The following is a 72,089-nucleotide window of genomic DNA, read 5'->3' as shown; positions in this document are numbered from 1 at the left end:
CATCCATTTTGAAAGAGGAATGCATAAATCCATAAATATTACAAAATTGAATTATTAGGAAAATGAAGTTCAACTCATTTCTTTTAGAATTCATGAAATTCATGAAATAATGAATAATAATAAAATTCTTTTTTCATTCAGAATTCAATCAATTCAATAAAATATTCAATTGATTTGTAAAAATAGACTCTTATGATAAAGAAGAACCTCTATACAGAAGAACCTGTATACAGAAGAACCTCTATACAGAAGAACCTCTATACAGAAGCCTTGTCTTTTGGTCAAATAAAAAAAAAGGTTCATGTCTATTTACAACACAAAGTACAAATAGTAATTGATGTGATTTGTACATAAATAAAACATTATGATACTAGAACTATAATTTCTATTTGCTTTAGTTGAATATCTTCTTTTATTCGATTCGATTTTTTGAATTGTTTATTTGACAATAGTCGATGCTAGTCACAATAGAAATTTCAACGAACTTAGTCAATGAGCTATAATGAGTTATAAAGATATATCTATAGATAAAAAAGACACAAATAAAAACATTTTATGTAAGGAGTATGTTGATTATATAAAAAGTCAGAGGCAGCAATATTTTTTGTTTACCATGGGGAAGGACACTATCGCCAACATAATAACCTATATACGAAATGCTGACATTAATAAAAAAGGAATGGTTCAATTACCTTTTACTAACATTACAGAAAAAATTGTAAAAATACTTTTACGAGAGGGTTTTGTTGAAAACATCAGAAAACATAGAGAAAACGACAAATATTTTTTAGTTTTAACTCTACGGTATAGAAGAAATAGAAAAGAATCGTATAAAAGTTTTTTAAATTTAAAACGAATAAGTACACCCGGTCTACGAATATATTACAATTATCAAAAAATCCCTCGAATTTTAGGGGGCATGGGGATTGTCATTCTTTCCACTTCTAGAGGTATAATGACAGATCGAGAGGCTCGATTAGAAAAAATTGGCGGCGAAGTTTTATGTTATATATGGTAATCTTTCTAATATGCGAATTCTATTAGAAACTTGTATCCATTTCATTTATGTAAAAAAAAGAGAGAAAAAAAATGCAAGTTTCTAATAGAACTTCATCTTTCATAGATATATATCTATTTGTATAGATCTATAGATTTGTGAATGTAAGAAGGGATTTAACTGGAATTGTAAAAAAGGGGGAATGGGAATTCACGAAGATTGAATTACTAAATGAATAACTTATCCATAAATTATTTGCCCGGGTTTTAAGGTTGATATAAAAGAAATGCAAATTGAATTTTTCTTTCTATTCTAGGCTAGGTTTCCAATACTTTATTATGGGCATACGTTAAGGAAAGAAAAAAAAGGAAGTCATTCAATTAAATTAAGATGTTTTTGAATCTCAACTTTATTTGATGAAAAAGGCCACTAATAGGAGTTAAAAATGTAAGGAACCCTTATTTTCTTCCAAAATTTGGGATTAACTAATTTAAGGAATGTCAAATATGAAAATAAATGCCTCGGTTCGTAAAATTTGTGAAAAATGTCGATTGATTCGAAGACGGGGACGAATTATAGTAATTTGTTTCAATCCAAAACATAAACAAAGACAAGGATAATATTTGAACAAACAGAAGCTTTCTAAAAAAAATAGAATAGATAAAAAAATAGAGAAATTTAAAAAATTAAATCTATTATTCTATTTATTCTATCAAAATGAAAAATCCATTTTTTCAATATTATTGAGATTTAAACTTTTCAATTTGAATTAAAAAATTGTATTTGATATTTATCGAAATCAAATAAATAGAATGAATAGATATATATAATCGAATATTCAATTATAAAAGAATTTGAAAAGGATGCGTTTTTGACATGAAATGGATATCTCCATACCCTTTAGACTTATTTTTTTTTTTAATGAAATAATGTAATATGGCAAAATATATACCTAAAACAGGTTCGCGTAAAAATGTACGTATTGGTTCGCGGAATCATACGCGTAAAATACCAAAAGGAATTATTCATGTTCAAGCTAGTTTCAACAATACTATTGTAACTATTACAGATGTACGAGGTCGGGTGATTTCTTGGTCCTCCGCTGGTACTTGTGGATTCAAGGGTACACGAAGGGGAACACCTTTTGCCGCTCAAACTGCAGCAGGAAATGCTATTCGAACAGTATCGGATCAAGGCATGCAACGAGCAGAAATCATGATCAAAGGGCCTGGTCTCGGAAGAGATGCAGCATTAAGAGCTATTCGTAGAAGTGGTATACTCTTAAATTTTATACGAGATGTAACTCCTATGCCACATAATGGATGTAGGTCTCCTAAAAAAAGACGTGTATAAAACTCAAAATAAACATTAAAAATATTTCAAGAGAAATAAACAAGTCAAGAGTTTGATCAAAATAATAGATTACTATGGTTCAAGAGAAATTAAGAGTCTCTACTCGGACACTACAATGGAAATGTGTTGAATCAAGAATAGACAGTAAGCGTCTTTATTATGGACGCTTTATTCTGTCCCCACTTATGAAAGGTCAAGCCGATACAATAGGCATTGCAATCCGAAGAATTTTACTCGGAGAAATAGAGGGAACATGTATCACATGTGTAAAATCAGAGAAAATACCACATGAATATTCTACCATAATAGGTATTGAAGAATCAGTACATGAAATTTTCATGAATTTGAAAGAAATTGTATTGAAAAGTAATATGTATGGAATACAAGACGCATCGATTTCTTTCAAAGGTCCTGGATATATAACCGCTCAAGACATCATTTTACCACCCTCGGTGGAAATCGTTGATAATAGACAACATATAGCCAACGTAACAGAACCTGTTCATTTGTGTATTGAATTAAAAATTGAGAGGAATCGGGGGTATCGTATAAAAACACTAAAAAACTTTCAAGACGGAAGTTATGATATAGATGCTAGATTCATGCCTGTTCGAAATGTAAATTATAGTATTCATTCTTATGTCAATGGGAATGAAAAACAAGAGATACTTTTTCTCGAGATATGGACAAATGGAAGTTTAACTCCTAAGGAAGCCCTTTACGAAGCCTCCCAAAATTTGATTGAGTTATTTATTCCCTTTTTACACGCAGAAGAAGATAACTTTCATTTAGAAAAAAATCAACACAAAGTTACTTTGCCCCTTTTTACTTTTCATGATATATTGGTTAAGGATAAACTAAGGAAAAATCAAAAAGAAATAGCATTGAAATCTATTTTTATAGACCAATTAGAATTACCTCCCAGGATCTATAATTGTCTAAAAAGATCCAATATTCACACATTATTAGAACTTTTGAGTAACAGTCAAGAAGACCTTCTGAAATTTGAACATTTTCACGTAGAAGATGGAAAATCTATATTGGACATTTTAAAAATACAAAAGTATTTTGCATGAAATTGCAATCTATTTCCATAGGATTTTTTCAAATTTATTTTTTTTTCTAAACTAAACAAACAAAATATGTAATTTAAATATTTAGAACAAATCCAAATGTTCAGAATATATCTAAAACGGAATAGATGTATCTAGGGATTAGTAAGTTCACAAAGAATTATCCCTAGATATACAATACAGATGTCATGATATTTGATTGAAAAATGAATTAAAAATGAAACTAATCTTCTATTCTAACTTTAAAAAAGACCTAACGTTAGGGATTTCTCAATAGGTAATGTTGCTCCAATACCTAACCAAAGGGCAACTACAGTACCAATCAAAAAGATGGTGGTTGCTACTGGACGGCGAAATGGATTTTGGAATTTATTAACATTCTCCAAAAAGGGTACTGTTAATAATCCCGTAGGTACCGAAACCATTAAAAGAACGCCCAATAACTTATTGGGCACTGTACGAAGTATTTGAAATACGGGAAAGAAATACCATTCTGGTAGTATTTCCAAAGGAGTTGCAAAAGGATCCGCGGGTTCCCCAATCATGGATGGTTCTAGAACCGCTAAGCCTACGTTACAGGCAATAGTACCTAGAATGACTACTGGAAAAATATATAAAAGATCGTTAGGCCATGCGGGTTCTCCATAATAATTATGACCCATTCCCTTAGCCAATTTAGCTCTTAATACAGGATCATTCAAGTCAGGTTTTTTTGTTATTGGGATAGGTGAATTCTTATAGATCCATCCTCCGAAAGAACCGGATATGATAATTTTTCATCATCCGGCTCGAGCACTAATCAAATCTTTCAACTGTATCTATATAAAAAAATAGAAAAAAATGTATGTGTTATCCACACATATATGAAGATTCTAAGTAAGAAAATAAACTCGATTTTCTTTTTCGAAAGTTACAATTTTTTGATTGAAAAAAAAAATTAAGTTCTTTTTAAGTAAACTTTAGTAAATGCTCAATACCCAAGTAGACTTTTCAAGTTGCTAATGCTTTCTGGGTGATCTCAAACTTTGCAATTGTTATCCTGTCCAAAAAAAAAGATTGATACTTTTTATGTACAAAGAATTTACTTGTTACTAATCAAACCTAACTCACGTTGTTCTTTAGATCAACTTTGTTCACTCCAATAGTATCAGAAATCGAATCAATGCATAGGAAATGAATGCGTTGTCATACTATATAGAATTCAGACTATATCACATAACTTTTTTGACTGGATCTTACGGAGCCTGTTGATGCAGAATAAAATTGAGTCTGATCATAGAAAAGATTCTCTTCAAGTAAAACCAGCCTACCCTCTCTGTAAGAGCCTTGCTTGGTGGTTGGAAAAAAGACACATTTAATTGTAAATTCTAATGTGGCAGATAAGATAAAGTCATATATCTGCGCGGCCAAATAAATAGTTCAAGTCACACACTCCCATAATCCATTTTTTGTTTGGAGAGTTCCCTTCAACTATTCATGTATGTAAAAAAAAATTCAATTTTTGTTAAGTTGAAGAGAAATATCTAAATACATGTCTTATTTTGTTTTATAATCCATAATTGTAGCAATGAAATCAAATCCTCCCCAAAATAAAAAATGATTGTGATTACAAATATCTATGATCCATATTCACTATAAAGGACCAGAAATGCCTTGCTTACGTATCATTGAAAAGTGCATTAACATAAATACAGCAGTAAGAAGAGGTAATACAAAAGTATGCAAACTATAAAAACGAGTTAAGGTAGATTGGCCCACACTGGAACTTCCGCGTAATAACTCTACCAAAGACGATCCTATTACAGGAATAGCTTCGGGTACGCCTGTTACAATTTTTACTGCCCAATAACCAATTTGATCCCAAGGTAAGGAATAACCAGTTACACCAAAAGATGCTGTTAATACAGCCAAAACTACACCCGTAACCCAAGTTAATTCGCGAGGTTTTTTAAAACCACCTGTAAGATATACACGAAATACGTGTAGAATCATCATTAAGACCATCATACTTGCCGACCATCGATGAACTGATCGGATTAACCAACCAAAATTAGCTTCAGTCATTATATATTGAACAGAAGCAAAAGCTTCAGTAACGGTTGGACGATAATAAAAAGTCATAGCAAATCCCGTTGCTACTTGGACTAAAAAACAAGTAAGTGTAATTCCTCCTAAACAATAAAATATGTTCACATGAGGCGGAACGTATTTACTGGTTATATCATCGGCAATCGCCTGAATTTCAAGACGTTCTTCGAACCAATCATAAACTTTATTGAGATAGGTAACCCAAAGGAACCCCCTCAGAGAACCGTATATGCGAATTTCACCTCGTACGGCTCAAACAAAAATACCCAAATATTGGTTGTAACAAAAACAGATATCTGTAATAGAAAGTTTGAAACTGGTTTATTTAATCCTATGATTCTAATTTTCTCTTACGATAATAAAAAATAGAAATCCGAAAGCTATTCTTTTTGGTTATAATGCCAAAATCTCAAGTCGGCACACTTGTCTTTATCGTAATCTTTTAAGGCCTCTTGAATATTCTATCATTTACTTCATTTTATTATTTGTATAATGTGTTTTTACTGCTGTCTTCTTTATTCTTTAATTTGTATAAGGATTCTCTTGTTAGGACCATATGAATCAATAAAAAAAAACCTCAGATTCATACTAGCACCACGATGATTAAAAAAAACCTTTCATCGAAGTCCAAAAATTCCCTGAGTAAGAATTGCTGGATCATCACTTCTTCAATCAATAGATATAATGCAAAAATGAAAGGAAAAATTTGTCCTTTGCTCAAAAGAAAGACAAACTCCAGAAGCTTGAAAGAATAAAAATTTTTCAATTCATTTTTACAACTCTTTGAAAAGGTTTTTAAGTCCAGTTGCGAGGTCTAAATATTTAGTATGAATCATAGTTTTCAGATTTTTAGAATCTATTTTCTATATTCCGTGCTCCAGATACTAGATTAAATATCTGACGGAATAAAACCATCTCTAAATTCTAATTTGGAAGAAGAAAAAAAACTAATAATCAAAATATTATTTGATGCAATTACAACTGATTTGAACGAAAAAACAAAAGGAAATCGAAATAACACTAAGTCTATTAAAATAAACGAAATCTGTAAAAAAGTACCTCGGTGGTCATACAAATTTATGGACGAATTAGAAGAACTAGGTGGAAAAATGGAAGCAGATAATTCTCAAATTCGTTCTAGAAAAGCCAAACGTGTAGTCATTTTGACTAATAAATCTAAATTTTTTAAGAAATACAATACTTATAATGATCTTGGAGATACTGAAAATACTGAAAATACTGAAAAAAAAAACGAATTGGCTTTAAGACGTTATTCCCAACAGTCGGATTTTCGGAGAGACATAATCAAAGGATCTATCCGTGCTCAAAGACGTAAAACAGTTACTTGGAAATTTTTTCAAAAAAGGGTGCATTCGCCTCTTTTTTTGGATAAAATTGAAAAATCATTATTCTTTTCTTTTGATACTTTCAAATCAATGAAAATCTTTTTGAAGTTAAAAATTTGGATTCGAAAAAAGACAGAATTTAAAATTTTAGGTTATATAGAGGAAAAAACAAAAAAAAGTCCGAAAAAAGAGGAGGAAAAAAAAAAAGGAAATGAGGAAAGAAAACGTATAGAAATAGCAGAAGCCTGGGATAGCATTATCTTTGCTCAAGTAATAAGAGGTGTTTTATTAATAACTCAATGCATTATTAGGAAATATATTCTATTACCTTCATTGATAATAATTAAAAATATGATTCGTATACTATTTTTCCAAATTCCAGAATGGTCCGAAGATTATAGGGATTGGAAGAGAGAAAGGTATATTAAATGCACATATAACGGCGTTCAATTATCCGAAAGAGAGTTTCCTCAAAAATGGCTAACAGATGGGATTCAGATAAAAATAGTATTTCCTTTTCATCTAAAACCTTGGCATAAATCTAAAATACGATGTAATAAAAATAAAAAAGATTCAAAGAAAAAAAAGAACTTTTGTTTTTTAACAGTTTGGGGGATGGAAGTCGAATTGCCTTTTTCTAGTTCCCCGAAAAATCTATTTTCATTTTTCGACCCCATTTTAAAAGAACTAAAAAAAAAAACGAAACAGTTTGAATTTTTCACTTTTCGAGTTCTAAAAGTTTTCAGTGAAAAATTCAAATTGTTTCTAAATATCGTAATAGAAAAAGCAAAATGGATCATCAACCGTATTATGGAAAGTTTAAAAAAAAGTATAGTATTCCTCACGAAAAAAAGAAAAGAATTTTTTGAATCTCTGTTTATTCAATGGAAACCCAAAAAACTAGATGAATTGAGCGAAAACAAAATGGATGAAGCAACCATTTCAATTCAATCGATAAAGTCGACAAATTTTGCATTGAAAAAAAAAAAGATAAAGGATCTGAATACTAAAAGAAAAGTAGTTATAAAAAAAATAAAAAAACTGAAAAAAGAAGAAAAGAAAAGAGGACTTGTAATTTCAGAGACAAATATTGATTCGAACAAAACAATTTCTGATAGTAAAAGAATAGAATTCGAAAAAAAAAATTTGCAAATATTAAAAAGAATCCATATTAGATTAACGAAAAAATCACATTCTTTTTTGAAATTTTTCATCAAAAAAATATACCTAGATATCTTTCTATATATCATTTGTATTCCGAAGATCCATATACAACCTTTTATTGAATCAACAAAAAAATTTTTAAATAAATGGATTTACGGTAATGAAACAAATCCAGAAAGAACTTATAAAACAAATCGAAGTATAATTCCCTTTATTTCAAAATTACACAAATATTTTCATAATAGGAATTTGAATTCACATAATTATTTTGATGTCTCCTTTTTGTCACAAGCATATGTCTTTTTCAATTTGTTACAAACTCGAATTATTAACATAAACATATATAAGTTAAGACTTATTTTTGAATATCATAAAAATTTTTTTTTTGTTAAAAATAAAATAAAGAATTCTTTTTTTGGAGCACAAGGAATAGTTCATTCTAAATTAGAACAAAAGAACCTGCTCAATTCTAAACGAAATCAATGGACAAATTGGTTAAAGAATCATTATTATCAATATGACTTATCTAACAGTAGATGGTCCAAATTATTATCACAAAAATGGAGAAATAGAATCACTAAATGTGGTGTAGCTCAAAATCCAAATTTAACCAAATGGGATTCCTATGGAAAAAGCCCATTAATTATTTACAAAGAACAACAAGGAGCCGCATTAAAAAAAAAAATTCGAAAACAATATAGATACGATCTTTTATCCTATAATTTTATGAATTATGCAAATAAGAAAGACTCATATATTTATGGATATAGATCCCTATTTCAATCAAATAAAAACATATGGATTTCTTCTAATTACAATACGTATAAAAAAAACTTATTTGATAGAATAAGTAATATTTTTATCAAGAATTACGAAGATGCTATTATTATAGATATCGAAAAAAATTCGAATAGAAAATATTTGGATTGGATGGGAATCCATAGAGAAATATTAAATCGTTCAATATCGAATCCAGAATTTTGGTTCTTTTCCAAATTTGTGATATTTTATAATGCATATAGGAGTAACTCGCAAATTATACCAATAAAATTACTTTATTTACATTCTAAAGTTTCTAAAGTAAATAAAAATGTTAGTGAAAATAATATTACTAGAAAGAAAAAAAGAATAGCTGTTTTTAGAGCATCGAAAAAACAAGAAGATATTGAAAAAAATTCTGTAGCTGTAGGAAGGGGCAGTGAAAAAAATAGTTATGTTATAAAGAAAAAAAAAGTAAAGAACAATATGGAGGTAGAACTTCATTTCTTAGTAAGAAATTTTTTGATTTTCCATTTCAACTGGAAAAATTTCTTAGGTCAAAACATCTTTCACAATGTCAAAGTATATTGTCTCCTGATTAGATTGACAAATTTAAGAAAAATGACTATAGCCTCTATTCAAAGAGGAGAACTAGGTCTAGATATTATGATAATTCAAAATCAGAAGAATTTAACTCTTCCAGGCTTAAGTAAAAATAAAAATAATAAATTGAGGAAAAAAGAATTATTTGTTATCGAACCAGTTCGCTTGTCTAGAAAAAATAATAAACAATTTTTAAAGTCTAAAACGATGGATCTTTCATTAATTCATAAGAATACACGTAAAATTGATAAAAAATACTTAAAAAAAATTCATGTTAATAAGAAATATTTTTATAAATACATTACAAGAACAAGAGATCAAAAGATAACAGAAAAAAACGAAAAAGAGACTTTAAATTTCCTTGTTCCTGAAAACATTTTATCCGCTAGACGTCGTAGAGAGTTGAGAATGAGAATTTGTTTATATCCAAATAATAGAAATAGTATACATAGAAACACAATATTTGATAATGAAAATCAAGTAAAAAAGGGTTTTCAAGTTTTGACTAAAAAAAGAAATGAGAAAGAGAAAAAAAAACTAATGAATTTCAAAATTTTTCTTTGGCCAAAATATCGATTAGAAGATTTAGCTTGTATAAATCGTTATTGGTTTAATACCCATAATGGAAGCCGTTTCAGTATAGTAAGGATACATTTGTATCCGCGTGTTAAAATCTGTTAATCTAATTTTGTCTTCTAGTTAGCATATGTATCTATATATAGATAGATACATATGCTAACTAAATACACGCATTTTGGTATGGCATTGATTTTCATTCAATGATGTATAAATTAGAAAAAAAAAGAGAATTAAATTTACAAAATTCTCTTTTTTTTCTAATTTATACAATTTTTTTTGAATCTATCAAACTAGTTTCCTTTATATCTATTGAAATTCAATGGATTTCATTTCTAAATAAAAAAAAATAGGATTTCGTATTTATATCAAAAAATGAAAAATTAGTGTCATTATAATTACTGATCAATAAAAATATCTATCAAAAAAACGAGGAGAAGGGAAAACTTTTATTTTTTTATGGTAAAAAATTCATTTATACCTGTTCTTTCACAAGAAAAAAAAGGAAAAAACCCGGGATTGGTTGAATTTCAAATATTCCAATTTACTAATAGAATACGAAGACTTACGTCACATTTTGAATTGCACCCAAAAGACTATTCATCCCAAACAGGTTTACGTAAAATCTTGGGAAAACGGCAAAGATTACTGTCTTATTTGTCAAAGAAAGATGGAATACAGTATAAAAAATTAATAAATCAGTTTGATATTCGGCAGTCACAAATTCGTTAAATTGAAGAGTAATTTTCAATTATTCGATTTATTAGATCTTGAATTTTGATGAACTTTTATTTTTTAAGCGATTCATAAAAGAATAAATCGAGCAAAAACCTATGAATATCTCAACTATAAGAAAGGACTTCATGATAGTCAATATGGGGCCTCACCACCCCTCAATGCACGGTGTTCTTAGACTTATTGTTACTCTAGATGGTGAGGATGTTATTGATTGTGAACCGATATTGGGTTATTTACACAGAGGAATGGAAAAAATAGCGGAAAACCGAACAATTATACAATATCTGCCTTATGTAACACGTTGGGACTATTTAGCTACTATGTTCACAGAAGCAATAACTGTAAATGGACCTGAACAGTTGGGAAATATTCAAGTACCTAAAAGAGCCAGCTATATCCGAGTAATCATGTTGGAGTTAAGCCGTATAGCTTCTCACCTACTATGGTTAGGACCTTTTATGGCAGATATTGGTGCACAAACCCCTTTTTTCTATATTTTCAGAGAAAGAGAATTCATATATGATCTATTTGAAGCTGCGACAGGTATGAGAATGATGCATAATTTTTTTCGTATCGGGGGGGTAGCGACTGATCTACCTTATGGTTGGGTAGATAAATGTTCTGATTTCTGCGATTATTTTTTAACAAGTATTGCCGAATATCAAAAACTTATTACGCGAAATCCTATTTTTTTAGAACGGGTTGAGGGCGTAGGTGTCGTTGATGTAAAAGAAGTTATTAATTGGGGTTTATCAGGACCGATGCTTCGGGCTTCCGGAATACAATGGGATCTACGTAAAGTGGATAATTATGAATGTTACGAGGAATTTCATTGGGAAGTTCAATGGCAAAAAGAAGGAGATTCTTTAGCTCGTTATTTAGTTCGAATTGGTGAAATGGTGGAATCCATAAAAATTATTCAACAGGCTTTGGAAGGACTTCCCGGCGGGCCATATGAAAATTTAGAAATCCGCTGCTTTGATAGAGAAAAAGAACCAGAATGGAATGAGTTTGAGTATCGATTTATTAGTAAAAAATCGTCTCCGAGTTTTGAATTGCCAAAACAAGAACTTTATGTAAGAATTGAAGCCCCCAAGGGAGAATTAGGAATTTTTATAATAGGCGATCAAAATGGTTTTCCTTGGAGATGGAAAATTCATCCGCCGGGTTTTATAAATTTGCAAATTCTTCCTCAATTAGTTAAAAGAATGAAATTGGCCGATATTATGACAATACTAGGTAGCATAGATATTATTATGGGAGAAGTTGATCGTTGAAATGATAATTGATTTAACAGAAATACAAGATATACATTTTTTTTTCAGATTAGAATTTTTTAAAGAGATATATGAAATTCTTTGGGTATTTGTGCCTATTTTTATTTTTATAGTAGGAATTACTATAAGTGTACTAGCAATTGTATGGTTAGAAAGAGAAATATCTGCAGGGATACAACAGCGTATTGGTCCTGAATACACCGGTCCTTTTGGAGTTCTTCAAGCTCTAGCAGACGGAACAAAATTACTTTTTAAAGAGAATCTTATTCCATCTAGAGGAGATATTCGTTTATTTAGTTTTGGACCAGCTATATCAGTCATATCCATTATATTAAGCTATTCAGTAATTCCTTTTGGTTATAACTTTGTTTTATCTGATCTGAATATTGGTGTTTTTTTATGGATTGCTATTTCGAGTATTGCCCCCATTGGACTTCTTATGTCAGGATATGGGTCAAATAATAAATATTCCTTTTTGGGTGGTCTACGAGCAGCTGCTCAATCAATTAGTTATGAAATACCATTAACTCTTTGTGTGTTATCGATATCTCTATGTGTGCTTCGTTGAGACAGAAATTTTTTGATACTATTTGCTATACGGTTCTCCTTATATTTGTAGTAAAGGACAAACAGAATATATAAAGAATAATATAATTTTGGCATTTAGGTTGAATAATTGAATCAGATAGTTATATGAGTGCAATAAAACAGCTTTTATTGAATCTAATTTATAGAATAGTATACTATATTACTTATAGAGAAAGTATTATGATTTCAAATTGCAGTAAAAAAATTGAGTCTAATTTTCTATGTATAAGAATAAGGTGAAAATATCAATGAAATTCTAGAATTATATATATATAGATAGATAGAAGTGGTTGTTTTTCCCAAGATTTGTTGATTAGTAATCCTGTCTTGAAGCGGGCGCAAAACAAAAGACCAATCTTTTTAAAATTTTCAATATAATTTGTATGAATTAGTATACATATATGAACAAAATGCAAAGGGATTAATAAAAAAAATGAATGGATGACTAGAAACACCAAAATACACAAAAGATTAGTAACGTATATTTCTTTTTTAAAATATCCAAAAGAGTCTTTATGTATAATAGAAAAAGAATACTAAAGGGGGCTTGAAGTTGGTAGAAAAAAGAAGGCAGTACTCCCCACAATTCCGATCTAGAGTATACTTCCATCCATTGATTGAATAAATAACTATCAGGAACGAAATAATCCTTTAATTTTTTGAAGTCCCTTTTCTTTTGCTTGCACAAAAAGGAATAGGATAAGAGGTCAAAGTGATCTCCTTTTTCTTTTTTGTCTTATATCCTCCATATTTATGGAGATAGTCATAATTTAAAAAAGGAACATCTAATTCTTTTTCGGAATCGAAAATGATGTGTTAGTTCTTGATCATTTTCAAAGAGTATTTTATGCAAAAATTAAATTAAGTTATTACTCAAAAAATTTAAATTTGATAATTTTTTAAAGGATGAGATCAATTCAGAAGTATCTTTTGTATTTTTTATTTATATAAATAAGTGAAATAAATGTTCAAATTGATTTTTATTTTTTAAATAAATGTATTTATTTAAAATTTTTTTATTAGAACAGACAGAATTCAATGGGTCTAATTCAAAACCGTCCGATAAAATCGAATTTTCTCTATCTTAGGGATATATCAAGGGATACAAAATCGGGGTCCGGTCATTATATTTTTTGAAGGCTTTAAAGGAGCCGTATGAGATGAAAACCTCATGTACGGTTCTGTAATAGAGATGGTAACAGTAATGTCATCACCGACTAGGATTATCTAACAGTTTAAGTACAGTTGATATCGTTGATGCACAATCAAAATATGGTTTTTGGGGATGGAATTTGTGGCGTCAACCTATGGGTTTCCTCGTTTTTCTAATATCTTCCCTAGCAGAATGTGAAAGATTACCTTTTGATTTACCGGAAGCGGAAGAAGAACTAATAGCGGGTTATCAAACCGAATATTCCGGTATCAAATTTGGTTTATTTTACGTTGCTTCCTATTTAAACCTATTAGTTTCTTCCTTATTTGTAACAGTTCTTTATTTGGGTGGTTCAAATATCTCTATTCCGTACATTTTCGTTTCTAACTTTTTTGAAATTAATAAAACATACGGAGTTTTTGTAACGATAATTGGTATCTTTATTACACTAGTTAAAACTTATTTATTCATATTCGTTTCTATCACAACAAGATGGACTTTGCCTAGGCTAAGAATAGATCAATTATTAAATCTTGGGTGGAAGTTTCTTTTACCCATTTCTCTCGGTAATCTATTATTAACAACGTCGTCTCAACTGTTTTCACTGTAAAAAAAATGTGGACCTTCTATATTAAAAATGAAGAACTTGTTTTAAACAAGAGAAAGAAAAAAATATTCAGAGCTATTCATGATATGTTCCTTATGGTAACTGAATTCATAAATTATAGTGAACAAATAATCCGAGCTGCTAGGTATATTGGTCAAGGTCTCATGATTACCTTATCTCATGCAAATAGGTTACCCGTAACTATTCAATATCCTTATGAAAAAATAATCTCATCAGAACGTTTTCGCGGTCGAATACATTTTGAATTTGATAAATGCATTGCTTGTGAAGTATGTGTTCGTGTCTGTCCTATAGATCTACCCATTGTTGATTGGAAACTAGAAACTGATATTCGAAAGAAACGGTTGCTTAATTACAGTATTGATTTTGGAATCTGTATATTTTGTGGTAACTGTATTGAGTATTGTCCAACAAATTGTTTATCAATGACCGAAGAATATGAACTTTCAACTTATGATCGCCACGAATTGAATTATAATCTAATAGCTTTGGGTCGTTTACCAGTATCAGTAATAGATGATTATACAATTCGAACAATTCAAATAAAATGATTTTTAAAATTCTTATAAAACCATAGCATTTCGCGCTTCATTGGTAATCCACTTTGATTCTCTATTAACCAAAAATTTGGGACTATTACTATGGTTAAAAATAGTTTGAAGTCTAGACGCAGTGTAGTACTCTTTCTACCACTATGTTAATACAGAAAGGAAACGGTTTCAATAAAATTCTTAGATTTTTTTTCGATATAAAACACTCATGTCGATAAAATGTCTTGAATCCTATTTACGTCGAGAAATGAAAAACGGGTGAATTTAAACCTCCCCTTTGTACAATGCGTAATCGATGGATGACCTATGTATAAATTAAAAATAAGTCTTTGGATTTGAATAAAAAAACAACTTTGTTGACATATATTTGTTTGGTCAAAAGAGTCCTCCGAATATTCTGGTCTTATATTGATAATTGATTTCACTTTGAATATAGAAGAGAGGATAGGCTCATTACATAAAAAATTGGTAAATTTCCGATAAGTAATTGAGTTTGAGAGCCAAATGAATCGAAAGATTCATGTTTGGTTCGGGAAGAGATCATAGACATTTTTAAATGGATGGAAAGAGAGTCTACTTTCATTAAGTGATTTATTAGATAATCGAAAACAGAAAATATGGAGAACTATTCAAAACTCAGAAGAATTACAGGAAGAGGCCATTGAACAACTCGAAAAAGCCCAGGCCCGTTTAAGGAAAGTTGAAACCGAAGCAGATCGGTTTCGGGTGAATGGCTATTCTGAGATCAAACGAGAAAAATTGAATTTAATTCATTCAATTTATACAACTTTGGAACAATTAGAAAATTACAAAAACGAAGCCATTGATTTTGAACAACAAAGAGTGATTAATCAAGTCCGACAGCGGGTTTTACAACAAGCCTTACAGGGAGCTCTAGGAACTCTAAATAGTTGCTTGAACAACGAGTTACATTTACGTACTGTTAGTGCTAATATTGGCATGTTTGGGACGATGAAAGAAAAAAATAACTGATTAGTCTTTCTATTATAAAATAGAGTATAGGCATCATTTTTTTCTTATCAAAAATAAACTTCAGATATTTTCATGGTAACCATTCGTGCAGATGAAATTAGTAAAATTATCCGTGAACGCATTGAGCAATATAATACCGAAGTCAAAATTGTAAATACAGGTACCGTACTTCAAGTAGGCGATGGTATTGCTCGTATTTATGGTCTTGATGAAGTAATGGCGGGTGAATTGGTGGAATTTGAAGAAGGTACTATAGGCATTGCTTTGAATTTGGAATCAAAAAATGTTGGTGTTGTATTAATGGGTGATGGTTTGATGATACAAGAAGGAAGTTCAGTATTTATCGGGTGAAGTGTTCAATTCAAAAAACTATTTGTTGGATTTTTGAAAATTCTAGCACGGTTCTAACACAATTTAAAAGGTATAAATACAATAATTTTCTAAAAACTCAAATTTATTGTATAAATTTTTATTATGATTATAAAATAAGAACAAATTCTTTTGAACCAGTCATGAAAAATATCTTCCTGCTCCCAAAAGAATATGGAACATACTTTTGCACATAAATATTTATTTTTAATTTATATAATTTAAAATTATATAATATGTAGATTCATGTCCCCGTATTCTACATTTTAGAGATTATACGTCTCCGTATCCGTATCGTATCAGTGTCTGTATCCGTGTTACATAGTTCACTACCCACGTAGAAAGTAAAAAGATGCTTACATCAGGGAACACCAACAGATAAAAATAATAAATGAAAAGAAAAGATTTCTTTAATACCACACATAAAAACATATACTTTGATACCACATTATAATAATATTTAAAATTAAAAACTAAATCAAATATAATTAAAATATTATTTTATTGATTTATAAAGTGTATGTTTTCTACAGAGAGGGTGGTGTTAACATATCACCATCCTATCCTAAATGAAATTTATTAGTAGTTAGTTATATGTTGAACTATGAATCCAATAGAAGACTTTTAGGTCCTAAAAGGATGTTGAAAACTATTTTGAGGAGGGATGCTTTAAGATTTGGAGGACAACCATGGGTATTACGTTGAGTTTGAAGTAGGCGTCATTCTCCGTTGTTAAAGGAGACTTGTTCCCTGTGGGATTGGCGAATAACAGTTGACAAGCCATTGGGGTATCTAAGGATTCGCTGAGCTTGACGCCAGCAGTGTCTAAATCCTTGGCCTTGAAAGCAACCATAGCAGCATCTAATTCCACAATGATATCCTTGTAAGAATTAAAGCAACCATTTAGGCCATCCTTCACCTGTTCATCAATGCTTTTGTCCTCCAAGAGCTTCGAAATTAAAGAAACCATGTTGGTTCCGTTCAATTTTAATAACTCAATTGAATGCACCCAGTAATCTTCCAGGTTGCTGCTTGGTGGCTGCCAATTCGACAGGAATGCAACACAGAAATCAAAGCTCAAACTTCGGTCAAATTCAGCGGCCTCCATGCAATATTCAGAGACCGATCCACCTGAGCATTGAGAGACAAACACACAGAAAACAATAAGGTATGCTGAGAATTTCATTTCTTTTTCTTTTTCTTTTTCTTTTTCTTTGTGATCAATTCTGTGACTCAAAGGATTACTGTCATGCAGTGCAAATTCCCTGTGTATATATAATGAGAAGGGAGATACCATTTTAAAAGTTCAAATAACACTCTTTATTTTCAAATATCCACTAATAAATATGGCATGCGATACGATATCAAACTAAAATCATTCCAAGTTAATAAATATGGCATGCGATACGATATCAAACTAAAACCATTCCAAGTTAATAAATATGACTCGAAAACATGCTATACGATATCAAACTAAAATCATTCCAAGATTATAATTAATAGATAAATTGTTCCATGTTTAAAATATATTTTCAGAAAAATTATATTTAATTAATACGTAATCACAAAATTTATACGTCATTGATACGTAATCAGAAAATTTAATTCAAAAGCTGTATATTTTTATACGTAATTAATATGAAATCAGGAAATTGCATTAGTTGATTTGCATTATTATATTTTTATATGTAATTAATATGAAATCAAGAACATGATTTGTATGATCTGACTAACAATACATAAATAATATTTTTTTTAAATGATAGAGAGACCTAGATCATAAATTATATTAAAAAAAGAAAAAAATAAAGATGGTCTAGCCATCTATAAGCCATAAATTATATTTTAAAAAAATAAAAAATAAAGTTAGAGATGACTTAGCTACATGTCATAAATTATATTTAAAAAATGTAAAAAAGGAGTAATCCACTAGGAGAATTTGTGTGGGTGACACTACACAAATTATATTTTGAAAAAAAAAATAGAAAAGAAGGTAAAAAGAGCTTAGCCCACGCATTCCAATGCTAATGGAATGGCGAATTTGTTTGGGTTTGCCTAACACTATTAATAACATGGTGTAACAAGGTTTGATCAATGCTAGATGTTAGGTGTGTATGTTAGGTGTGTTTGTGTGGGCCTGACCGACGCTATGTAAGACTTATTAGTGAGTTCAAATTCACTTTAGAGACATGATTTATCATCATTGTTGTTCTATTGCGGAAGGATGAAATATATTTTGTCCTAGAGGATGTGGTACTAAATAAGATGAGTGACTAAGTGAAAAATTCAACATAAATTCATATCTTCTCTAACAAATATGACTCTTCTTTTTCAACAAATAACATGCCTCACAAACTCTTATTTTCTTTAACTACGTTGACATTTTAAGAACTTGAAGAAGAAGGTTTGAAATTTTCACCCATTGATCTTAGGTTATAAAATCATTTTTTTTTGTCCATTATTTCGACAATATAATGTGCATCATCAAATAGATGACTTGGCAAAATAATTGGTAGCAAAAACCTTGGTTGTTAATTAGACAACAATTAGGAACCATTTAACAATAATATAAACTAATTTTGAAACCAAAATTTGTCTAATATCTAAAATGGTCTCTAATTTAGTCACTATAGTAACTAATTATTATTTTTCTCTAATCTAAAAATTGGTTTCTTTTTCATGATTTTCTGGTAGTGAAAGAGAAAAGAAAACACAAACTTATTATGATAGAATTAAAGAAAATGAGTGTTAAATCGTTTTCATAAATATAAATTCCAAAACAATTATCATTTAAAAAAACTTTTTAATTATAAAAATCTCACCAAGTCACTCTCAACCAGAGTTTACATTTGAAAATATTTTTTTAAAGACAATTTTAATATTAGTGTATATATAATAATACGTTACTTTTATTTTTATCGAAAAAAAATATATATAATTTGTATTTATCTACTATTTTAATGAATTAATTAATAATTTTTTAATGATTTCAATATTATTTTCCTTTTATGAAAATTTATATAATAATGAAAATCCTGAGTAAATGCATAGTATTTAATTGAAATCCTTGAATATAATTTTTTAAAATTAAAATTATAATGTAATTTACTTTTTTAAAACTAGTTAATTCAATGAATTTAGTTAATAAAATGTTAAGTATACTTAAAAAATTAAATTTAGTTATTTTATATATATATATATATATATTAATTTTAATATTTAAATGCATGTAATTAGTATATTTTACTAGTTACAAAAAATATTACTTATTTTATTTTAAAATATAATGATTTAATTAAAAAAAAGTGTAATATATTTATTTAATACCGTGGATACACTGAAAATGTTATTTGATATTTTGTTATAGTAATTTCAGATAAAGTATAAAAAACAATTGGAGTAAGGTAACAATTCACACTAAAATTATGTTTCCTCGACTTCTATTATAACAAAGACCTAGTATCTTCAAGAATCACACTTGAAACATTCAATAACCATCTTGTAAGGTAAGAAAAAAATCCATGCAAATATTTATTTATTTTTTCAGAAATCAGCTGACTCACTAAAAAAAAATCATGAAATAAAAACCAATTTTTAGATATCAAAATAATTAGTTACAATAGGAACTAAAATAGAGACCATTTTAGAAACTAAAAAAAAATTGGTTTCTAAATTAGTTTATATTATTTTCTATTATTGTTAAATAGTTTCTAAATTGGTATCTAATTAGCAACTAAGGTTTTAATTACCAATTATTTAGTTTCTAAATTTGCTAGGAAAACCTTGGTTGTTAATTAGATACCAATTTAGAAATTATTTAACAATAATAGAAACTAATTTAGAAATTAAATTTCTTTTTAGTTTTTAAAATGGTCTCTAATTTAGTTACTATTGCAACTAATTATTTTGGTTTCTACAAATTGGTTTCTATTTCATGATTTTCTTGTAGTGACTCAATTATAATTTTTTTCTTTTATTTGAAGTATGATATTCAAAAACTTATTTGTGTTTGTAACAACTCATTTGCATAGTCCGTTTTTTCAATCTCTCTATTTTCACAACCTCTCATCTTTTTTTCTTTCACTTTTTTACTACAGATCTCATTTATTTCATAATCTGACTCTACGCCATTGTAGCAAAAGTTAAATAGATTTTCAAACAGTAAATTTTTAAAGATTTCTTGTTATCTGATTTTTACTATATTTTTATCATCAATCTTGGTGGGGTCAATTGAAAAAAGTGATAATCTCAACTTATTATACCACATGCTGAAATATGTTATATTTGGCTAACTTGCTTTAGGTTCTTAGATTTTGGAGTAACCTAACTGTTTGGTTTTACAAATTTCTTTAAAGAGAAACAATTTAGATAAAGGAAACTACTTGTATATAGATAAGAAATTAGTCTATAAACCAGGATTATGCAAATTAGAGTGGAAAACTAGATAAACTAAGATTTGATGTTGGTTTGATAGGTGGAGGAAGTTTTGATCTAAATATGGTGGTATAATATCATTTTTGAGTTGGATTTCTACATTGAATGCTTGTATTAATTGAATTAACTTTGAATGGGTCTTGAGAATGAATATGAACTATTAGAAATGTTAGATTTTTGGTTTAAATTAGGTATTAGATTACATGTTCGGTCAAATCTGCTCAGCGCAAGCAAAAGTGGATTGAGCCACAGATTTTGGGATGCTCTTTACCCCAAATTTGCTCAGCATCCGAGCTTTAGGTTTAAGCGAACCTAATTTGCTCAGCACATCTCAAATCTGCTCAACGTATTTTTCCTGCACCCAAGTATATTAAAATGGCTTATTTGAGGGTGTTCTTGATATCAAATCTATTCAATATTTTTACTTACGCTTAAATGAATTTATGTGCAGAGTTTGAGGTGCTATTAGCCTCAACTCCGCCGAATTTCCTTACGCTAAGCAAATTTCAATTATAATTTTTAGGAGACTCTTAGTCTTGAATTTCTTCCTGAATTTCTTCCGTAGAATTTCATGAACTAAGTTAATTTCTCTTGGACTTAGATCTCAACTTTATGGGCTTGAGTCATTTTGACAATATTTGTCATTTTATTTAGCTATTTTATTTTTTTTCTATAAATCATAATAATGAATTAAAATGTGCGAGATTTATTAATTTAAAAATTGTAATTGATTACCGATTTCTGATGTTAATATCTCATTTAAATTTGAATATTTAAAATGAGTAAATTTAATTCTTAATGAAAAAGTAAATATTAGTTTGTACTTAAAAGAAAAAGTAAATACTAGTTTGTATTAATTGTTCATTTTTAAATGACAAAAAAAAATATTATCTTAATTTATATTAAATCTTTAAAATTTATTATTTTCAAACAAAAGTAATTAACTAATTCGTTAATATATAGTATAGAAAATAAAAGTGTCAAACAAACTTTATTCATTTTATTAATCACCATAACAAAAATGGAAAGAATCAAAACTTACATCAACCTAAACCAGCAAACTAAAAAAGAGAATGAATAAAATAATATTTTGGGTGCAAAATGAGGGAAGAACTTCAGTAGTTCAGGCCTTTCTGGCATAGGAAGAAATTTACACGTTATAATTTCAATCTCAATACATGATTACGACATATAAAGAATTTTGCATAGAAAGATGATAATATTAGTTTGATGAGACAAATACATGCTTTAAGTTTGATCAAGAATGTTGACGAAGCATTTGGATGAAGGCCAGAGATATTACATTGAGTTGGAAATAGACTTTATTTTCCTTTGTTAAAGGAGACTTTTCACCTTTCTTATCCTTGAATTGAACTTCACAGGTAACAGAGTTATCCAAAGAAGCACTCAGCTTTGTAGCAGCCGTGTCAAAATCCTTATGCTTGAAAGCAACCACAGCATCATCTAAATCCGAAAGGGAATCCGAGTAAAGATCATAGCAATCTTGTAAACAAACCTTTGCGTATTTATCAAAACTTTTCTCCTTCAAGAACTTTGTAATCATGGAAACCGTGTTGGTTCCGTTGGACTTGGTAAGTTGAATTGAAATATCCAGAAGACCCTTGAGGTTGGTGGCTGCTGGTTGAAACTTGGAGGCATCTTTAAGGGATGCAACACAGAAATCATACCTCAAATTTGCATCATTCTTCGAGGCCTCCTTGCAAGATTCAGAGATAAGATCGGAACTGTTTGAACTTTGGAAGAGAAAGATAAAGATAAAGAAAACAAGAAAGAACGAAGCGAATTTCATTCTTAGCTTCTTCTTTTTTTCTTATGATCGGTGAGAAAAGAGATTTAGTTTAGACCGTTATGATGTGATCTCCACTACACATCACATATTATATATATATATATATATATTATCGAGTAGGTGTTGCTCCCTTATTCTCATCGTAGATAAATATTATGATTATTATTTTATTACAATTTACTATAATTTATTATTACTATAATTATTATAATATTACTATTATTAATGAGAATTTCATTAGTTTGTTTTTTGTCTGTGAGAAATTCCAAGTAAAAGGATTACTGTTATGGAATGCAAATCTCTGTGTATATATAATGAGAAGGGAGATACAATTTTAACAATATTGTTAAAATATTTTTTTACAAACTTTCTAACTCCACAAATATTTTTGATAAATAAACTTTCAAATCTTTCAAATCAATTGTTGCAAAGGAACTAAATTACTAGAGAAATGAGTTAAATAAACTTGAATCACTTTAAAAAAAGGAATTTGTAATAATGTTGGTGAATAGAAAATTCAATCAATTAAGCGCATTATTCTTGTGCGCATCAAATTCTTTTTATTATAAGTTTTAAGTTTAGATTCTCAAGCCTTTTTAAATAATACTAGTTAGTTCTTTCTTTTGTAAAAAAAAAAAAAAAAAACTGGTATGTTAAGAATAATATTACTTACAAGTTTTAAGAGTTTTAATATTTACTTACAATCTTTATTAAACCAATTTTCGTCACACCTGGTTCTAAACTTTTTACCTCCTTAATTATATGTTTTCAAACTATCCTCAAATTTTTATGTTATTATCAAGGTAATCTCACGTGCGATGGAATAATGGATCACACTATAAAAAAATATTGAATAAAAATAAATTATAAAAAAATAATAATTAGTTACTAAAATAATATTATTATATAAAATAATTTTTATTATTAATAAATTTATAAATTAATTTCTAATTAATATTTAATTAATTACCAATATTTTAGTTACTAATTAAATATCAAATTAAAATCTATCTATTAATAATAAATTTTTATTTATTAATTAATAATGTTTTTAATTTTTAAAATAGTATCTAATTTAATCAAGTAATTAATTATTTCTTATTTTTAAAAATAATTTTTGTTTAATGATTTTTTTTATAGTAACTTATACCAATTTAAAAGAAATATAATATATGATTTAATAATTAAAATATTGTCATTGTATATTTTTTTGAATCTAGACTAATCCAACTACGTCGAATAATGTCAACACTCACAATCGAAGCATTTGAATCATATAAGGATGATATTGGTAGAAGAGTCTTAATAAAATACAACAACTGGGCTAGAAAATGTATGATGTGAGTTGTCGTGTAGAGTTGATATAGATAGGTTTAAAGGTTTTATGCTGATCATATCTATTCAAACATAACACCATATTATAATAATATTTATAATTAAAAATTAAATTAAATATAATTAAAATATTATTTTATTAATTTGTAAAGAGTATCTTTTCTATTTCTATTGTTTGTGTGTATTACAAATATTCAACATTATTAGCACACATCTTCCTCACATCTCGGTATAAGCTTTTTACCAACTTAAATGTTTCTGAACTATCTCCAAATTTATTTTTTTTATTATATAGAAAACGTCACATGTTGACACAGGATAAATAACTTATACAAATTTAAAATAAATGTAAAAATTAATTTACTAATTAAAAAGTTGTCATTTCTTACATATTTTGTGAATTTAGACGAATCCATCTACGTCCAACAGTATCAACACTTTCGTATAAATACTTTCAATAGAAGTATTTGGATGATATAAGGATGATGCTAATGTAAGAATCTTAGTAAATGCAATAACAAGGCTAGAGAATGTATGATGTAGGGTTGTCATAGGCCTGAGGCTAGATATAGACATATTTATAAAAATAAAGATAAAAATAAAACCCGTAATTTGAAGCAGCCATGGTGAGATGCGTATAGGAAGTAGATTAGAAATGAATATGTATAAAAATAGTATGCAATGAAGGAATCAAATCATAATTAGATTTTTAAGTAGAGTTAGTGGGTGTTCTACCAATATCTCTCCTTCTACTTAGCATGTTCTTGTATATCATTTAAGCATCGGAAAGAAGGAAAAGAAAAATAAAATAAAAATTTATGATAGAATTAAAAAGAATGAATGTAAAATGGCCTTCATAAATATAATTACAATTCCAAAACAATTGTCATTTTAAAATTCCTTTTAATTAAAAATTTGTCACCAAAGTCATTTTTACCTACAATTTAACACTGAAAATATTTTTTAAAAACAATTTTAATATTAGTGTATATATAATAATATGCTACTTTTATTTTTATCTGAAAATCTATATAATTATTATTGTTTTTATTATTATTATTAGATAATAATTTATATCAAAAAACTGATTTTACCAACTATATAATTGTCAATAATATCAAAATTATGTTAGTAATTTTTTTTACCGACAAAATTACGACAATATAGAATTCCTTAGTAATATGCTCCTCTTAAAATTTACCAACAGATTAGATTCTTCAATAATTACCAACTAATACAAATTTGTCAAATTCATCCCCTGAATAAATGAGAGAAATTCTAATTACTTTTAGTGATCGTGACATGATTTATGTTATTCTTATGTTATTATTATTAATATTTTTATTATTATTGTTAATATTAATATTATTATTTCGCGCTTTATCAACAAATATTGATTTGCATTAATTTTTTAAGTTTTCATACCCATTGTTAAAATGTATCGGTAATTACCAACGTGCAAAAAATCATTGACAAAATCCGTCAATAATAAAAAATTATTGATAAACACAAATTCATCAATAATTTTTTGTCGTTAAACTAACAATTTCTTATAATAATTCTTTAATTTACAAGAAGTCGTAGATTTATGGGTAATAATCTATATATAATATTGAATTTAGTTGTGAATAAAAGATATGAAGATAATAATCTATGTGTAATAATGAATTTACTTACTAATAGATATTCATAGGTCTTAATTCATACACACTGTTAAAATCCAAATTTATGAATAATAATCCATAAATAGTTTAAAAAAAGTTGTCCTGCAAATAAAACTTTGTGGAAAGGCATGTCGAAGCTAAACCTGATTAATAATGAAGGAAACCATAGTGGAAAGCTATGTTGAAACTAACATTGTGTATGCCTCTCTGTTCTGATTGAGTTCATTTTGGAAATCTTTCCATAATCGTCATAGTAGAAGGCACAGGAAATTTTGTCACGTAACCCATGCACAATTTTCTGATTCCCTTATCCCTACAAAAGCCACATGCATGAATTATACTAAAATAACTAAAAGTTGTGTAAACGTTAACATTAGGAGGCTGAAACCACATACTTTTAAAGAAAAAAGAGGTTACACTCCTTCTATCTATCCCTCCTTTTTATATATATAACTAGAGAAGGATAATGTATTCTGTCGATAAAATTGGGAAGTGATGATCAGATTAATTAATGTCTGAAGAGATATGCACACCTTGCACTATAAAGTGAAGAGACTCCACTAATTTAAAGTTTATTATATTTATCAAATACTGTATTTACTTTGTTTAACTCTACCTTGTATTTTTATATGTTTTTTCACTTTAGTAGTGTTGTTAAATTTCCCAAGTAATTTGTAATTAGAGTTAGATTAGCTGTTTTTAAATACAAAGATTCAACAAATTAACTACAAACAGAAATAAAGACTGTTGTTTATGTTATCATCACCTTGTACGTAACTCTTTTTGCATTTTTCTACTTTTTAAAAATAGTAATAACATGTTTTTAGGTGGTAGGGATAAAGTTCATGCAGAAAATTATAATTGCATTTTAAGTTTAAAAAGTTATACATAAAAATAAATAAAAAATCATTTTTGGTCTGTGTAATAGTTAGATCTTTCTAAAATAAGTTCTTTATATCTTTCTACATTTTTATCTAAGATTTTCTTGCAGTAATTTGCCATTGTTTTTTCCTAAAACTACATACCAGGAGATGGCGAAGACTAAACATAACTAATTCAAACAAAATTTTGATTACAATAAGTTTTTTATTCTATTTGGATTTCAAACTCTCTTTTCTTTGTTTGTCTACGTATGGGTGTAAAAATTTAGCACATCTATCATCAATCAAGAAAAGTATAAGTCTAATCTAATGTATTAAGGGAAATTAACCTACATGTGATTTGTATATTAGGTTATAAGATTTAAATGGATTAAGTGATGAATATATATATATATATGGTATTAGAAGATTTGAAAATAGAGTGGTTAGGATTTTAACTTGTGTTGGAGATTTTATTATAATATTCTGGACTTTGGTTTGTCCTCTTGATTTAAATTATGATTTAACTGAGATTGATGAATTTAATTAATTCTAAGTTGAAAATTGTATAAAGATTTTTTAATTTGCAAACTACGTAAGGTTTTAAAACTTTTCATATTGTTTGATTTACGTATTGATTCAGGTTCAAATTATTATATATAAATTAATATTTTTTTTTAAAATTAAAATTAATAAGAAAATCATTAAATAAAAATTAATTTAAAAATAATAATTAATAATTATATTGATTAAATTAAATACTATTTTAAAAACTAAAAAATTACTGATATATAAAGTAGTTTTTTGTTATATTAAAAAAAAATTAAATAAATTTTTAAATTAATATAAGGTTTTAACTATTAACTATTTTACATTATCCTGATAACTAATTAGATATCAATTAAAAATTAATTTATATTTTTTTAATAATAAAAACTACTTTAAATATCAATAATATTTTATAATCTCTTAAACATTATTTAATTTAGTCAATATAATAGTTAATTATTAAAAATATTATTAATAATAATATTATTATTCATATTAACATTAATATTAATATCATTATTTTTTAATATGATTAGTAATGTTATTAATATTTTATTAAAAATAATAATAATATTATTATTATTATAGTATTAATTTTATTAATATTATTAATACTATTATTAATATTTTTGATATTATTAATATTCGTATTATTATTATTATTATTTTAATAATATTTTATTATTATTACTATTTTTAATACCAATAATACTAATAATATTATTCATTATTATTAATAATATATTATTATTAGTAACATTATTAGTATATTAATAATAATAATAATAATATTAATATTAATATTATTTTTAATATTATTTTTAATAATAATCATAATCATAATTATTATTATAATCATTGTCATAATCATAATCATAATAGTTATAATAATAATAATAATAATAATAATAATTTTTTTGTGGTGGAGTTCTTAAAAGTTAAAGTGTACTAGATGGACTTGAATTCTCTTTCCTCTTACATCAAATATTGAGGATATAAAATTAATATTCATGGATTTTTTACTTTTTTATATAATGTTATCACTTGTTTTTATAATAATTGTTACCTTATGAAAGTTGTGTTTTTACAACACATCGCTATCCTAATTATCTTTCTATTCAAGAAAAATATAGAAAAAATAGAGATAAACTTTTTAATAAAATAAAAATAAGCATTTATAACTTATTTATAAATTTTTTATTATTATCTATTTAAAAATTATTTTTATTGGAATTATAGAACTCATACAATTAATATATATTATTTAATTCTATGAAAGTATGGGGAGTAGAGGGATACAAAAGAATGGGTGTAGAGACATTTTTTTCCTCAAGTCAGTCTTTCAAATGTGATTGAAAATGATTCTTGCAAACGGTAAGTTGCTTCACGGCTTCACGCTTAACAAAAACTGGAAGTGCCTTATTCAAAAGAGTTATCATGTTTAACTTTATTTCTTGTTAATGTGTTTAACATGAACAAGGTTTATCATGATAAAGTAGTCAAATGATTTATTTGTTTAAATTCCTTTAGAAGAAAATTAATTATGCAGTATTAAAAATTATCATAATCTATGAGATATTAAATATGAAAATTTTATTTATAACTATAATGTTTTAAAAACAAGCTTTTTTTCTTCATTAAAAAATCAATAATTTTAACATGATAAATGTTAAAATTCTGAAGTTATATTTAATAATAAATTAAAGTTTTAATTATTTAGTAATTTATTTATAAAAAAAATTATAATTTCATTAAATTATTTTTTCTATATTGTTTCTAAGTTTTTAGTCATTCTTTTTTCAAAGAGATTTTAAAGTTTGTGCATCTAGGTCAATTTCATCTAAATTAGAATTGGCTTTGGAATAAACTCCTTTGTTCTAAATAGATTCTACCTTTTTTTTGGTTTATTTGTGAGTATTTTAACTGTTTACAAGTTCAATCAGATGAAAAGTTTTTATCTTAGTTGGTGTAATTTTTGTTATCAGTATTTTGGTTGGTTACGTGGTATAACCTAGGATTTCTAGGGATATTTTAGTTTTTTCTCTTATTTTGCAATTATTATTGTTTGGGAAGTAAGTAACCGTCAAGTAAGCAGAGTTGAATTACTTAAATGTTTTAAGTTATTTCTTGATATTTTTGAAATGTTCATTTGCCTTTAAGTGATTGAATGTTGAGATTGAATTAGAATAACATCAATGGATATTTTAATACTGTTGGTATAGTTTCAATGTTATATAACCATATTTTGATTTCTAACCAAACTATGATTCTGATTGCAAGAACAAGTAGAGCAGCTAAATGGAATTGAAAATTTTAATTTTTGTGACTCCATATTTTGGTCAAATAGTAGCATTTATAATAAATATGAAGTATTACTATCCAAACACTCATTTGGATGGTTATTAATGATATGTTATATTAATTCTCTCTTGATCTCATCGCTTAATTAATGTGTTGTCGCTTAAGTGATGGTGATGATCGACAAAGTTTTGAAATAAGTTATGGAATTTAATAGTTTGATGAGTCAGGTTGTTCAAGTGATTATGTAGCATTTTGAACCATAGAGACTCGGTGTTGATTCTCTATCCAATGAAAGCATGAACAATCAAACATTGATTTATCACAAGTGAAAAAGAGACCTCATCAATTCTCTTTTCTCTATTGAAGTATCACTCAAGCATTGGGATGATGATCAAGTGATATATTATATTGCTCATATTATCACTCAACATTTGTGAGTTATCACTCAAACGACACGATCATGAGATTTTCCTACTTAATATTTGAAATTAATTCTTCATGATCATGTTATTTAAGTTGAATATTTATTATTCGTTACTCATAATGTAAATTGTAATTATTGAGGTGTAATAATAAATGATAATGCTTAATAATGTGTGAATTTATGATGTTTTGCATTATACAATACAACAAAAGTCATAAAATAGAAACTAACTTTAGAGACAAAAAAATAGTTAATATATTGACTAAATTAGATACCATTTAAATTATTGGTTTCTCTATTTTAGTCTCTAACTTAATATCTATTTTAGTTAATATAGTAACTAATTATTTTTTGTCTCTAATATTGATTTCCATTTAATAATTTTTTTTATAATGATAGTTGTTAACTTTTATGTTTTGTTTGGATTAGGGAGTGAATATGTGAGGATTTGATAGAGTGAATTTGAAGAAAAGTGTGAAGAAAGTAAAGTTGTTTGAATGAAAGTATGTAAAATGGATTTGTGGGAGAAGTTTACTGAATTTTTTGTGAATTATGTTATGATTGTAATGAAATTTTTAATTTTTTTAAAATATTTAAAAAAAATTACAAATTTACTCTTATCTTTAAAATATTTAAAAAATAAACATATTTTTATGTAGATTTTAGTTAAATAAAAGTGTGTACATTAGGATTAGTGTTAGTATTAGGATTAGGGTTAGAAGTAGGTGCATAATTAGGATTTTTGTAATAATTACATAAATTTAATTTTATATATTTTTTCACTATTTTAAGTTGTAAGTCATTTTATATTTTAATTAAGAATTTATATATTTTGTTAGATTATATTCTCGTCTGAGTCAATTATGTATTTAATAATTTATTCTTGTATTATATTTTCTTTTTTATATATATTTTCTCAAATTAAAATGTCTATCCTTTCATTACAATTATCTTTTATGATTAAATTGTTGGATTTGAAAAAAAAGGTAAAGTTGATATAAGAAGTGTTGTATAATTTATAACTCACATCACATAGTTTCTATCGTGATATATATACATGCACATATATAACAAAGCATAGATATAAAAATATGTAAATTTCACTGATAGTATTTTTTTTATCATTCAGAAATAATTACAGTCATAGAATACATATCTCATAGCCAGAACATTTTATATGAAAACCCATTAACATCATGTGTGGATTATATTGATTGTATAATTTTTTCTTTTTGCAGTTCTAATATCACAAAATGATTCATTTTTTTTATTTCTTATATTATTAATCACTAGAAAAATAACAATAAGGCCTGTTGCATAAATAAGAATAACTGCAGTTTTTTATAGACGTGAAAAAAAACAGAGAGGCTACGAAGAAACGAGGGAGCATAGCACCGCTTCCATCATCCTGAATGACGAGTAAGATGGACAAAGTTAGACTATCACTGTGCAAACATGCAGTTGACAGCATATTTCGGAACTCGGCCTTACGGACTAAACAAATCAAAACGCAAGAAAGAAAAAGGGTTGAAAAGCGGCAAGAAGGAACCACGTTAAAGAGAGAGGAAACACTTGTTTGAAGAAGTTAATTATCTATGCACAACATTATAATAAAAATTATATATGTGTGTGTGTGTATATATATATATATATATGTATGCATTGCGACAAGTTAAAAAAATTTACAAAAAGAGTGAGCCGGAGATGTTGAAAATCACTTAAAAGATGTCACCTTCCACAATAGCTGGTCTGAAGCTAAAGCATTTACATGCTAACATTGTGGATTTTCAATGATATATGGAGATGTCAGCTCCCATCCAAATTGTTGGAGTGTTGAATTTTGCTCAATTACGACCAGCTGAATGGGTCAACGCACTTGGACTCGACCCCGTTGTTAAAAGGAGAACCATAGATCAGAATGGGACCGTATGCTGAATTGATATACAAGCCATTAATGATTTGAAACACAATGGTGGGGTACTACCACGTCCTTCATATCAAGGATGCTGTTATAACTTTGAGTGTTGCCTCCAAGGGCACCCACCATCAAAAGCATGCTCCAACACATCTTCCACTCGTTTGGCAAGCAAAATCTGTCAAGGAAGTTTAAAAAAGAAAAGTGTGATTTTGTGCTTCATTTCAGTGATGATAAGACCTGATTGAGAAACATTAAAATGTAGAAAATGAAAATAGGCCAATACAAGGCCTACTGAAGGTTTGAATATAGTATTTAAAAATAGAGAGAGAATTTTCAAGACCGTTGAATTGTCTAGATTAGTAGGAAACATGCTACTGATAGCTGTAAAATGTGCAACATTACTGCAAAACATGGCAGTTGAATTACCTCCAAATTGGCTAGCACTGACGATGGTACTTCAACCAAGTCCTTCAAGTTCCTTTCAGGCAGGATGACTCTCTTAATACCGTAACGATGTGCAGCTAATATCTGAAATAATGAAAAATGTCACTTTATACCACCTTTTACAATCTTCATCTTTTTTAATCTCTTTCTTGAATATGTTTAATCAGATACGATTAATACATTTAAAGCCGCACAAAACTGGCAAAATAACTTATACAAAGGCATTAACTCCATTTGTAATGGCAAACTGGGTTCATATAATTCTACCTAGTAATTGGTTAATTTCTTTTGATAAAAATACAATAGAGTTAATTAAATCTCTATAAGCTATGAAGTTCACCACGCCTTAAAGCACAAAAGACACCCATTTTCTTTATGTCTATCCCAAACAATTCACGCAGACACATATTTGTCATCTCTTTCCCCCAAAGGAATGTGTTGAACTCAAACAAACAACGAAACAGAGCATAGTAAAAAACATTAAGATCAACCAAAACCAAACAAAAAATAAAACAGGGACAGATAAAAACACTCTATATTATGAGACCAAAGAGTTAATTAAGTCATTAATAATTATGCTAGGTTATTCTAACTTCTTACAACAACCAAATTTTATCTCAGTAACTGAGATTGGTTACTATTATGTGTACTGTGTTGCCAATGACAAGCAACAGGCAGCAGGCAAAACTTCCTCCTAGTATGGTGGACAGTGTGGCAGAATGGCAAAAATAATTATAAAATTTAACCAAGTTACAGATTGAATAGTATGTATGGAGAACAGTAAAAAAACTTTTTGAAATCAAATTAACCCATCTCAGGTCACATGTGCTTAACTTTTATTTCTTATTTTTCGTGCTACTTTCATCTTACTGTATTTTTTGTTCTTATCATCAGTATGTTTCTTAATTTCAGCCTATGCTCTGAATTCATTCTATTTAAGTTAATAGTCCTATCTCGGAAAGTTGACAAAGGTCCAAAAGATATAAGAATTTTACCTTATCCTTCACACCACCAACGGGTAGAACTAGACCCCTCAATGTCATCTCTCCAGTCATAGCCGTGTCTGATCTCACCCTTTGCTGACTGAAAAGTGATACCAATGCCGTGACCAAAGTCACACCTGCAGAGGGCCCATCTTTAGGTACAGCACCTGCAGGAAAATGTATATGTACATCACGGCCCTCCAAAAGATTAAATCCCTCCTCAGCAGCCAGCCTAAGGTCAGTTGCCCTTGCCCTTACCTACAAAACCAATCTTTTATAGTTAAAGAAAAGCAAGTAATGATTCCCGATTTAATCCATATGTTGAGCATATATAACAATTTGATGGAATGTATTTAAAAAGAAAATGAGAGCCAATGCGTACGACAAGCATATCATGCTGATACAACCTTCAATCTGAATGACCAAATTAAGGCTAAAAAATAAAAGAAAATTTCACTTGTGCACACCGCAAGACAAACTATAGGATTTCTTTTTTATTTTGTCACACACTTAATGGGTTCTGCTTCAAAAGTTTAGACCTATTCCATCTTTTTCAAAAACGGAACTAAAAAAATCTTCGGAGAACCACATCACAGAAACTACTAGTTGGAGTTAAAGAGCCAAGACTTAATAAACCTCCAATTGAATCCATATTGCTAATATAGAACTCAAATCTCATACCCTGCAATGGCATCCTAACATCTCACCACATTCCAAAATCCCAGAAAAGTGATCTAACCACAAACTAACCCTTTGACTAGTCTCAACAAAAGCAGCAATGTTAGCAACACCATCCATGCTACTCATTTGCAACTCAAACATGGAGGAAAGCAGTACCAAATACAAATTGATAAGAATATTGGGAGAACCACACCATAAAAGCTAAACGTTACTGTAGGAAAACTCAGGACCTTCTAATGGATCCAAACAGGAACAAGAAACCTCAAGATATAATGTTAGCAAACCACAACCATAGATACACTTTTATGCACAAGATGCTATAGATTTTTTAAATACAGTCCCTTACACCATTATTCCACGGGTCCAATAAAACATGTTGAGATGATAGTAGGATAAAACCAATCACGATGCAAGGAGAGTTAAGCAACTTGGATTAGATTGCATACCCATGTTAGAGCAATCTGAGCTGATTCTTTTATTACATCACCAAGTTGTCCGGTAAGATGCAGTTCACCCTTCCCAACCATTGCTGTAGCCTCCACAAACTGAACTTCTCCACCAAAAGAAGTCCAAACTAGCCCAACAGATACGCCAGGGGTAGCCACACGTTCAGCAGCCTCACTACCATCAAATCTTGGGGGCTGCATACATGAAATCAGATGATTAGTTTCCTTCAAATTTTGCTTGTGAAAAATATTTCATAATGACATCACAGCCAAGCCTTCATTTACATGTAATACATCAAAGAAATGTTGTAAACACACATATAATATGCTACGGCATATCAATTACCCCAAGCACTTTTTCAAGCATAGTTTCATCAACAACCAATGGAGAGGCAATCCTGAATGTGTTTGTGATGTCCCGACTATTGACACCCATAGGTATCACTTCCATCTCAACTTCAGTACTGTCAGCCAGTCTGTTTTCCACAAGTGGTGTAGTAAGTCCTTGCATCCCTTTGTTTAATGGAACTACTTGCTCTTGCTCTAAAACTCTTACTGCAGCAGCTCGAGCCAAGGCAGCTAGATTCCTTTCCAAATTTCTCACACCAGCTTCCCTAGTATATCTGTGAATGACAAGCTTCACCATTGCCTACATCAAAATAACGCTTAATTAGATTTCTATACAAAATTGCTTTCTAGGAACACAAATGGTATAGGAAGTGTTTTTCAGTTGAGACATTTTTTTACAGTAATTTCAGTTCAGACTATTATGCTACATATGATTTCATTAGTTTAATAGCATCCTCTAAGAACAATGACCATGTGGAAGGAAAGAATGCAGTCGCAAGGATTAGTAAAAGAAAGACTTTAGATATTCAATCAATAAAATGTAAGATACAATACAACCAAAACATAGAAACCAGTAATTTTCAACAATTGCGAAGACAGAAAAAAACATTTACAGTTGTGGATATTATAAAATTAATTCCTCACTCGTACATTTATCTATACCATGTAAATTAATAATACATCATATGTCTGTCTTCTTATACCCTTTTTTTTGCACTTCCCCTGAATGAAAGGAAACTTTGTATGTTTCTGAAACTATTTTTGTATAAAAAAGCATTCAGTACCTCTGGAATCTGAAGAAACTCAGAACTCAATCCATGTTGGTCTAAAACTCTTGGAATCAAATGCTGCATAGCTATGTGGAGTTTTTCCTCAGGTGTATATCCAGGAAGCTCAATTACTTCCATTCTATCACGAAGTGGGGGAGGAATGGGTTGCAACCTATTTGCTGTAGCCACAAAAATTACCTTGGATAGATCAAATGGAACATTCAAATAGCTAACTGACGTTAAGGAATACTACAGATTTTTTTACAGTACAAGATAAAATATTAGTGAATAGTGAGAGGAATAATTTGATGTCATGTCAGTAATAAGGAGGATAAGATATATCCACCTCAGAGATGTGTATTAGAAGTGGCAAAAGGGCAAAAACGAACAATTCTGGTCAAGTATCAGGGTATAAATTAACACAATTTCCTTACACAAAAAAAAATCAACTTAAATTAAGATTAACTTATCCTTAACAATCAAATCTCAGAAAGGAAGACGGTGAAATCTTCAGAAAAATAAATTGTAGTTAGCTAGATCAAGTTCAAAATAAGAATATGGTTTATGCTAGACAAAAACTCAAATGTGGGCAGACAACCAGATGGTAAAAGTGCAAAAAGAACAGGTGCCTCCAATCAGATAGCTATTGCATTATTCATTCTTTCAACTTAAGGCTTTTTATGTAGCTGAGTGAGGTGTGTAAGGGAAAATTCTTCATCAGAAAGGATGTCGAGACTGAAAAAATATCATCCCATCTAACAGGGGAGTAGAACAAATTGAGGGAACACATCTTGAAGAGAAAAGGATACTGATCGTTGAACGATTTATTTTGTTCTGGATCAAGAACCTCTAGCAATGCTGAAGCTGGATCTCCACGAATATCAGAGCCTGTCTTGTCAACTTCATCAAGCAACATGACAGGATTGCAAACAGCTACTCTCTATAAGTTAGATGAGAAAAGAAATTATCAGTCTTTCAATGAGAGAAAAACACAGCAACAACTAAATTATATATATATATATATATATTCAATTTTGTTTGGTCAATCTTGATGCTTGTCCTTAATGACTTGTAGTACAGTTATAATGTGCGAGAAAGAAATAAATCAGTATCCTAGCTTTAAATATTTCTTATGAAACATTATGTTAATATGATTACTAAAGTTATCTAAATTTCATACAAACACACTAATTAGCAAATATATTATATAGATACCATATTTACATTGTAAAGCAAAAAAGAAACCTTAAATCATATTATCATCATAAGAGAATAAAGAACACTACCACATGAGTTCACTAATCAAAACTATTAATTCAATTCCATACTCTATCTGGAGTATTATAAATTACACACACACAAAAAATCCAGCATCATATGATCATAGATTCGCTAATCCAGCATCAGACATTGTCACGTGAATTCACTAATCATAATGATTAACAGCAACTACTTGTTAACCCACGTATTAATAATCCAATCCTTCAATATCAGTGGCCTCCCTCCTTTACAAAAAATTGTAACTTGTAAGGAGACATGAAAATAACATGAAGGGAGGATACAAAATCCTCCTGAAACAAAGAAGCACATGAACTATATAAGAGTTTATTGAACAAAAAAAAAAATAGATCAAGAGGGCTCTCCCTTCCATTTGCATATCTGATTTTCTGAAACTCGTCAACATAAGTGACAATGACCCTCACGTTATCCTCTGTTGAAACAAAAGTCATGTTAGATAACAGTTCTTTTGTTTCTTACTCCACCTGTCCTACTGTTACCATGTCTAAAACTCTTCAAATGAGAATGCATTGTAAGAAGTCAGAATTATCTGATCTAATACTCTAGTCATAATCATATGCACCAATTATTCGTATATGTATTTTTTCATTCTGTACAAGAGGCCCCTCCAAAATAAATGTTAGATATTATTAGATATAATTAGATATTATTTGATATTATGAGATATTATAGATATTGTTAGATATCTCATATTTATGTAATGGGCTTAGCCCATATGTTTCTTTTTCCTATATAAACATAACCCTATGTGTTCAATATACACAAGGGATTTACCCTATTCTTTCTTTTCCTTTAATATGGTATCAGAGCCATTTCGAGCCTATCCTAACGAGTATTTGTTGGGCTTATCAGACCACCCGCTATCGGGCCGCTATCGGACCACCCATAATATATAGTCTCACGCACGAGTTGGCAGTCTCGGCGTGAGGGGGGTGTGTTGGAGATCCCACATCGACTAGAGATTAGAGCCTTTCATTGTATATAAGTGGGTGCAAACCCTAAACCCTATGATCATCTTACTCATCCTACTCTTGTTGAAAATGAGGTTGTTCGTTGGTCGAAAATTGATGCTCAATTATGCATTGTTATCAAATCGACCATTCACTCATCTTTAAAACAAATTTTTCGTACCTATGAAACATGTTCAAAAGTTTGGGAACAAGCAAAATTATTATACACCAATGATACTCAACGTCTTTATGGTGTGTGTCAAAATCTTCTCACAATTGTTGCTCCCAAACGTCTTGATGGTACAATGGCAGAATATCTAGGTAAAATTCATGCTCTTCTTCATGATTTTAATGAGTTATTACCTCCTGCCTCTACTCCTTCTCAAGAACTAGAACAAAGATCCAAGTTCTTCATGTTATTGGGTTTACATGGTCTTCCTGATGATTATTCTCACGTTCGTGATCAAATTTTGGGATCTCCTATTGTGCCCAATTTTACTTCCACTTGTTCTACCCTTTTGCGCGTGCCAGGTAAACACACCGCTGATATAACGTCTCATGTTGATGACTCTTCTGCTTTAGTATCTCAGCATAATGATCGTACTCGCCCTCACAAGCCGGGCAAAGGGCGTCACAAGTGTGACCATTGTGGCAAACTTGGCCACAAAATTGACAGATGTTATGCCTTACATGGTCGTCCTCCTAGATCTGTTGCGGTTGCTCAAATTGCCCCTGTGCAACCTTCTACCATGGACCATACTTCAATTGATACCCCAAGCCAGCCTGCTATTTTCAATGAATTTCTTAAATGGTATGAGGATCGTCAGAACCCTAGTTCCACGGCTTCTGTTGCACATTCAGGTACATCTTTTGTTGGCCTCACTCACTCCACTTCCCATGGCCCTTGGGTTCTAGATTCAGGTGCCACTGATCACATTACTGGTAATAAATCTTTTTTCTCTTCCCTATCTACTACGGGTTATTTACCTTCAGTTACCATGGCCAATGGATATAGGGTACATCCACATGGTGTTGGTACTATTAATCTTTTTTCATCTTTATCTATTGATAATGTTCTTTATGTCCCTGGGTCTCCATTTAACTTATTATCCATTAGTCGTCTCACTCGTTCCCTTGACTGTGTTATTTCTTTTACCAAAGATTCTGTTACTTTACAGGACCGGAGTTCGGGACGGATGATTGGCACCGGATGTGAGTCTCATGGACTTTATCAACTACAGATCTCTGCACATGTTGGCGCAATTATGGATTCTCCATCTCTCATTCATGCTCGGTTGGGTCATCCTAGTCTTGCCAAGATGCAACAGCTTGTTCCAAGTTTGTCTAATGTGTCTACTTTATCGTGTGAGTCGTGTCAGTTAGGGAAACACATTCGTAGTTCTTTTCCTCGTAGTGTCTCACGACGTGCTTCATCTCCTTTTGCCTTAGTTCACTCTGACATTTGGGGACCAAGTCGTATTAAGTCTAATTTAGGATTTCAGTATTTTGTTACTTTTATTGATGATTATTCAAGATGTACTTGGGTATTTTTAATGAAAAATCGTTCTGAGTTGTTTTCTATATTTCAAATATTTTACAATGAAATTAAAAATCAATTTGGAATTTCCATCCGAATTTTGCGCAGTGATAATGGACGTGAGTATCTTTCTCATTCTTTTAAAAATTTTATGGCTTCTCATGGTATTCTTCATCAACCTTCATGTGCTTATACACCTCAACAAAATGGGGTAGCTGAGCGCAAGAATAGATATCTTGTTGAAACAACTCGTACTATTTTAATCCATGGTGATGTTCCTCAGCGTTTTTGGGGTGATGCTGTTCTTAGTGCATGTTATCTCATTAATCGCATGTCATCTTCAGTTTTAGATAACAAAATTCCTCATTCTATTTTATTTCCACATGACCCTCTCCACTCTTTACCTCCCAAAGTTTTTGGGTCCACATGTTTTGTTCATAATTTTAGTCCTGGTCTTGATAAATTATCTCCTAAGTCACACAAATGTGTCTTTTTAGGGTTCACTAGATCACAAAAAGGATATAAATGTTTCTCACCGTCTTTAAACCGTTATTTTATTTCAGCAGATGTCACCTTCAGTGAATCTTCCCTTTACTTTAAGTCTTGTCCTTCTCTTTCAATTTCTTCATCTAATCAAGTTAATATTCCTCTTGTTGTGCCTAGTGCACCTAACAATTCACCACCGCCGCCAACTCTTCAGGTGTATAGTCGTCGTCAACCGTCTCATCGTCCATCAGCAGACTCTATTTTGGTGCCAACACCTCATCCCCCTCCGGCTCCTATAGTTGAACCTCCGACTGTTGAACCTGATCTTCCTATTGCTATCCGTAAAGGTATACGTTCTACTCGTAATCCCTCTCCACATTATACTGCTTTGAGTTACCATAGACTATCTCAACCCTTTTATACCTGCCTTTCGTCTATTTCTTCTGTATCCATTCCAAAATCTGTAGGTGATGCCTTAGCCCATCCTGGTTGGCGTCAGGCCATGCTTGATGAAATGAATGCGCTTCAGAATAATGGAACTTGGGAACTTGTTCCTTTACCATCTAGGAAATCTGTTGTTGGTTGCAGGTGGATTTTTGCTATCAAAGTTGGTCCTGATGGTACTATTGATCGTCTCAAAGTTCGTCTTGTGGCTAAGGGTTATACCCAAATTTTTGGTTTAGACTATGGTGATACTTTTTCTCCAGTAGCAAAGATGGCCTCTGTTCGCTTATTCATAGCTATGGCTGCTCTTCAACAATGGCCTCTTTATCAACTGGATGTTAAAAATGCTTTTCTTAATGGGGATTTGCAGGAAGAAATTTATATGGAGCAACCTCCCGGTTTTGTTGCTCAGGGGGAGTCTTCTGGATTGGTATGTCGTCTTCGCAAATCCTTATATGGCCTCAAGCAGTCTCCTAGGGCTTGGTTTGGAAAATTTAGCAATGTTGTTCAACAATTTGGTATGACTCGCAGTGAAGGCGATCATTCAGTTTTTTATCGTCACTCGAGTGCTGGGTGTATCTATCTTGTAGTATATGTTGATGACATTGTTCTTACAGGCAGTGATCATCATGGCATCTCACAAGTAAAACAACACCTTTGTCAACACTTTCAGACCAAAGATCTTGGCAAACTCAGATATTTCTTGGGGATTGAGGTAGCACAATCCAATACTGGTATTGTTATCTCTCAAAGAAAATACGCATTAGATATTTTGGAGGAAATTGGGTTGATGAATTCGAAATCTGTTGATACTCCCATGGATCCCAACGTCAAGCTTCTACCCAATCAGGGGGAACCTCTTTCAGATCCTGAGAAGTACAGGAGATTAGTTGGAAGATTGAACTATCTCACTGTTACTCGTCCTGATATTTCCTTTGCAGTCAGTGTGGTGAGTCAATTTCTTAATTCTCCATGTGAAGATCATTGGAATGTAGTCATTCGTATAGTGAAGTACATTAAAGGCTCTCCTGGAAAAGGTTTGTTATATGGTCATAATAACCATACTAAAGTCGTTTGTTATTCAGATGCTGATTGGGCAGGATCTCCATCTGATAGAAGGTCAACTTCTGGTTATTGTGTCTCCATTGGTGATAACTTGATCTCTTGGAAGAGCAAGAAACAAAGTGTTGTGGCAAGATCTAGTGCAGAAGCAGAATATAGAGCTATGGCCTCGGCTACTTGTGAGCTTATTTGGCTTAAACAGTTACTTAAAGAATTGCAATTTGGAGAGGTTACTCAAATGACACTGATATGTGATAATCAGGCTGCTCTTCATATTAGCTCAAATCCAGTTTTTCATGAAAGGACAAAACATATTGAGATTGATTGTCATTTCATTCGAGAAAAGATTATATCAGGAGATATCAAGACTGAGTTTGTTAATTCAAATAATCAATTAGCAGATATTTTTACTAAACCCTTACGAGGACCTAGGATTGATTACATTTGTAACAAGCTGGGTACATATGATCTATATGCACCAGCTTGAGGGGGAGTGTTAGATATTATTAGATATAATTAGATATTATTTGATATTATGAGATATTATAGATATTGTTAGATATCTCATATTTATGTAATGGGCTTAGCCCATATGTTTCTTTTTCTTATATAAACATAACCCTATGTGTTCAATATACACAAGGGATTTACCCTATTCTTTCTTTTCCTTTAATAATAAAAATTACTTAATCTCCCTTTTTATCCTCCCTTTCTATTCTAACAAATAAGCATTTTCTGTAATACAGTTTTATGTGAGCATTTTGGAATCTTAGATTTAGTCTCTATGCATCCTAATTCTGATTCAGTTCTAGTCTCATTCACTATAACTAACACCAATTCAGTCCTAATACACCATTCATACGCATCAAATCCTCATAAATGTCGTTTTCCTAATTCTGACTAAGTTCTAATCTCATTCATTAGTCCTGATACTACATTCATAGAGATTTAGTCTCGATGCATCCTAATTCTGACTCAAGTCTCATTGACTAGAACTAATACTGATTTAATCCTAAACTCCATTCATATAAACCAAATCCTCATAAATGCAGCTTTTCTCCTATACAAAATGTCCCTCCGATAATCTCCTGTTATCTCCCTTTATATTCTAACTGAAACAGCATTTTATGTACTACAGTTTTGTATAAGCATTTTGGAATTTCAGATTTAGTCTATATGCATCCTATCCTAATACTGACTCAGTTCTAGTCTCATCTCATTCACTGGGAGAAAACCAAAAGGCTAAGAGCATACAAGAAAATAAAAGCATTCAATCTATCAGAATCTAAAACTATCAATAACCTCCCTCCACGTATTTGAAAATGTCAAACAAATCAGAAGCTATTACAATTAGTGTCATAAATTATAATTCAGTTGAACCTTTAAACCATCTATGAGACGCCCAGGCATGCTTCCAACATATGTTCTCCTATGTCCTCTAATATCTGCCTCATCCTTGACTCCACCAAGGGATATGCGAACAAATTTTCTTCCCAAAGCAGCAGCAATAGAAGATGCCAAAGATGTTTTCCCAACACCTGGTGGCCCAACAAAGCACAACACAGGACCCCTTGCATCTGGTTTAAGCTGTAATGTATGCATGCAGCAAGCACTTAAATTAGTAACTCATTAAATTTCACATACACTAGAAAAGTATAGTAAGAAGTGATTGACAACCTTGCGAACTGCCAGGTACTCAATTATCCTTTGCTTAACCTTCACTAAACCATAGTGATCACTATCAAGTCGCTTCTGTGCAGCTCTTAAGTCCAGTTCAATCTCTTCGCTAGCCGTCTCCCAGGGCAGATCAGCAAGAAGCTCTAGGTAAACCCTTGAACTGTTATACCCTGGTTGCTGCGGCTGCATTTTTTTAAGCCTCCTGAGATCGAAATTATAGTAAAATTAACTGATTGTCTATCCAAGCCTACAAAAGCACTTAAATTATGATAATATCATTTTCCTTTTGCAGAACATATGTAACAAGTTATTCCCTCACAAAGATGTCAGTTCATCACCATATCTAATTATGTTTCCATTGAGAAGTACCTCAACTCTCTGTGTGCATGTTTCCATATATTTTGTGGCATTCTTGCACTTTGCATCTTTCTTTCTAGAGCAGCCAGGTCATCTTCATCATCATCATTATCACCAAGCTCCTCTTTTATAGCCCTCATCTAAATATATATTACATAAATAGATAACAATAACATTTCAATTAGATTAACACACATAAATGAAAGTAGAAAAATGCTCCCTTGCAGCATTGCCAGTCAAGATTTATTTATAACGACACAAAATAAACTGTTATTTTCCTACATATTTATATATATTACTGCCATTAAAGAAAGAAAAATTACCTACTAATGCATACTGTGCACACAAGTTCCTACTTGTCATAATAGTCTGAAAAAACTATTGTCTTGAAACATTTAATTGAATTATAGTAGGTTGTAACACTTCTCTCAATATAACACATATACCTTGCATTTGTAAATTGTATATGACAAATTAATCAAAAAAAAGAGGTGCAAGAAAGCTAACCTGCTGGCGCAAAAGAAATTCTTTCTGAGATTTTGACAATTGTCCTTCAACCTTTTGTGTAATTTTCTCAGCCACACGAATTGACTGTTGGCATATACAGGCACAAGTAGAATTAGAGAAGCTAAAAGACCAAGCCAAGTCAAGCATCAGTAAAATCTATTACTCACCTGTAAATGCCTGTCAACTAACTCAGTTGCTTTTGAAAGCCTCACTTTGGGGTCAACTGAATCCAACATAGATAATTGTTCTTCAAAACTTATCTCAAAACTAGCAACAAATATATCAGCCAACTTGTGAACTGGAACGTTATCCAAAAGGACTTTTGTCCTTCCACCAGTTTTTTGTTTCTATAAACAAGCAAGGAATTATTAGCTACTAATACAAAACACAAAGGATGGCAATTCCAAAATCTTAAAATTAATAGTTTATACTTTATAACTACAAAACAGAAGTTCACATCAATAACCCAAAATATTTTAGGCAAGCATAGACAATAATGATAATATTCAACCAATATTTAAAGTATCCTAGGGTTTCTAGAGCTCAATGTTCAAATAGAAATTCTATGTTTTTCAGTCAATGTTAGTACAAGTGTTGAAGGTAAAAGCTTTACCAACTCCAAAACAGAAATAAGCTCCATAGCAGTAGCTTTGAATTGGCGAGACAACATTATGAAATCTGGATCTTGCTCCACTTGTTCCAGCTCTAGATTAGAAAAATGGAAGCAATTCAAAGTCTTCAGATATAATGTTATCAATGATTTAATCATCGTGAAACAAGTCTAAAATTCCTTTTTTTTCTCTTTTACCATAATGCTAAAATGTCATACTGTTAAGCTGAAAACAACAACAAAAATCTTAATCCATTAAGTGATGTCAGCTATATGGATTACAAGATGCCATTGAGGACAGTCAAAAAACAAATCTTTAGAGAATTATTCCCAATGAGATCCCTTTTAACAACTTCCTCCAATGTTCTTCATGGTCCTCTACTCCTTTCATAGGACTAAACCATACCATTTACTCTGCTACCTGGTGCTTTCAATGGACTTCTTAGTACGTGAACTTTAATACCTTTCAAACTCACATGCCCTTTCCCCATGAGAAGTATACAATAAAAAGTCAAAACATTAAATGTTCGCAGCCAGAAAACAAAAGCTTCAGTATACAACGATTACATCAAGTGGAAGGCATAGTTCTCCAAATAATCATTTAACTGTTTAAAGACAATAAAATATCAAATTTCTGGTGGAGCGCATCACTGCGGATATACAACTCTTACATAATACGTCTTATCATCACTATCCAACTACTGATTTAATGTTACCAAATAGCAAGAAAACCAAAAGGTTATAAAAATATAGATTTCCTACACAAAAAGCTGATTCTGAAGAAAAAGTATTAAGAACTTACCAGTCTTGGTCATTTCGAGGGAAGTTATCCTTGCAGTATGGTATATTCCTCTTGTGCTCAGTTCCTGTACACTAAATCTGCACAAACCTTCAAGCACAACCGTGTATGTAACCCTCCCACTTGGTTTCTCTACTCCCCTTGATAAATGTAATGGTCGGGCAGCTACCCCCCTGGAACCAAAGTTGATAAAAATCAACCAAAATTTTATGGTTTTATTTTACAAAGTTTGATCAGATAAGTAACGGCTAGTTTGTTTTAAGAATACATTTTCTGTTTTCTCTAGTTCTTACGCAAATTCCACCAAATTTTCACTTTGTTTATTGTTTTTAGTAATTTCTATATGAAATGGAGAAAATACCAAAATGTTCGTTACACAATTTCCCATGCAAATATTTGAAAATAAGGTGATATTTTAATAGTAGTAATCATAAGTGAAAACAGAAAACCTTTTGTTCAAACTAAACAGGCCATAAGTTGTTCAATGAATAGAATTAGAAAATTATTATACATTTTTGTAATTACCAAAATTTAAAGGTAGAAATATAAAAGAAGCCATCAGTTCAGGCAAAAAAGAAAAAGACAACAGGACTTATGAACTGTTACAATGTATAACATTATTAAAAATGTTTGACTTATAAGGAAAAGGTATTCATTTGAGTCTTACCTATTGTGCCAATGAACAACATCATTCTGCCTTTTTGTATCAAGCTTATGAGAATCCGATGAACCGCCTTGAACTCTTGTGTTTTGATTTGCAGAATCAGTGCCTGTGCTTATAAGGAAGAGGGGAATAAAAATTAATATTGGCAAGCCAGGTTTTATTTGGTCGAGGTGGAAACAAAAAAGAGTAAATAGTTCTTACCCTAACAAAGTAAAGGTTTTTATACTCAAACACCCATTGTCATCCATGATAAAGAAGTATGATTGTTGAATGTCATAATAACTATCTTAAAAGTCATGTCAATAATTTATTTTTAATTGTTGGTAGTGTCAGTATTTCTACACTAATAGTGTATAAAAAATTAATTTTATAAAAAAACAGTTTATCACCTTCAGATACAGTAGTAAATAGTTCTTACCCTAACAATGTAAAGGTTTTTATATTCAATCAGCCATTGTCATCCATGATAAAGAAGTGTGATTGTTGAATGTTATAATAACTATCTTAAAAGTCATGTCAATAATTTATTTTTATTGGTTGATAGTGTCAGTATTTCTACACTAATAGTTTATAAAAATTAAACTTTATAAAAAAACAGTTTATCACCTTCAGATACAGTAGGACCTACTGCCTTAATTTCAGCAGCATCACGCACTGGAAGGATGCCAATCAACCCCTTCTCTTCTCGCTGCCAAAGTTCTTGTTCAACCAACTTCACACTTCAGTAAACCAAAAAAACAGTCACACGTAATGCTTAAAGACATGCTGAAATAAATAAAAAAAGTTGAATTTTTTGGTACAGTCAATGATTTATCTTTTGAGTAAACCATGGTAACTCAAAAATACCTATAAATGAACAAGTAAATACAATACTAAATAGACAAAGTATCCTTTTTTATATGAATTGAAAAAATAATCCTTAGAAACATAATTTCAATGTCAGTAACACACTCTTTACTGTTAAATGAAATTTACTTAAACTCACCAAACAGCTAGCTAGTGACACACAAATATAAAGTGGACCCATAACTTAGAGTATCCACTAGCCAATACCAAGGCAACAAAAACGTGTTTAAGAGGGACCCATAACTTTAGAAGTACCAATAAGTACCAAGCTAACAATAATAACGCGTTCAAGAGTTGAAAAGAGTGTATTTGAAACTATCTCCTGAAAACGAAAATCCCATCAATCCTCTCCAAAAAATTTCACTTATTTTAGTTGGTCAAATTAAACTCTGGAGTCTAATTTCACTGAAAAATTCCATCAATCATCCCTAGATATTCATTTATTTTAGTTTGTCAAATTAAAGTTTGTAGAAAAAAAAAATAACACTCAGCCATGTTTGCCTAATTTTTATAATTTGAGAACTGAAGTAGCCACCTCTATAACTTTCAGAGACTGTAATTTAACTGATTAGGTTAAATTAAGGAGAAAACTGGAAACGATATCAACAGACAAAGCTGTATATGCTAGTAATAAAAAACTCCACCCGGATCAAACGAAACAAGCACTCAAAACAAGAATTGGAGGCATAAAAGTTAATATGTGGGATTAATTAAATGCAAACTTGAAGGCGAAACGGAGAAGGAGAGGTACCTGGTAGGGGAAGTGCAGCGGATTCTGATGATGGCGCCGGGTAAAAGAACCTTGTTCTTGAAAGGGAGAATCGCCAAGCGACTCGGCAGCTCCACCGATTCGGCCATGGTAGGAACTCAGTGGAAAAGGCCCTCGATTGGATTGATTTGTGAGAGAGGAAAAGAGAAGAGAAGAGAAGAGAATGATGAAGAGATGACACCAACGATGGCAAATAAATACGGATTCCAATTCGAAACAGACAAAGGATTGGAACTAACTGACTCTGTTTTCCTCCCACTTTTCATTTCTTCTTTTTTTTTCACAACTATCTACTATTATCTTCTTCTTATTATAATTAATTCACGTGTACTATTCTTTTTTTATTAGCTGCCATATGTCGTATTATCTATAACAGTCGTGTACAAATTTTCAATCATTTGCCATTCCCTCTAATTATTATAACTAATGTGACACAATTTGTAATTTTGTAAACATTTATTTCATATAGTTATGAATAATTTTTTAAAAATATATCAATTATTTCATATTTAAACTAAATAATTTAAAATATGATATAAAATATTTTTAATTAAGATAAAATTAGGTGGTTGGAAAAGATATTTGTAGGTTGTCGCAAATACGTGTTCAAACAGAAGAGTAACTTTTGATATCCAATCCCACGACAAAAAGTACAATGGAATATTTATTAGAGAAAAAAAGTTAAATTTTCAATCTATGTAAATGGTGAGTTTATGAGAAAAATATTATAAAAGTGGGATAATTTATCATATAATAATAAAACTTACAATATAAAAACTGTTGTGGGAATTTTTTTCACAAAATATATTTACTTTAAAAAAAATATCTTAATAAACATAAATTGTAAACCCTAAATCTCAAATTTTATTTTAATTTTTAAACTAAACTTATTTATTTCAGAATTCATTTTCTAAAAAAATAAATTAAAAAATGAACATATTTAATTTAGAATATGTATGAAGTTGTTGATAATATACTGTATTCTTAATTATTATATTAGAATAAAATCATGTGTTCTCAGTCTCTTTTTCCTTCCCTGTCCTCGAATAATTGTGTATGTTCCCATGACAGCATTTCTTATAAGCAATCACTATCGGCTTAAGTGTAGAAGACTAAGTTTATGCTTGGAACAAAATTTTAGTATAACTTATTTAAATTTATATATAATATAACAACATAAAAATATTATTTTTCCCGGTTAGAAATATTTTGTAAGTGGCTGAGACAATTACACTTTGTTAATATAATTTACCACCGTACTTATGCTAATATTAAAAAATAAATTTATTATACAAGCATAAATATATAAAATATATATATAGTTTATTAAAGAAATAATAATTATTAAATTATACATAATTATTGTATGCAAGTCTGAAACCAACATTTCTTAAAATCATTCATTAATTTTGCACAAAATCAATTTCAAACATCTATTAAAGATCATCCGCGTTGACAATGGATTGGAATTTATTACACATTTTAAACACAACACGAGCCCTCATATTATATAATCGTTCACCTTCACTTTCTCACCTAAAAAATTTTGGTTGTCTATGTTACGCAACTATTGTTTCACTTAAGCAAATATTTGAACAATGCATTTTCATTGTATCCTTGGTCCAAATTGGCAAAAAGCAATGAACAAAGAGTTTTCTGCCTTGTAGCTAAATGGGTCTGTAAAATAAATTACAACTCAGATGTCAACATCGACAAATATAAGACGCACCTTGTCGCAAAGGATATCATATGGAAGCGTAGACTATTTTGAAACTTTTTCACCAACAGCTAAATTAATAACAAGTGTCTCCTCACCATTACAATAGTCATAAATTGATTTACTCACCACCTATATGTGCAATTAATTTAATTTGATAATGATAGAATCTCATAATTAAAGATCACTACATAATTATAAAGTTTTCATACACTTTATATATTTCTTACACACAAAATAATAAAATAATATTCATTTTCCTTATCATCTTCTTCTATGCAATTTTCTTATATTCTTTTCACAACATTGATAATGATTTTTTTTTATAATATTAATAAATATTATTTCAGTTATTTTAAATCTAAATTTTTTATTGTTTTAGTCTTCTGGTGATAGATAAAAAAAAAATCATCTTCTAAAAAATATTTAAATTATTTCTAGATAAAAGAAATAAAGTTATATAGTATATGTTCGTATTAATGAAAAAGGGATAGAAATTCAATAATGAGAAGAGGGAGAATAAAAATAAAAATCATAATTAAAAATTATATATATAATCATAAACTTTGGATAACTAAATGGAAGTAGTGTAGATATTAATGGATAAAAATATATGAAGAGTATGGTTTTAGTAACATAAAATTTGAAATTGAGATTTAAAAGTGTGTAATGCTAAAATATGTATTTTAAGGTGACAAAAAACATTAAAAAATTTTTTAAAAAATCACAATAACCAAAATAAATTTAGTTTATTAATAACATAAAATATTGATTAATGTTCTAAAAAATATTGTATATGCCGACAAAGTATTAAAATTAAAATTATAATGCTTTCTTATAATTTTTCTTGATTAATTTTGATAGGCTGAATTTTCTTCTGGTTCAAATCCCACGTTATATTATATTAAATTCCCTTTGTCATGCGTCTTACCAGATTTATGCTTTGGAGCTTACCTCACCTCTTATCGTCATCACCACCCACATCATCAATGCACAAAAGATAATCACAAAACAAAACCACAATTTTTTAAAAACTTTTTTGACAAAGTAAAGTTGTGAATGTACCTTTACGCCACGTGATTATTAGAAAATTAAACTAACAGTCTTATTTTATTTTTATATTTTTTTAGCTATTTATAATAATCTTTTCAACCATTTCTGTCTGCTGCTATAAATTTCTTATAAATTAAAATTAACATCTATAAATTAACTAAAAAATAAAATGTTTTCTTTTATATATATATATATATATATTGCCTTTTTTATGTTTTTTTTCACTTGTGTCATGTGAGAAAGTAGATAAATTGATTGATTTATGTCTGAAAACAAAATTATTCTTAATTTTATCATATAATTAAAATTTGTGAATTTAGCTCACAAATCAGATCCAATCAGAAATATTATGGCCTATTTCTTGTGATGTTACTGTAACATTTTTAATTTTACAAGCAAAACAAATAATATTTAATTAATGTAGCTGAATAAAATTATCTATGTGATTCTATTTTATCGTTAGAGTCACAATCCTTTCATTATGGTTTGGTCTAACAAATCAATACACTTTAACAACAATCTCAACATGTATTTCCTTTCATGAAAATATTATGTATAAATCACAATTTTACACAAATACATATCTCATTTAATATCAAACATCACATTTAAATTAATTCAACAAACTATTCAAATACATTCGTTAACTCATTCAATTTCAAACTCATGCATTCTACAACATCTATTATATCTACAATTTCACATTTCAATATGAAACAAATTCCATTTCAATTCTCAATCAAAAACACTTTCAATTATCAATCGCAAACACTTTCAATAACTTATTCATTTTAAAATCAATATATAATATTCAAAAGTAACCATTTCAATCAATATATTACTTTACTCTTAGAAAAGACAATCCTGCAAGTAAAAATTGAGACTGGTGACCACGTCACCCCCACATTCATATTTTCTAACCTATGGTTTTATTGAAAAGAATAAGACTAGCTTTCCTTACATTTACTTCAGCAAATGCTTACAAAGAGCTCCAAATCCACCAAAGGCTTAAAGATAATTAACCTGCACCATAGAGTCTTTATAAAAAATCTAAATATATCACTAGGACTCTAAGCTAACAGAGATTCACCCTGAAACTAAAAGATTTACATGCAAAACATAGACAGACAACCTAACAAGTTCAAATTTTGATTCAAGGATAGGAGTAAAAATGAACTTATTCTATCTGAGATTTTGATCAAGCAATCTTGTAGTGTTCACTTCCAAGAGTCCAATGGTATCGTCAAACTGATAAGCAATGAGGTCAGAATCTTAGAGAGAAGGGAGAAGAAAGGGTAAAGAAAACTTAGTGTTCTTTTAAAATGAAACCTGAATAACTATATCTTCTATTTATATATTATTTTTATTTTAATAATAAATTATTCAAGTGTCATTTAAAATATATCAATTCTGCTTCAATGTTATTTTCTAGATCCTTACATTTATTGTAAGTTTGACGCTAACTGATACACATGTGTTGGAAATTTTGATTCCTTTAAGAACTTTACCATATTATTTTCATGTTATTGTTTTTTTTAATATTTTTAAAAAATTGTTAAATAAAAACTAATTAAAAAAATAGTTATTATTTAATTAAACTAAAAATTATTTTGTAAATTAAAAAAGTTATTGATATTTAAAGTAATTTATATTATTAATAAAAATTTATAAAATATTTTTTAACTAATATCATTAACTACTAAAGTTTTAACTACTTACTACTTTATATTTAAAATCAGTCTCTATTAATGTTTTGAAAACTAATTTAAAATCTAAAATATAAGTAGATAAAGTCAATATAACTAATTTAGAAATTATTTTAAAATTTTTTATTAATAATATAAACCACTAAAAATATCAAAAACTTTTTAGTCTATTAGTATGTATAGTTAATATAGTGATTAATTATGTTTGATCTCTAATTATAATTATAGTTGTTATTTAATGATTTTAATTGTAATGTCTTTTATACTCGTTATGTTTTCTACATTCATTTAATAACTATTTTTTTATAATAAAATATTATATTAAAATGATAATAATAAATAAAATGGTATAATAAAATAATAATTTATAGAATTGTAATTTAGACGAAAAGAGAAAAATAATAATGTCAAACTATCATCTTCTTTTTTTATCTTAAAAAATACATAAGAATATCATTTGAAACCTACCTTACATTTACCCATTACGACAAACACATGGTCAATTAGGCATTCGGATAAAATTGGCTTTTATAGCAACTTTAGCCATAGATAACATGATGTTCAAAGCAATTCCGTTTTTTGTCTTTTTTTTTTCAAACGAAAATACTTGAAATAAAAATAAAAATAGCACTACTAGAGGACTTTTTACTTTTTTTAATGCAACATGGTAGTTAAAATATGATCCTGACTCCAACCAACTTTTCATATTCAATTTCTATTTGTATTCATAATATTATGTAATTTTTTAATATTGTAGGTAATTCTTGTCTAAAAGAAATTGATACAGTTGTTATTTATATTATTTAGGAAAAAAATTATATAAGGTTCAGGACTTAGGATTTAGGTCTATGGTTTAAGTATAAGTTTTAAATTTTTACTTGACATTATATAATTTTATTTTTTTAATGTTAAAACATTCATATATTATATATTATGTATTATATATTGTATATTGTAAAACTGTAGAGGTAAATTATAGAGGTGCAGGAAGAACAATGTAGAGCTACAGGAAGAAATTGCCATAAACAATTTGGGGAGTATAAATCGAAAAGACTATCAAGTGAAGTTACTAAAGGGGTTGTTTCTGAATGCACCCAACAAATGTCTTCCTGCACTTCATTGTTTTCGGAAAAGATCATTTTATCCTTTTTAAAAATAACTTTTAAATGTTTTTTCTGAAATATTTCTGTAACATACTTTTCACAGTACATTTTATGAATTTTAGATTTACTATTTTCAAAATCAAAAAATGGTGTTCTGGAAATGATATTTCATAATGATTTTTTCCTTCTAAATTTTGGCAATTACTTTCTACATCATATAACCGCACCCAATTTCACTATTGAAAAGACGAAAATGTCTTTAGATAAAATGGAGGTATATACACAAATATATTTTGGATTTTTTTTCATAACAATTTTTTTGTGTTATGGATTTTTTTTATCTGGAACGAAATTTTGATTTTTATTTCTAGAATACAATAGTCTTTTTTGGATCTATTTAATGTGTTGTTTTCAATTCCGAAATTTATTTAAAAAAAGAAGGGCATTTTCAAAAAATTTAAATTATGTAAGGTAGAGGTTCAAAATGATTGAGTATAGGAAGTATTTACCCTAAATTTTCTATTCTGGAAACATCCTTCACCTTTGGTTACGAAATCCATAACCTTTTGCTTAGAAAACTCTTATTCCAAAATCACCCAAAAGTGTTAAGAATAATTTTGATATTTCAAAAGTAGGATAAAAAAAAATATCTCACTAAAGGATCAAAGAGCCCTAACGGCTACGGCCCATCACATCTATTATCAATGCAGACTAGGCCCAATTATCAATTAGGATGACACAAACTGAAACACTCGAATCATTACTAAAAAAAAGGAGTTATATTTTGTATGTAATGATATTTTTATAACATTGTTTTTTGCTTTATCTTTCTTTATAGTGCTGGACCGTGCACCGACATGGTATGTGTGGTTAATATGATTTAATTTTATTTAAAAGCAATTAAAATATAAGATGCAAAATAAAATATTATAGATAATTAGAATTTAGGTTGTATTGGGTAAGAAAATAGAAATAAAGTAAAGGCAGAGCAAATAGAAATTTAGGGGAATATATATAGAAAAGGCCATCAAGTTAAGTTACCATGTTCGGATGCACCCATGAGCATCAAAATATTATTGATTAATCTTTTTTTTAAAGTAAAACTCATTAATAATTATACCACTTTATTTATTGAATAAATTAAATCTCGGACAACAGCAAAAAGAAAATTATGAAAGACTCTTTACACTATTATTTTATCAAGGGTTACAAATGGATAAAAAAATCAAATACTACAATCAGTAATTGATTTATAGACTGAAATACTTAGTATTATAATGAAAGGTGTAGATTTTATAAACTATTTTTAAATTTTTATTAATAATAGAAACTAATTTAGATATCAATAATGTTTTTAGCTTATAAAATCATCTCTAATATACTTAAATAGTAACTATTTTTTTAGCTTATAAAATGATTTCTAATATACTTAAATAGTAAAATGATCTCTAATATACTTAAATAGTAACTATTTTGGTCTCTAAAATACTTAAATAGTAACTATTTTGGTCTCTAAAAGTAGTTTTCATTAATAATTTTGTTGTATGATACAAATGCTTAAATTTATAGTAAAAGCTACTACTTTTTAAGAAGAAATAAGTTGCTTGAAGGCACCATAAGTTGAGCTATTTGATTGTTTTGGAAAAGTTTCCTTTAAAAATGATATTTTGAAATTAACCCATTAATACAAATAAATAATATTATCCTCTTTTTTAATTATAATGTAAATAAAAAATTTATTTCAAGAAATTAATTATTTGATAATAATTATATTCATTTTATAATAAACTTATCCAAACGAAACTTGTTTATAATAAATTATAATTATAATAATAATGGATTATTGAACCGTTGTCTTAACCAAACCCTAATGATTTTGACTCTTATTTTTTACTATTTCTGTCTATACTTTATTTTAATTTTTATAATTTTTTTATTTAATTTTAGTCTTTGCAGAATTTGATGGGTTAGATCTTCATCAGATTTAAAGGACAAAAACGAAATAAACAACAATTAAAATATAATTATAATTTAATGAATTATAGAAATAAGACGCCAATAAATCAAAATGTGAAAAAAAACATTAATATTTTTTATTTTTCAAAATAAGTATTCATTTGAAACAAGTTAAAGCACGATCAAAACATATCATATGCAACAACAAAAAGTTACGTATCCATGTTCAAAGCATTTGCCATATATTGTACACAAATATAAGACATGTGTAAGAAAACGTATTCATCATTCACACTACAATTATGGGAACTCATAATGTAATGTCTCCTTCCATTTTTTATTTTTGTCCTTTTGCTTTTCCTTTTACAGCTTGCTTGGTGTTCAAAAAGTTGTTTTGAATAGTTGGACTGCAGAAAAAAAAGGCTAAAGAAAACTGCATGACCAAAATGTTCTTAGCTAGTTATTTCCACTTTACTGTGAAAATAACTTTCCTAAAAATATATTCATTAAAGAAAAATATTTTAAAAATCTTTGAAAAAATGAGTTTGTGAAACAATAATTTATTATTTTAGTTATTTTGGTAAAAACATTATTATTATTTTTATTAAAGTAAAATACAATATTATTTTTTATTCAGTAATGATTTATTGATGTTAAGTATGTGCAGTGAAGAAACATAATTAGATATTTCTCCAAGTAGAAAATAGTTGTGTCAAAAAAAATTTAATCTTTGAATATTTTTATGTTTATTTTATATTTAAAAAATTATAATACTTATATTAGAAATACATATTAGGTGTTTTTCATTTGCATTTTCCATAGAAAAAAAAAACATTAGAATAATGGAATTCAATAAGTTGTAATTTTGTTCTCTTTCTTCAACATCCCTAATTATTCTTCTCATGTATATCTACCAAACTTCTTTCAGCAGCTCAGGATCATATATCATCATATTTAGTGGTTTGGTTCGGTTTCTTATTTTCAATTCGAATCAAATGTTTAATTGAGAAAAAAAAAATCCAAAAAATCTAAAAAAAATTCAATTTTAATTGATTTTCGAATATTTATAAAGTTTTAATTACTTGCTGTATTTGCTGTATTGGGTTCGATTCTAATGTTGAACTTTCTTTTTAAGATAAAAATAAATGGGGGAATGAACTTTCCAAGTTTAAAATAAAATATCTTTATTTTTTAGATATGTAATTTTTAATATATTTTTCTCATGTTTAAACTCGTTAACTTATTGGTTGATATATATATATATATATATAAAATATAAGTGATTTCATAGCGGTCAATTTACAAGATCAACAAATTTTTGGTCAGATAAATTTTATACAATTATGATACAATATTAATTAAATTAATTTAATTTTATAAAACTAATTCATAAAGTAAAATTTGCATTCATATATAAATTATGAAATATTTTTATTTTTATATAAAAAAATTATAATAATATTTATCTTTGTCAAATTTTTATGACCAAATCTCATCAAGATGTTTTTTATTTATTTTCTTATAAGTATGAATGAATTAAATTATTTTGTTTTAGAAAAGTCAGGAAAACAAATGTAGATAATCATTGATTAATATGAACTTAACTTTTGTAATTGTTTCCTCATTTTCCTGTTTTTGCTACTTTTTTCGAAGAAGAAAGTTTTTATATCCTTTATTATTCATAATTATTTAACTATAGAATGTTATCAAACTTCTATAATTAATGGCATTTTCAAGCTTTAGATTTTAGATTAAGGGTGAGGAAAAAAATTGGTTTCGTCATACTCTTCCATTTTTCACTACTTTGATCCGTTACAAAATTATTTATTTAAATCTTATTTTTACATCTATATTTTATAATATTTTTATAGTAAATTACTATTTTGTTTATGTAAATTTTAAAAATTAAAAAATCCAATTTTTTAATATAAAATTTTGGAAGCCCTCTCTCCGGCATCTATCAAAACATACTTTATATATTCTCTTTGTCATTTCATTTGCAGCTTCTTTCTTTCTCCACCTGTTTTTTTGGAATTTGATTTGCGTATTTTGAATGTTAAAAATTTATGTATTATGTTATTTTTATTTTTTTATAATTAAATTTTAATTTTATTATATTTTTTTAATATTTATATAATATATAATTTTTTTATATTATTATATTAATATTATGTTATTTTTTTTAGAAAACATGAATTTGGATTTAAAAAACAATTCAATTTTATCTATAAAAATATGAATTTGAATTTAAAATCCAATTTAAATGTTTGGATTTAGATTTTCAAATTATTTTTATAAAAAATATAGATTTGAAATATAAATTTAATCTAAATATTTGGATTTTTCAAATTTATTTTCATGATCACCCTTAGTTTTAACACTTGAGTAGTAGGCCCAAAGTATTTTTACTTTTTTTTTTCTCTTGTTGATGTATTAAGCTTCAAATAGAATAAAAAGATTGGTCAAGATTATAATAGAAGTTAAAACAAATAATAAATAATAAAGATTAAATTAAATATTGACCCATAGCATGCTGCAAGAACGATAAGTATAACAGTGGCGACCAGAGTTTATCGAAATATAAAAACCTTATGGATAATTTGCACAATCAATAAAGAAACTTGAGTTTAATATATATAAATATAGAAAAAATACTAAGTTATTCAAAGAATATTTTTTATAATTATAAAATTAAAAGAAAATATACAAATAAAAATAAGGATGAAAAACAACTCATAACTTGATCTTTACTTGTTTTTTTATTTTTCACATATATTAAAAATAACAAGACATACTTATTTATTAAAATAAATTTACTAACATAATCTCAATCTTTCAATAAATACAACATTTTATATGGTAAGATAAAACGTTGATATAATGCTTATGGGATATTAAAAATAAAATAATTAAATTTTCATTAAAAAAAAAGTCAGTCAAAATTTTGTAATTTTTAAAAATAGAATAAACCTCAAATGATTTTAGGACGGACAAAGTATGTGTGTGGGATTGGTGAGAGAAAAAAAAAGGAAAGGAAGATAAAAGTAAGAGAATTCTAGTGTCCCATTATAACTATAGCATGCTAATGTGAAACTACCATCTGATAAAAAGTATGCATACAACATATATAATGTGTGTTTAGGATTTAAAGTTTAAATTTAAGATTTAGATTTAGGGTTTAATATATATATATATATATATATATATATGCATTTCATAAATTCATATATAATTACACTTTATATGATAAGTAGATATGAGGTGTTTTTTAATTTGTTTAAAAAAAATATGATAAACAAGTTTGAGTAAAGATTAATATCTAATTTATCTTAAACCTATTTGATTTGTGTTTTTTTTATGTTAGGATGATATGAAGTATATGCTATCAAGTCAAATGTGTAAGTGTTATCAAAACAAAATGTACACATATTATCAAGTTAAATGTATACTTGTTACTAAGTCAGATGTAAATAATTATTAGTTTCTCACCACCTGAGGTTTTATTTACGTGACACGACTACAATGAAGTATGACCTTTGTTAACGTGAGTTTTATGTTTATCACATCATCCAAGACACAGTACCAATATTAACGTGAGTTTTATGTTTATCGCAACATCTTAGCATATTGTTTCTTGAGTGACTTCATCCTCATAAACAAGATATTCATTTCACTTGAGCGACATACCTACCGTTTGAGTGAAACATCTGACACTCGAGTGAAATGCAACTTGAAAGCAACATTGTCTTAGATTTGTCATTGCTCTAATGACCACCTTGTCGCTTAAGCACTACATTCAATGCTGGAGCAATATCCATTTTTTTGGAAGAAATCTAACAAGTTCTAGAAACTTATCCACCTCTAATGCACGCTTGAGCATCCATCCAAAACTTGAGTGCTAGTGAGATTTATCATGCACCATCACATGTAGTGACACATGTACATCACCTCACCTCTCGCTTAAACTTTCAAAATTCATACTTTAACCACCGATCATATTGTTTGAAAGTCTTATTCAACATTCAAATGATATGCTTCCAGAAGAGAGAGAATTGTCTCGACCTCTCTCTCGCTCGAGCTAAAAGTGATAATTTAACTTATATAATATATTGTTTGAGCGACCAAAATATCACTTGAGCAAATTAAACCAATTAATATATCATTAATTTACGTTACTCGTTTGAACGACAAAGTGTCACTCAAGCCATATTTAACCAAAACTAAACGAAATAGCAAAAACACAACATTTTTCACGAGTTCTTATAACTTTCAAGAAATTATTTTCTTCTCGACTTCATTAACATCATTTCATACTTATAACAACAAATAAACCAATACCAACTTAAAAACTTATTCCTATAATGATATAATTCACATACATTTAAGTCCTTATATTTACACAACCAAACAATCATCACTTTATAGAAAGAGTAATATTAATTTCTCTTAAGCAAACTTTTATTCAATGATACCTTCACAAATTTCTAATCAACTCTATCAACCCAAATTATCTTTCACAAATTTAATCCTACAATGACCACATTTCCCTTTAATATAAACTCCAACAAAGATAAAGAAATTGACTAAAACTTGAATAAGTTATCTATTTATCCTAAGTTATATTTAATCGATCCAAACTATTTTTCATATCACCAATCTGTGAACATATTTTTTTTATAATTAAAAAGAATGTAGAGAGAAAAGTAACTTTAAAAACTTAAGACTGAAGGTGTAATTTTTATTTATAAATGTTATAACTAATTTATTCTAAAATGACTGAATCTTACAAAATTCTATTCATTATAATGGTGAGCATCAACCCAAATAAAAGCGGATTAAACATGCCATTTTTAATGACAAATGAAATCTAGAATATTGTGTGATTCCAAATTTCACCATTAATGTAACTACTTATTTAATACCCTTATTTTTATTTTTATTTTATATAATTTATTTGTAATGTGAAAAGGTTATAAATGATATATTTTTATTCTATCTATTCTGCAACTTATAAATATAATGTCTTTTAAACTTTTTTACATTATTTTGATTAAACTTTTGTAATTAGAATTATAATTTTTACTTTTTTAAAAAAAAAAAAAGTGGTGAAGAGTTAAGTCATGACAATAAAAACTTTGAAAAAGGATTTAAAATTATATTCTTATGCGTAGTAAAATAAACAAAATAAAAATAATAAAAGTCTGTATCATGCATGAAATTTTAACTTTATCCCTAAATGAAAGGAGAGAAAAATTATGATGCCCTAAATATGTTAGTAATCTTGTTAGTGGTAGAATCCAAAGACAAGAAAAATGTCTAAAAAAAAGCGATTATATGGACAATCCTAATTTTTTATACAACCACCTTACCACTCCCAATACTATTATTTTAATATTTTTTTATATTATTTAATTACAAACTTACCCTTTATTATATATATTTATTTTTAAACCTATCACATCAAAAGTGATATACAATTCCAAAAATTGTCAACCTATTATTTTCAAAAAAAATATTATTCAATCTATTTTTTATTTGGAGTTAGTTAGACAAATCCTATAATTATATGGGATACAGAAATAAAATTATTTAATGTACAAGTCTTTCCTTCTTTTTCTTTTCTAGAAGCATAATATATTTTTGTAAATGTGTTGTGAGAGTAATTTCTATAAATGGATTTCTTGCGACAAAAAATTATTCCAATCATATAAGTCATTAAATGATTACGATTGCGTCAAAAACTATTTAATAGTAAAGTTTTTACAGATGCTTTTGGATAAACTTCTTATTAATTTATAAGAGAAGAAAATGAAAAAAAAAACTAATAAAATTTTATTAAAAAAACAATGATTGAATACTTGATTAAATAACACAATTTTTGGGTATTTTAAATGCATATTTTTTATAATAAAAAAAGACAATACAGGGGATTTAATTCTTTAATTTATTTTGTCTCGGTCTACTCAATAATGTTTCTTTTGGATTACATTATATTATAGTGATAAAAATTTCTTGTTATTAACTCACATAAAATTTCTTTCATTCATTCTTCTATTCAACTGAATAAGTAAAAGCTTCTGTTGTAAAAAGCGGTAATCATAAATTCGAATTATATAAAATGTTAATAAATCATAAAATTAACTAAGATAAACTATTTTTTAAAAAAATGAAGCATTTTTTCATATTTTACAATAAAATTCATTTAATGTGCTCTTAATTCATTCAAGTTAGATGGAGAGGGGACATCTCTCGAAATAAAAATAAATTTTATTACATATTTTATCATTGATACGTACGTCTTAAAATAAGATATTTATTCAGCTATCGAATAATTAAATCTTTAAACTTAGATAAAATGTAACCAGTAATTTATAAGCAAATAATCTGGATATTCATGATAATAATAATAATAAACAGTTATACCATATCCAACTACAAATCACTATTAACAGTAAAATTATTAACTTCAAACATACCACGTATAAATATTTTACAAATATGAGTATTAAACTTTTTTTAAAATGTGTAAAACAAAATGCAGAAAATGATATTTTTTTTATTCAAAATAACTCTTTAAACAAAAAACAATTTACTTTACACTGATTAAAATTTTTTATATTTCTCTTATTTTTTGTTTTCAATATATTCAACCAAACATGCCATCTCAGTCTTCAATGCATATAGAGGACAATTTACTGTTTCTTTAGGGTTTCATTAAATTAACTTATATATATATAAATATAAATTATTTGAATTTTTTTCTATTAAGTTATAATCAGATATCACATAGAATATTTAGGAGTAAACCCTGTGACCATCTTCTTCACCTTTCACCGAATGAACACACACCATAAAAAGGACAAATAACACAGGAGAAGGGCGAAAAGAAAGAAAATTTCCACTGTATTCAGTTTCATCTTTTTTAAAACTGAAACTTTTTGGCACAAGCACTATAACTCAACAAGGTAGGGTGATATACAAAAGGAAAGAAAACCAAAACCCTTGATTCCAAAGAAAAAGAAATAGGAAAAGCAAACCCGAAAATTTGAGCCATTTTGTTGAGAGGAACCTCCACTGTAAGCACCCACACTTCATCACGTATAACACATTTACAGCTACATTCACAAAACTCCCCTGTACCTTCCATTCCTCTCTCTGCACCCCTATTTGTGGAAAGAAAAAGTATCTTTCTTTTGGGTCACAGTTTTTTTCTTAAAAGCGTTTTCTTTCCTTTCCGGGAATACTGCCTCAGTTCCGTTCGTTCGAGGAATCCTATGTACCTGTTCATCTAAGCCGCCGCAACTGCCCCCGTACGGAACGAGTAGCCTTGCGCCTTGTTTGGCGACGTGGATTTTCTTTGTTCCTTATTCCTCAAAGCTTTCATCGATGAAGAAAGGTTCATGTTCTTCTCTTTGGCTTCGTCTATCTCTATTTGTTCTTGCCTGCACTCCTGGCTACAAAACGGCGTGTCCCCTCTGCAACAAACAATTCTAAACCCAATCAGATCTAATTCACAACGGAAAGGGTCTTAGGGTAACCCAAAAAAAAATTAAAAAAATGATTTTTGCAAGAAAGGGTGTTGGTGGCGGTGGCTGACCTATACATGAAGATGTCTCTGTTGTCCCCGAGTGACTTTTTACAGAGGAAACAAGCGGCGAGGAAGTGAGAGTGGTGGTCTTCGAATCTGGTGTCGTGGAATCTCTTAGATCTCGGTGAGAAAACGGGAAGGGTGTTCCTTAATCCGGTTGTGGAGTATGAGGTGGCGTAACCGATGGTCATGGACCTAGATACGAAATTGTTGGCTCGATGGCAGGCATCCATGTCGGTTAAGGAAGCCAAACCGTGGTCTTGTTCCAAGTAAGAAGGTCTCGATGGGGTGGTAGACCTGGAGGAGCACATGAATTTGATTTAAGGTTTGGTTTAGGAAGTGATGGTGAAAGAAGGGGTGGGAAGTGTAGAAGAATGTGGAAGGAGATGGTTTTATAAATAGGGTTGATGGGAGGAATGGAGGAAGATACGGTTTGGTATTTGGAATGGAAGACCAAAGAGAGAGAGAGAGAGAAAGAAACAGCGGCAGGTTTGGTTCAAGGAATCCTTGAGAGTGAATCTATTGGCTGAAACTACCTGCATCAAGACCGTTCAATTTTGTAATTTTTTTAGAAATTGTATGATTGGGGGCGATAGGCAGTTGCCACCAGAGTTAGTGTAAATTACAATATGACTTTCACTTCAAGCTGCAGGGCGTCTAATAATTTCACTGCTATTAACTTTTCACCACTTCTTGTTCTTCAGGCCATCTTAATTACATCTATTTACTTTTAGATATTAAAAATTAGTTTTCAATTTTAAGATAAATTACTCTATAAATTTCTATTATGATCAAACCAATTTCAATATATGTTTATATGGTGGTAACCATGATAACAGTATAAGAGATGAAATTTGATTATATAAATTATACATTTATTAAACTAATGTTACTATATAAATATTTACAATTTAATTTTACGTGAACAACTATTTTTATGAAGGTCATTTCTCATTATATAAATGATTTTTTCTATTTTTTTTTATTACATTTTATCTTTTTATATCCATCTCATTCATTATATACTATATATGCTTATAAATATTAGTAATGATAATATTTAAAACTGACAGAAAAAAATGAAATAAAATTGCTAGGTATTAAATATCTTTTAAAACTCAATTTTTATAACTACTTTTAGTTTTAAAAAAGCGTTTTAATATTGAAGAAACAAATTAATTTAACTTCATTTCACTTTACTCATTTTGTGTTAAAATTTATATTCTAAAATCAAAAAGTGGAAACCACTTTTTAAAATTAACAAAATTCAACTAAAAGATGAAAAATAATTAATTAAAAATATTCTCATTAAATATTTATATGAAATAATAATTATGGTTGAAAATAACTATTCTAAATTACGATAAAAAGTGAAGGAGGAAAAGAGGGCTGTTTTGGGCAGAAAGAAAAGATCTTTCCCAGTCCGAAATGGTAGGTCCTATTTTGGACCAAAGTAGGCATGTATGTCAGAAAGTTGGTCTCACTCGCGCTTTTCTTTACGTGTGGCGCGTGCGTCAAAAAATTGATGTGCGAGGGTAAGAAAAGTGCGGGCCCAAACTCGTGCAATGCGCCTAAACGTAACAGACACACTGCCCCTGTTCTTGATGCACTTTTTCTCATAAATAATTCATTTTCACTGAATTACCTTTTTATTATTTATTTATTTTATTGAATTTCCTTTCAATGGAAAAAACAGTTTTATTTTATTTTTTGAAAATTTTGAAGAAAATTAAAATTTAAAAAAAGAGTTAAAGATAAATGATTTAATAATTCAATAAATAAATAAAAAAAAACTATTCAATTAAATTGAATTTTAAAACTATCAAATTCAGCCAAATCAAACTTATATGTAAATTTATGATACCACTGCTTTTTATTTTTACATGTTTATTAGATTATAACATAATTTATACTTATTATAATTAAAATTATACAACAATGAGATATTTTAAATTTAAATATTTGAAATTATTATTTACATAATACTTTTTTAAAAGAAAAAGAAGAGTAAGACTCGAATGAATAAACCAATCAATCTTCCTTAAATTGAATTAGATCAAATTAAATTAAATTTTGAACTAAAATAATTAGATGATAAGAAAACTAAAATAAATAAATAAATACTTTCGTACTAATAAATTAAAAAAAAAATATTTTCCCAACAAACAACTTTCTCGGATCAAATTCATTCTCTCACAGGGTAATTATGACTTCCGCAATGTTAAATTGAAAAGCATAAAAAAGTTCAATCATTTTTTCACAGACTGTTATCTTGGTGAATAACATGTGTTTAATTTTATGAATGAAGAGTAATGAATTGTGTAATAAAGTGAAAGATTTGGTAGATGTGGAACCATTCGTTTAGAAAAAAAAATGAAAATTTATATAACGAAATAATTGTTTTTCAAATAACATAAAACTAAAATTAAAAGAGAAAAGAGAAAAGACAAGATAAAATTTGCGTTACCTAAAAAATTAAGAATTTAAATAAATAAATAATCAAACATTATGACGTGACAATAATTTTAAAACAAATAAAAATAATTAGATACATGTTCTACACATTTTAAAAAAAGTTAAAATAAAATAAAACAAATAAAATTTATAAATTATTTAATAAACTAAAAATATTTTACAAATGTAAGTCAATTATAATATAAGAATTTAATATATATATACATATATATATATATTCATCATGCTTCTCATATTTAACTTAAAAAAATTAGATATGATCTATATTTATATACATTTTACTTATAAAATACGAAATACAAATTAAAAATATTTACATTTGTATATTTATTTATTATTCTAATTCTAATTATTTACCTTGGAGGTTGTGGTAACGCGCCTGGAATGTATGTGGAAAAGCATTCCTAGGAGTATTGTTTTCCCACTGGACCAAAACCTGCGGTTTTGCTTTTCCCAAAACCTTGCTTCTCACTCCAGGACCTTGATTTGACGTCATAAATTCTTTTAACTTTTTTCGAAACGAGATTCTTTTGTCGTTTTCTTGGACAAGGGCCCACTTCACAATACCATCGACACTTTGGGGCCCACACCCATCATGTTGATGATAATGCATGGCATGACTTGTTCCATAGTTTTATGACTTTGGGAATCGCTTATTTTTTTATTAAATTAATCTATTTAATTATTCACGCAAAGGACAAATTAGAGACAGCACTTTTCCCAAAGACTAGTAGTGTACATAGCCCACTCTACACGACCCACCTGTTCCCCTTCTTTCAACGCTCTACACGTGCCTTGGTACGTGCCATCATCCAACACATGTACTTCTCTTTCGCTGCCACGTGTTCTTGCTTATTCTCCTCACTACACATTTCTAAAATCTTATGTCACCTCCCTCAAATTCACAAATTTACTGTTCCTTCCCTCTTAATTTCTCTTTAAAAATAGTACTCTCGCAGATCGAATATAAAAAATATTATTACTTTCTTCTGCTATCATATTATTTTATTCTTCTTTTAAAACTTTAAAACTTATATATTTATCAGTTTTAGCTAGTCTCTTATACTGTAACCAAAGTATTTATTTTAAAATATCAACGTTTTATGGATTTTAAATTTTATGATTACCAAAATGTATAATTAATCGTTATCCACCATTTATGCTTGGCTAATTGGTCCTCAAAAGTTTCAAATAAAGCATTTTCCATTCGATGCTTAAATTGGAGTTGGAACTTGGAAGCATTTGGAGTAGTTTCTAAGCAAGGGTGGTATCTAAATTGAACATTGAAATAGTAAATATATATCTCGACACCAGTTTTATTTATTTAATATTTTAAAAAGTTATTATTTTATTATAAGATTGTAGAATAGTTGGCTTTTAGTGTTAGAGTGTGAAAAATATATTTTTTTAAAAATTATAAACATTTAGCTGAAACTTCTAGACACTCAACTAAGGCAATGCATTTTGTGTGTGTATACATTTAACCTTGTTATTGAAGATTGATGAGAGGATTAAGACATTTGTCAATATATGGATTTGGAGATCAAGATCCATGTAAAGTCACAAGGACACAATATCAAGTGTTTAATTTATATGATATGATGAATAGTAAGTTGAAGTTAAATTAATTTTTTAAGTACTTACATAAAGCTAAATCATTAAGGCTGGTTTATCGTCCGATACGCTTCGGTGGTGACTAAGCTACATTCTTTGTGTGTCCCCATTAGCTGCACATGAACAGCTATAAACTATATGCTATGTTATTGCTTTATTCATTAATCAAAGATTTGTATTTTTTTTTATTAAAACCGAATATATTCTGTTTATGATTCTAGACAAACATTAGAAAAAAAGTATCACGCATGAGACATCCAGAAGCTACCCAAGAAAATTAGAACTAAAAAAGATCTTAAGTCTATGTTTAGAAGTGGTCAATAATAGACATTTTGAATACTTCTCTTGCGGTTATTTAAGTGGGAATTGGAGTGGAGTCTATGGTCTGATTTTTTTTTTAATTATGAATCATCAATAATTAATTATGTATAACGATAATAATTGATGTAAAAAATAGTAAATTAATTTATTTGACCATTTTAGTAATTTTTAATTCATACCAACCAACCATTTTTTTTTTACACAATCTAAAGAAACATAAATGAATATATCCCGATTTCAAAGTATTGAAAGAAGCCATGAAAGAAAAAAATATGCTAAAAGAAAACGACAATTTGAAAGTGATAGATGACTTGACATAAATAAAAAGTATTTTTACAAAAATACAATTTTGTGGTGTTGTTAGATAACATTTGATGGTGATATGTTGACGAATATTTCTGGAAAATAGATTAATTAGATTATGGTTCTCGAAGTAAAAGAATTTTATGTGATAACATAACCCTCAACAACGTATGTGGTGGTAAAGAATGAAATTATTGGAGTTGAAAATGACACGTGGCGGTAGATATGAAGAAAGGGAAAATCATGCAGGGAAGTGTTTTTTTGTTAATTTTTGGGTCTCATGCTTTTCACTGGGTTCCTTTTGTAATGAGTGAAAGATTTGAAGCCTTACCAACTCTCAAAAGATGTATTCCAAGAACAGAATTTTCAATGGTCCCTGCCAACAATTCAAAACAACTTTTACTTCTCTACCATGTTGTGGCCTTTTCTACCTCCACGGGTAATTTAAAAAAAAATTAAATAATATGCACATTAAAAAAAACATTGTATATGAATACATTGTATTTTAAAACACAATTTCTAACAAATAATTTTTATTTTATTTTACTTTTTAAAATTACTCACAACTATTGTTTTCTAAAAATATAGAAGTAGTAATTTAAGATAATTTTTTTTTGGAGATCCCACATCGACTAGATATTAGAGTCTTTTATAATATATAAGTATGTACAAACCTCAGCTCATCGAGTCGGTTTTATGGGGTTGAGTTTATCGGTTTTATGAGATTAAGTTAGACCTAAATACACTTCGTAATATTATTTCTTTAACAAAACTGAAAAAAAATCATATTTTAAAATACAATTTTTTTTTACTAAAAAATATGTATGACTTACTCATATTTTATTATTTTTTTTTAAAAATAAATTAGTTTCTTCCATTTTATAAAACACTCCTTGTGCATAAAAGCGCCGCTTTAAGCATTACAGTAGTAATTTTACTGTTAATTAAAAACTAATAAAAAATACAAAATTATAAACTAGACTTGTAAAGGTTATAAATGTATGTGATTTTGATCAATTTTCCTCTAAACATAGATAATATATTTAAAAGAGTGTGTTGTCAACATTCTTATGGTCAAATTTGGTGTTTCTAATTAAACGATTGATTTTTTTTTTATCTCAATATTATTATTATCAACTTTGTAAAAGTGTTTTTTCTTAAAAAAAAATAAACTTGTATTTGAATGGCGAGTCATCATAAATATATAATTAAGTTTGACCATTTTATATAACTATTTATTATTATCAAACAAAACCACATATTAAATTTCATAATAAGAATCTTTACCAATCAAGCTGTTTATCCTTCATTTAACTTTTATAATATATATAATATTATCTAAGCAAATGGTGAATTTAAAAAATAATATTTATATAATAACTTTTTAAATAAGATGTTTTATTTAATTATTTACTTGCAATGTAAAGATATATGATAAGATATATGATGCAAGTTTTCTTTAACTTCTCAATCACCTAGAGTCATGTTTATATGACTAAATAATGAGGGGAGCTGAGTGTTATATTTATTTTTGTGGCTCAATACTTGATTAATATAATTTCTAGCATCCTTACACCACTCATCAAGGACTATACAAATCACTCATCTAGAATGAAATCTTATTTACGTATACCAACAAATATATATGTATATAAGTAATCGAACCAAGATCCATACACTCAGAAAAAGTTACCCAAAAATGATATATGTTATGCATACATCATGTCATGCACCTTTACATTAATTATATACTTTTCGAAGCATATATAATTTATCATGCTTTATACAACATACCATTAATAAAGCATATTTCAAATGTATATAAACATCAAAATATAAACCATATCATCACCATTTTGGCATATCATTGCTCGAGCAAGCTCCTCTCACTTCAGAAATCACCTTTATGTAAATAAAGCATTAATCATCTCACTTAAGCGATATTCTTACCACTTAAGTGAAATGCAACACAAAAGGAACAAGTTTTTTGGGTTCTTCTCGTTCTAGTGACCACCTCATCGCTTGAATGTTCATTGCTAAATTATTATAGAATTTAATAAGTTCTAAAAGACTCATCAACTACCTTAGGATGCTTGAGCATCTAGCCACACACTCAAGACATGTGCATGCTTAAGCATTAAAGATGAAGCTTGAGCCACAACTCATATCACTTGAGTGTTTTGTTCAATGTTGAGTAATATGCTTTTACATTTTATCAATAACTAACATATGATAATCCTTTGTAAAGCTCCAATCAATCTAGGTAAGCCCTCACGAGGTATAATCCTATACATGCAACATGTATAATAAGAGAAGAAGATTTAGTCTTCAACACCAAGATTTAGTCTTCAACAAATTCTTTATTCCATCAGCATCTTAGGATCATGATATGACAAGGTTTTCCATGGTTAGAATCTCTTTTAGAGTTAAAGAGAATGTTGAAAGATAAAAGTTTTTTGGAACTAGATATTTTAGATAGAACTAAGAAATGAACATTTAACTTCTATTTACAGACTTCATTTCTTATTCATTTAAAATCTATGATTCTCTACAAGAAATTTTTGGTATTATAAACGAATTTTGATGTTTGACTTTACTTCCAAAAGACACATGTGTTGAATTAAACTTGGAGATTTGCACATGTCACATTACCTTCATGTGACAAGGTGAATCCATATGATTTACTAGACACGATTCTTTCTCACATTGCAGATTAAGTCATAGGAACCGTTTTCAACTCTCGCTATTTAATAATTTCTTCTATGTGGGTCTAACATTAGTAGAGTAGGATATCTCCTTCAAAATCCAAAATTCAATACATAACATAAACATCTTAACATGGTATTCCTCATTAAAAATAATTATGTGTCTACAACACACCATATGTTATATCATAATATAATTGTCATATATCTATACCTATATATAAAGGGGATTTCCCACTTTATCTGCTCTAAATTCTTTTCCTATTTTATCCTTACTTAATATTTTATTTTATTAATTTATTTTGGTTATTTGGATATTTTATAATTTCAGAAGTTAATAAAACAAATTTTTAATTTTAAAATTTTATTTTATTTGTTGTCATTTAACTGACAAGAAAGTGGAAAGATTGATACGTTACTTTCCTATTTTAAACTGATCTTCTTCTCTATTAAATAAAAAATTAAAGATATTTGTTGTGTCCACCTTTATTTTGCACGTATAAACAAAAATATCTATTGATTAATTTTATATAAATAATTAAAATGAAATAATATTTTGAATTGGATATGAAACAGGCATTACACAAACATTCATCATACAATTTATATTTAATACTCTACTTTTTCCAACTATTTATGTTTTACTTGAAATGGTTAATATATACTAATATAATAAAGATTAATATAATTCATACCAATGTATAAAGGATATTTCTCTCTTTAACAATTTTTAAATATATAATTTTTTTCCTATTTTATCCTTATATTAATATTTGGTCTTATTATTATTTATTTTGGTTTTATGTGTAGTTATCAATTTTTTAAAATTTAAATAAAATAATTATAAAAAATAATCGATAAAGTAGTTACAAAACAGTTTTTTCTAAATTTAAATAAAATAATTAAAATAAGTAGTTAATAACCATTTTCTAAAATTTAAATAAAATACATATACATATAAATAATTATAAAAATAAAAAATGCGGATGGAGATGCTTGAGAGTGTGTTTCTGCTAGTTCTTATTAATATACATTCCAACTTAATTTATATTTTATTCCATATTAAACATAATTTACATACATTTAAAATTTTGCAGCTCATTGTGAATCACATAATATCTCATAAATTCACATATCAAATTTATCATTAAAAACCATATATTTTAACATAAAAATAAATTTTAATTCATCACACTATAATAATTTGATAAATATAACAATTTAGTAAAATATAAAAAGATAGTATTTAAAAAAAATTTAAAACATGTTATTTAAAGTTTAAAGATACTACCTTCACTTCACCACCATTATTGCTCGCTTAATTAGATGTTTTGGCTTGTCAAACAACTTTTTAGTTGTTTAACGAAACAAAATCTAAGATTTTCACTAAATTGTATTTCTTTGAGGCAAACAAATGGTCACTCAATCACTATTTTTTTTTTAAATAAATAAATTTCACTCAATGAATAAAATGGTTGCTAAATGACTATATGTAGAAAACAATAATGTGAAAATACATAAAGAACACCAAATTAGTCCAACAATGTTTTTAATTTATTTTTCATACATATAACTAAGTACTTCTTTTTAAATAAGACATTCTTAAACAAATTTGATCTTTGACCTCCTTGTACATTCTTCATTTCAACTATTAAAACATAAAACATATCCCATCTAATTCAATTCAATTTAAATAAATATGATTCAAAATAACCTAGCCGCACATTTTTCTAGTTCAAACTTTATTATAGTCTCACTTGCATATAAAAATAACCACCATTTATTTTATCTCTTTACTAATATATTATGTCATTTAAAAATGAGTTTCAAACGTACAAACTGTACAAATTTATCATGATAATCACTTTGAAGAAATTAACATTTTATTCCTACAATACATTACTAAGTAGTAATATTTATCATAAACATTAACTATATTTCAAATATAGAATCACACTCATAAATCTCTTAAAAATCATCTTCACATAACAAATTTTCTGTGCAAAACTCAAAACATAATGACTATGTACATCCACATTACAAACTGTGTACATGAAAATACTATAAAACATTAATTAGTTATTCTTACTTTCACAACTTATTTAATCAAATTTAAGCTTCAAACTTTACTATTAGAATAGAAATGTTAAATTTGTACATAAAATACTATATTAACAATCTAAAATATCATTATACTTTTAAACCAACAAATATTCCTCTTTGTGACATAAACCTCACATGCAAAATTTTAATCCTAAGAATGAAACATTTGCATAAAACCAATTGAAAAAAGAAAAAATTTACTAAAAAATTATAAA

At 28.3% G+C, this 72,089-nt stretch overlaps 4 protein-coding genes across 5 annotated transcripts; all 4 read right to left on the bottom strand.

Annotated features, from left to right (window-relative positions):
* Positions 1 to 16,905: 16,905 nt before the first annotated feature.
* LOC137805672 (putative invertase inhibitor) lies at positions 16,906 to 17,553 on the bottom strand. The gene has a single exon (XM_068605610.2). The coding sequence runs from the start codon at positions 17,551 to 17,553 to the stop codon at positions 16,906 to 16,908; it is 648 nt and encodes a 215-aa protein (XP_068461711.2).
* Positions 17,554 to 21,662: 4,109 nt separating this feature from the next.
* Positions 21,663 to 22,569, bottom strand: LOC137808150 (putative invertase inhibitor). The gene has a single exon (XM_068609112.2). It carries the CDS (start codon positions 22,498 to 22,500, stop codon positions 21,949 to 21,951), a length of 552 nt encoding a protein of 183 aa, XP_068465213.1. The 5' UTR covers positions 22,501 to 22,569; the 3' UTR covers positions 21,663 to 21,948.
* Positions 22,570 to 31,208: 8,639 nt separating this feature from the next.
* Positions 31,209 to 47,559, bottom strand: LOC137808149 (lon protease homolog 2, peroxisomal). Of its 2 annotated transcripts, none has more exons than XR_016519226.1 (17): positions 47,213 to 47,514; positions 46,222 to 46,334; positions 45,619 to 45,721; positions 44,955 to 45,124; positions 44,156 to 44,247; positions 43,710 to 43,889; positions 43,543 to 43,626; positions 43,048 to 43,175; positions 42,679 to 42,880; positions 42,382 to 42,588; positions 36,033 to 36,934; positions 35,239 to 35,452; positions 34,452 to 34,754; positions 34,106 to 34,300; positions 32,991 to 33,236; positions 31,978 to 32,079; positions 31,209 to 31,726 (listed from the first exon to the last, which is right to left on the bottom strand). XR_016519226.1 is itself a non-coding variant. In XM_068609111.2 (17 exons), the coding sequence occupies exons 1-17, from the start codon at positions 47,317 to 47,319 to the stop codon at positions 31,643 to 31,645; spliced, it is 2,661 nt and encodes an 886-aa protein (XP_068465212.1). In that variant the 5' UTR covers positions 47,320 to 47,559; the 3' UTR covers positions 31,209 to 31,642. The 2 variants fall into 2 exon arrangements, 1 of the variants encoding a protein (XP_068465212.1); XM_068609111.2 differs by having other exon boundaries at positions 36,033 to 36,163; positions 47,213 to 47,559.
* A 14,084-nt stretch (positions 47,560 to 61,643) lies between these two features.
* LOC137808148 (FCS-Like Zinc finger 2-like) lies at positions 61,644 to 62,781 on the bottom strand. Its single transcript, XM_090299644.1, has 2 exons — positions 62,363 to 62,781; positions 61,644 to 62,240 (listed from the first exon to the last, which is right to left on the bottom strand). Exons 1-2 carry the CDS (start codon positions 62,662 to 62,664, stop codon positions 62,054 to 62,056), a joined length of 489 nt encoding a protein of 162 aa, XP_090155770.1. The 5' UTR covers positions 62,665 to 62,781; the 3' UTR covers positions 61,644 to 62,053.
* Positions 62,782 to 72,089: the final 9,308 nt, after the last annotated feature.

Source organism: Phaseolus vulgaris, chromosome 3 (genome assembly GCF_051622355.1).
Source record: "Phaseolus vulgaris cultivar YP4 chromosome 3, ASM5162235v1, whole genome shotgun sequence".
Taxonomy (NCBI): domain Eukaryota; kingdom Viridiplantae; phylum Streptophyta; class Magnoliopsida; order Fabales; family Fabaceae; genus Phaseolus; species Phaseolus vulgaris.
This window is presented reverse-complemented; position numbering and strand designations above follow the sequence as displayed.

Bases quoted from the DNA above. Each gene is read 5' to 3' on its own strand.
- LOC137805672 (XM_068605610.2), bottom strand. From the start codon at position 17,553: ATGGTATCTCCCTTCTCATTATATATACACAGGGAATTTGCACTGCAT.
- LOC137808150 (XM_068609112.2), bottom strand. From the start codon at position 22,500: ATGAAATTCGCTTCGTTCTTTCTTGTTTTCTTTATCTTTATCTTTCTC.
- LOC137808149 (XM_068609111.2), bottom strand. From the start codon at position 47,319: ATGGCCGAATCGGTGGAGCTGCCGAGTCGCTTGGCGATTCTCCCTTTC. The intron at 34,301-34,451 runs GTAATTGATATG...TCATGTATGCAG, and splicing joins TGCTTGAAAAAGTGCTTGGG to CCCCCAAGATTTGATGGTAG. The intron at 31,727-31,977 runs GTAATTCAACTG...CTTCCTTGACAG, and splicing joins CAGTGCTAGCCAATTTGGAG to ATTTTGCTTGCCAAACGAGT.
- LOC137808148 (XM_090299644.1), bottom strand. From the start codon at position 62,664: ATGTGCTCCTCCAGGTCTACCACCCCATCGAGACCTTCTTACTTGGAA. The intron at 62,241-62,362 runs GTCAGCCACCGC...TGTTTGTTGCAG, and splicing joins AGAGACATCTTCATGTATAG to AGGGGACACGCCGTTTTGTA.